At 44.2% G+C, this 72,089-nt stretch overlaps 1 protein-coding gene and 2 pseudogenes across 1 annotated transcript; 1 reads left to right on the top strand and 2 right to left on the bottom strand.

Moving 5' to 3' along the window:
- The first annotated feature begins 26,785 nt into the window (after positions 1-26,785).
- LOC110308298 (transcription factor BTF3 pseudogene) lies at positions 26,786-27,415 on the top strand (annotated as a pseudogene).
- Positions 27,416-35,778: 8,363 nt separating this feature from the next.
- Positions 35,779-50,699, bottom strand: LOC110308225 (uncharacterized). The gene is made up of 3 exons (XM_021180638.2): positions 50,483-50,699; positions 44,044-44,265; positions 35,779-36,480 (listed from the first exon to the last, which is right to left on the bottom strand). Exons 1-3 carry the CDS (start codon positions 50,564-50,566, stop codon positions 36,343-36,345), a joined length of 444 nt encoding a protein of 147 aa, XP_021036297.1. The 5' UTR covers positions 50,567-50,699; the 3' UTR covers positions 35,779-36,342.
- A 16,591-nt stretch (positions 50,700-67,290) lies between these two features.
- Positions 67,291-67,566, bottom strand: LOC147000869 (signal recognition particle RNA; annotated as a pseudogene).
- Positions 67,567-72,089: the final 4,523 nt, after the last annotated feature.

Below are 72,089 nucleotides of genomic sequence, written 5' to 3'. Positions count from 1 at the left end.
ATGGCTACGCCATCACCGTGATGTCACTACTTTTATTAATTGTAATATAAATAGCTGATATGCAGGGATTCTGATGTGTGACCCATAGGTCGAGAACCACTGAACCTAGCCCTTTCCTGGCAGTGCTTGTGAGTGTAGAGAGTTCTGCCTGTGGATAGAGGGGAAAGGGGGAATGGAAAGACGAGGACCTTTATAAAACTAAAGCCATGCCGGGCGTGGTGGCGCACGCCTTTAATCCCAGCACTCGGGAGGCAGAGGCAGGCGGATTTCCGAGTTCGAGGCCAGCCTGGTCTACAAAGTGAGTTCCAGGACAGCCAGGGCTACACAGAGAAACCCTGTCTCGAAAAAACCAAAAAAAAAAAAAAAAAAAAAAAAAAAAAAAAAAAAAAAAAAAAAAACTAAAGCCATGCTTCCCAGAGACTCTCAGCCCTTACCCTCCATTTTTCCCTCATGGTTTCAGTTACACATGGCCAAATTTCACCCAAAAATACTAAATGGAAGATTCCAGAGAAAGACAGTTTATAAGTCTGATGTCACATCAGAAGGCCAATAATATTCTAATCTTACCTCACAATACCTAAGTCATTTACCTCATCACACAAATACTGCATAGCACATCACCATGGGAGCACCAGGCGAGCAGAGTACAAAATATTGAGAGATCAGAGAGACAGAGAAGAAACAGAGAAACTGTGGGCCCCCCTTCTATTGTTATAACTGTTCTATTTAGCTGTTGTTGTCAATATCTTCCCGTGTTTGTTTTACAAATTGAGCTTCTGCATATGTATAAAAAAAACATATGTATAAGGAAACCATAATATATACTAAGTATGTGCTGTCTGTGGCTCCCGGTACCCACTGGGGGTTGTAGACTCTCTCTCTCTCTCCTGTCTACTGTCCTTCCTATGGAGGCTCAGAGCCATACGGGAATGTTCACATCCCTTCTACAGTTCGCATCCCTCCCCAGAACTGGCAGTGCAGTGGAGGGTACATGTGTCCCCAGGCAGAGAGATGCTAGGAAGAAACATGCAAGACTTGGAGCTTGCCGAGCAGCCAACCCAGCTCCCCTGTGCCCACTAACCCGCAGGAAGGAGATAAGGAAGGAAAATGCGCTTGCAAATGTGGCCTCTGCTGCCAAATCGCACTCTCAGCTGTCTGAACTGCTTTTATTTCTTCAGATAAATGCATTGACTCTCCTTCCGTGGCCCCACAGGGCTAATACCACGTTTGAGTGCTTGTTAAAGCTCATTTTCCCTTCCTGTGTTCTCCCATGGAGCAGAAGCCGAGGAAGGCAAGAACTTTGTATTTCTCCTTTTCTTCTTCAGCAGTGACTTAGACTGCTAGACCAATGTCACGTTCACCTCTAGCACAGTAGTGACTGTCACTCCTACCATTTTGTCCTTCTCACCTGGCCCCAGTCATGCCACTCTCTCAGCTGACACATGGCCAGCGATCCAGAATCCTGGTCATTAATTAGTAACAGCAGCAGGGCTGACCTCTGATTATAGCCCATGACCTGACATCTCAAGGACCCAATGATTTACACTCTCCCTGGCCTCTGCCCTCCAGCTCACCTGTTTCTGTGTTTAACGTCAGTGTTTCTCTAAATCTTCTAGAACAGCCCATGTGTTTTTGCTATGTGCATTTTAATAAAACACTGGGTTTTATTAAACACTGGGATTTAATCTCAGTTGGATTGTCAGAGAACCACTGAGCCCAGGGGAATGACCCATTTATGGTTTTAAACCTAAAGTTATTTTCAGTCAAGGTTGTGAGGCGTAAGAAGCCCAGACAAAACATTTCAACTGTTGCTAGAGTTGGAAGTGGCCCGTGGGAAGCCGCTAGCGGGAGAGCAGTAGTTCCCTTGGGAGGAGGATGCATAAGCATCCAGCAGACCAAGGACCAAACCATCTCCATTAGCCAGCCAGCTGGGATCTGAGAATAAGTTCTGATGAGATGAAATGATGTCTTCTTCTTCTTCCCGTTTGAATGAGTGACTATCACTATCTGGGAGTAGCTCCTCTCTATACTGGTTCTTTGTTCTGTTCTCTGATGGTCCCTCTAAGTGATTTCAGCTTCCTACCCTGACAACGACATATTTCCGACCTCAGCTCTGAGCATGATGTCCGTTGATTGACACTTGGTGGCTCGACCCTCCCCCTTCACATGCTTGACACAAATCTCAAACTATCTTTGTGTGGTTCCATCCTGGTTCTCATCCTCCTTTTGCTTATCAACTTTTTCCTTTGCTTTAATACTGATCAAGACCAATAAACTTGACTTACAAGTAGCTCACTGTTCCTCGTGGTTGAAAATCCCCAGTTAGGGGCACCCTGAGACTACCAGCTCCCTTCATCTTCTGTAATGTCGTCTTTGTCTTCCAGATCATATTCAATCTTCTAAAAAATTTTTAGATTTGTCAATCGTTTGAAAATAAATTCAGTTTGTCAGTTCTTTTTATATGCTTTCCAATTTTTTTTTCAAGATTCCTTAAAACATCTCAACTTTTGGGTTTTTTTTATCTTTGACATTTCTTTTCTCTGCCTCAAAGGGCTGAATATATACTACATGTCATTAAAATTTAATTTTTAATTAATTAATTAATTAATTAATTCTTAGAGTTTCTGGGTTTCCTTGTTTGTTATTATTTACTTAGATATTTGCTTTTGAGATAGGGTCTCATTATGGAGTGCTGGCTGGGCTGGAACTTGCTATGTCGATCAGGGTGGCCTCTAATCCACAGAGGTATACTTGCCTCTGCCTCCTGAGAGCTGGGGATTAAAAACATGTGGCACCATGGCTGGCTAAAGTTTATATGTTTTAATTTGTATAAAAATAACACAAGGTTTAAAAATGGACCTCGTTGCATTTAAGTGTTGAGTCTGGAGAGATGGCTCAGTGGTTAAGAATTCTTTCTACTCTTACAAAAATCCCAGTCCAGTTCCCAGAACCCACACAGCAGCTCAGAACAGTCTATAGCTTCCAACATCCTGTTCTTCCATCCATGGACACATGCTCTGCATACATACATGCAGGAAAACACTCCTACACATAAAATAAAAATAAATAAATCTCAAGAATTAGGAGGAGGAGAATTGAGCTTAGAATATGAAACATAAGCTGGGCGGTGGTGGCGCACGCCTTTAATCCCAGCACTTGGGAGACAGAGGCAGGTGGATTTCTGAGTTCGAGGCCAGCCTGGTCTACAGAGTGAGTTCCAGGACTGCCAGGGCTACACAGAGAAACTCTGTCTTGGAAAAAAAAAAAAGAAAGAAAGAAAGAGAGAAGAGAAGAGAAGAGAAGAGAAGAGAAGAGAAGAGAAGAGAAGAGAAGAGAAGAGAAGAGAAGAGAAGAGAAAAAAAGAATATGAACCATGAAACTCCAAGGCATGGTACTCTGGCACCCTGAGCCCTTTGGGCTGTAGGTGGTTGGGAGGGGCTCCCACTTGATGACTTGATGATGAAAATATGTTATTCTGGCATGTCAGCAACTTAAGTTTTGAAACACAGTAGATACAAGAAGATCATTTTTAACTTTGTTGCTTCTTCACTTCAATTCGAAAGTCACTCTCACTATTCTGGAAAGAAAAGTAACTTTAATCACCAAGGATGAGATTCTGAGACCGTGAGAACTGGGCACAGCCCTTGTTCAGACAACTGTTATACTCTTTTAGTCCTTCCCATGGTTCAGTGGCTTCTTCACAACCTACTGTTCTTTGTCTAGTTCAGTATAATGGCTTTAACTGTTTCCTAGGACCTTTGTCCCCTTATGAGGATGCCTACACCATGTGTCTCAGTTTCCTCTGCGTTGCTGTGCTCACACACCATGGCCAAAAAAGCAACTTATTGGGGTTTAGGTTCCAGAGGGCTACGAGTTCTTCATGGAGGGGAAGCCATGACAGCAGGCAGCAGGCTTGGCAGCTGGAGCAGCAAGATGAGGGCACTCGTTCTCTATCACAAACATGAAGCAGAGAGTGACCTGGAAGTGGCCAAAGGCCACCAGCAGCGACACACTTCTTCCAGCACCATCTGAACCTCCCCAAACAGCACCACCAGCCGGGAACAAGAGGTCTGATACGCCGGGTGTGGTGGCGCACGCCTTTAATCCCAGCACTTGGGAGGCAAAGGCAGGTGGATTTCTGAGTTTGAGGCCAGCCTGGTCTACAGAGTGAGTTCCAGGACAGCCAGGGCTACACAGAGAAACCCTGTCTCGAAAAACCGAAAGAAAGAAAGAAAGAAAGAAAGAAAGAAAGAAAGAAAGAAAGAAAGAAAGAAAGAAAGGAAGGAAGGAAGGAAGGAAGGAAGAAAGAAAGAAAGGAAGGAAGAAAGAAAAAGGAAGGAAGGAAGGAAGAAAGAAAGAAAGAAAGAAAGAAAGAAAGAAAGAAAGAAAGAAAGAAAGAAAGAAAGGAAGGAAGGAAGGAAGAAAAAGGAAGGAAGGAAGGAAGGAAGAAAGAAAGAAAGAAAGAAAGAAAGAAAGAAAGAAAGAAAGAAAGAAAGAAAGAAAGAAAGAAAGAAAGAAAGAAAGAAAGAGGTCGGATACATGAGCCCCTGGGGGACATTTTGTTCAAACCACACTCCGTGCCCTGAGCCCCAGGGGCTTGTGGCCATATCACAGTGCGAAATACATCTAGCCCAACATCAAAGTCTCCCATAATGTTAACACTATTTGAAAGTCTTAAGTTCAGAGGGCTTGAAAGATAGTGAAAATATCACTGACTGCTCTTCCAGGGGACCTGGGTTCAATTCTCAGCATCCTCATAGTAGCTCATAACTGTCCATAACTCCAATTCTAGGGAACCCAACACTGTCTTCTGGCCTCCATATGCATTGCACACATGTGATACACAGACAGTTGACAAGAGAGATATAGCATATTAAAACCAATATATTAAAAGAGTGCATTTTCCAGTGGAGTGCATACCATACCGTACATGGAAAAGTTTCTACAAAAATGGGCTACACATTGTATACGATCCCTGCTTTGCAAGCCTTGTGGAGCCTTCGGGAATATCCAGATCTATAGCCCTGGTTTCCCTGAGGCTCCAGGGGATGGAATGTAAAGAATGCATGGCCTCAGAAGGCATTTTCCCCCAATGCAGTGGCTGCACTCACAGCCCGAGACCCCAGAGTGAGTACAAGTGATAAGAACAACCAATGCCCACCGCTGGAGCCCGCGGTGGGGCAACGCCATGGACCTCGCCTGCGGCCCTAGATAACTATGAAAACCAAGCCATGGAGAGTGAGTGTGTGCATGCGAGTGAAGAGCCGGGCGTGGTGGCGCACACCTTTAATCCCAGCACTCGGGAGACAGAGGCAGGCGGATTTCTGAGTTCGAGGCCAGCCTGGTCTACAAAGCGAGTTCCAGGACAGCCAGGGCTATACAGAGAAACCCTGTCTCGAAAAACAAAAAAGAAGAAGCCCATGAAATAAAGTGTGGGACGCCCTAGTTGTGAATGGCCGAATTTAGCTTAAAAACTCTGGTCTGGCACGGCGAAATCGTTCAATTCCGGAGAAAGTCGAGAAACAATCCGGGGTCTCCATGCAGACGGCAAGCCTGCACGGGTGCGGCTCAGCTCCAGAGGATCCGAAAGCAAAAACATCGAGTCTCGGTTACCTGCTTGCTGCCAGAAGCCAGACCGGAAAGGTTAGTGAGAAGTGTGCGGGCCCATTTTGCCATTTATTTGCTTATTGCTGTTTATGAATAGATAAATAAAAAGTGTTAGAACCTTTTCCACCGAGTTCCAGGATTTGCTTTCCGACCCGTTTTACGGCTATTCACGGCTCCCAGTCTACAACCCACAGTGGACTTTTGGAGGGATGTTCAAGATCCAAAGTGTAGCATCCCTGAGAGTCATATTACAGCAAGTTGTCAAGTGCCAAATGTAATGAAAATTCTGTGTCTCGGAGACCATGATTATCATGTGGGTTTTCTGGAGTGATGCTTTTTAATTGTATATTTGCTGAGATTCGCTTGTTTGTTGCTATTGTTTTGAGAAACAGTCTTGCTACACAATCCTGGCTTCCTAAGAGACTGGAGGCAGTTGTCCATATAGGATAACAAGTCACAGGTTCCCACTTCCCCAACCAAGCTTGGTTGACCCAACTGCACTGAATATACTTGATCATATGTAGCTGGAAAGTATGTAGGCAGAAAATACATCAGGCTGTATGGTTGTCCCCATTGGATAAAGGCTCAGGACCATTTTCTGGGAACCCCAGAATGGACCCGGCCAGTATCTGTCATTTGGCCAGTATTTAATTAAAGCTTATTTCAAATTTGGCTCAAAACTGTGATAGTGGTCTTATTCTCACTTAGTGGGATTAATTTGGATTACAGATCCAGGCCATCATAGTTGGCTTCGCAACTATTTTTCAAGTAGATACAATGTATACCTGTATCATGTGTGTGTCAGGTATACATGGATGCATAGCAGTGTATCTTCTGCTTAACTGCTTGTTCTGTATTTCAGTTTTTAGATCACAACTGCTTATTATAGGTACATTTCTTTATTGAGGAAGTTAGAACCGCTCAGGGTTTCCATCAAAATAAAATCGTCATTTACAACCTATCTTCAGATCAACTGGCAACCTTCCAAGGTTGGTTGTGTAACTTCTGACCTTGAAGATCTCCTAAGGGAAGACGCATGTGGTTCTAGGGGGAAGGGAATCGTATCGTCCGCTGTCTTCTAAATCTTCTTTCACAATCTCCCTGTATCTTCTGCTGGCAATTCGTTGACTGACTGGATGGTAAATTCTGGTATCTTGGCCGACATTAGCAAAGTGCTGGGATAACTTTCCAGGCTTGGAGCAGCAAGGCTTCATTTACAATGTAGCACTGATGTGGCCATTGCACGAACGCTCTTTACAATGTAGCACTGATGTGGCCATTGCAGAATGGAATGCTTGGTGAAGAGCTGGAGCATTGAGCCCTTGAAGAAGCATCTTCTCTAAAGGGTGAGCAGAGGACACAGCCCAGCGCACAGAGGGAATCAAGCCCTGACCACATTGGGTTTATTGGGTTGGGCATCCTCCAGCTCCCAGAAGCTGACAACTGGAGCCCTCCGGTAGGGACATTTGGTTTAACCAGCTGGAACTGTTTTATTCTGTAAGATTTCCAGGGGATGGGAGGAGTGGGCAGAAATCAATTGAATTTGTTTTGTGGTAATCGTTTCTACCAGGAAATGACTGCTTTGGGGTCCCACCAGCCTCTGTGGGATGGGTAATTAATTCCTTATCCTTATGGCTGGAAGTTAGTTGGTGTCTTTAAACAACAAGGCAGTTGCTGAAATGTTTAGCTGAAAACAAAGTCACTGCTCTTCCGGCTCCATTCTCAGTGGGTGCTCAACCCAAGGTCCTGGTGGCAGCAGACAGCAGCAGATAGCCACTGCAGAGAAACTTGCATTAACTGCAGCTTCCTTCAGAATCATCACCTTTTATCAAACATTTCCTGTAACACTGAAATGGGTGGGTTGATAATAGCTGATCCAGGAAGCCTAGGGATAGCTCCAGTGGCTATAGCTACACCTAATTCTCCAGCAAGGAATAGAAATGGATGTCTATCCGCCCATTTGTGCTGATTTGTGTTTACGATGTCCCAAAGTAAGGAACAAGCCACCAGGGGACTCTAGCCTTGGCACCACTGAAATGACCTTGATCTGTCAAGGTTCCTTTTCTTACAGAAAAACAATATTACACCAGGGCAGGGTGGCCCCTCCCTCTAATCCTCACACTCAGGAGGCAGAGCAGGCACAACAAAATGAGTGGAGGCCAGCCTGATCTACATATAAAGGGCTGCAGAATGAGGCTATATCTCAAAAAGAAAAAAGGCAGAAGTGGGGGTTAAGAGCCCACACACTGGGCTGGAAAGATGGCTCAGTGGTTAAGGGCACTAACTGCTCCTTCAGAGGTCCTCCTGAGTTCAATTTCCAGCAACCACATGGTGGCTCACAATCATCTGTAACAGGACCTGATGCCCTCTTCTTGTGTGTCTGAAGACAGCTACAGTGTACTCATATAAATTATAAATAAATCTGTTTCTTCCAGAAGACATGGATTCAAAAGCGAATCCCCATGTCAAATAGCTCATAACTGTCTGTAACTCTAGCTCTAGGGCAGGATTGAACTCCTCTGACCTCAGCAGAGACCTGCATGCCTACATGGAAACACTATACACACACACACACACACACCACCCACACACACACACACACACACGTGCACCTGTGCTCTTACTTTAAAAAAATGCATTTTTAAAAAAAGGAAAAGGAACAATACTGTTGTGCTTTATAAAAAGGCAGGAATATGTGTATGGTGTGGGTAGAGGCCAGCCATGAGCATGTGGAGGGTGGGAGGTAATGGGGGAGATGGGGAAGAGGGTAAAGGAACAAGAGATGAAAAGAAGAGAAGAAGAGAAGAGAAGAGAAGAGAAGAGAAGAGAAGAGAAGAGAAGAGAAGAGAAGAGAAGAGAAGAGAAGAGAAGAGAAGAGAAGAGAAGAGAAGAGAAGAGAGTGGGTAAGCAGCCTCTTTTATAGTGAGTCAGGCACACCTGGCTATTGCCAGGTAACTGTGGGTTACAACCTAGATGAAACGCCAACAAATAATGCCAACATTCCAGTAATCGATAGTAGGAGTCTCGTGTGGCTCTCACCAGACTAAGTTCAAGACTGAGTTGCTTTCAGCGTCCCTGGGACAACATCTGTCTCCTTGTCCTTCCCAGCATCCTGAGGCTTTTCTCCCTCGTTAGCTCTTGGTCCCCTGTCTGCTATCCTGCCACTCGGACTACCCTTGTGGTAACACCAGATAATCTACTTTAATCTTGCCATCATAAATTCCTTAATTTAATATCTTTATATTAATATTTTTATAGGCAAAGTCTCCTTGGCCAGAAGGACAGACCTCACAAGTTCCAGGGAAAAACACACAGATATCTTTTGAGAATGGCCATACCCATTGGTGCTTCTTTCTCTCAGTGTTTTAGCTGTTTCAAATTCTTTTCCATCACGGCTTTTTTTGTTGTTTTTGTTTTTGTTTTTTGTTGTTTTGTTTTGTTTTTGAGACATGGTTTCTCTGTGTAGAACCTGGCTGTCCTGAACTCACTCTGTAGACCAGGCTGGCCTCAAACTCAGAAATCCACCTGCCTCTGCCTCTCAAGTGCTGGGATTAAAGGTGTGCACCCCCCCACTGCCCAGCGTGACAAGATTTAATAACCGTGTAGATGTGGAGCCTCAGCATCTCTACTGCCAAATGCAACGTCTACACTCAGGCAATGGCCACCAGAGGACGGTTGAACATACACCTCCATGTAAGGGACAGAAATGGTCTCAGAGTTGAAAGAAGTGGGGAGGATTGGTTGGGTTGATGGTCTCTGACTTAACTGTCCTCCTAACCAGGCCTGCTTTGCTAGGTCCTTTTGGAAACCCTGCTGCAGAGGAGCCAGACAGCCTCAAAGCACAATAGTTCTTCCTAATTGTCTGCCTGAAGTGAAAACGCGAGGGAGGGGCTTAGAGAGGAGCCTCGACCTTGGAACAGCAGCTTCAGGGCCAGACAGAGGAGGGTTCACATGGCCACTCTGTACGGCTTGGAGCACGTTGTGTTTCTTCATCTTTCTGAATCTTATTACCACATCTATAAATGAAGACATCACTTAAGCATCCCTTACTCGGAATGCATGAGATCATCACTATTTTGGATTTGGAATTTTTTTTTCAGATTTAGTTTATACAGACACATCTTAGAAGCCAAGTTAAAATACTAAATGCATTCTTGTTTCCACATGATACAATGGGAAAACATAATTTCAGAGGCCCTGGCAGAAGGAACTGCAGCCTCCCTTGGTATCCAGGAGAGTGTGGGAACCTCTCGGGATGCAGAGCCCAGCCCCAGCCAGACCCTCACATGAGTGAAGTGGTTGGTCAGACAGTCAGGTCATTGATGGACACACCTGCTCGACTGAAAATAAGACACAACTCCCAGATCCTCAGGATTGAAAACAAAGATACAATGTATATACTGGATTCGGGAAGAAAAAAAAAAGGGTTTTTAGCTAGTGGTGGTGCCTGTAATCCCGGGCTGGAAGACATTTTCAGGAGAATTCAAAGTTCAAGGACAGTTTAGACTACATAGTTCATAGTGAGAGCCTATCTAAAAGGCTTGTATAGTGTAAAGGCATAATAGTAAACAAACTAATAAGCAAATGTACTACTGCGCATCACCAACTACACACAGAAAACTATAACTCAGTTCTGCCACATCCTAAGGACTAGATAGATCTTTGTTTGCTTTCTCTTTCCCAGCTCACTGATGTATCTACATATAAGCCAATGGCATTTGGTTGGATTTTTATTTGTTTATTTATTGTTATGGGCCAATGATATGGTTTGTTCAACATTAAACCAAAATGGGCCAAGGGAACACTATTTTTGTTAAAACACCCCCTTCTCTATTAATGGCATGGTAATGCAACTTATATCTTTATAGTCTTTATATTTTTACTGGAGAAAGTGGAGAATTTAGGATAAAAAACAAATCCTTCGGGAGGCAGAGGCAGGCGGATTTCTGAGTTCGAGGCCAGCCTGGTCTACAAAGTGAGTGCCAGGACAGCCAGGGCTACACAGAGAAACCCTGTCTCGAAAAACAAACAAACAAACAAAAAAACAAATCCTACAGGAACATAGAGCCTGCAAGTCCAAAAATAAAAATGCAAAGAATAGAAACAGTAATAAAAAAATGTTGGTTCTTACAATAGAGCTTTTTAAAGGAAGGTTTTGTTTTGTTATTGTTTGTTTGTTTGTTTTGTTTTGTTTTGTTTTTGAGACAGGGTTTCTCTGTGTACTCACTGTCCTGCAATTCACTCTGTAGACCAGGCTGGCCTCAAATTCATAGAGATCCACCTGCCTCTGCCTCCGAGTGCTGGGATTAAAGGCGTGCGTCACCATGTCCCAGCCCAGGAAAATTTATTATTTTATTTTTAATTATGTATTTCTGTGTTTCTGTATGTAGATATATGCACATACTTGTGGCTGCCTGTAGAGGCCACAGAGGGCAGAGGATCCCCGAAGCTGTAGTTACAGGAGGTTACAATCTGCCTGCTGTGGATGCTGGGAACTGAACCCAGGTTCTTAGGAAGAGAAGTCTGCCTCTTAAAACACTAAACCAGGCCGGGCATGGTGGTGCACGCCTTTAATCCCAGCACTCGGGAGGCAGAGGCAGGCAGATTTCTGAGTTCAAGGCCAGCCTGGTCTACAAAGTGAGTTCCAGGACAGCCAGGGCTATACAGAGAAACCCTGTCTCGAAAAACAAAAACAAAAAAAAAAAAACACTGAGCCATCTCTCCAGCCCCACAATGTGGATTGTTAATGTATCCATTTCTTAGGCAATAAACTCAAATCCCAAGAAACCTGATAGTCAAAGACCACACAATACCAAATGTCTAGTCTCTAAAACAATAAGCCATCGACAAAAAACGTGACATCTAAAAGATGCCACAGCTCCAAATGCTACCAAACATTACAGCCCTCTGCAAACCACAAGAATGGCCAGCGGCAAAGCAGAGGTTAGAAGTAAAGGAAACACTCTGGAGACAGACAGGAAGGAAACGGCTCCTGACTGACTACCTTATCTCCAGCCCGTTGTGAAAACAATTTCACTGAACCAGCCACAAAGCACCACTGTTGTTTAGTAAGATGTCATCATTTGACTCCACAGGGATGGGGGGGTCGGGGGAACAAGGTGCTAAAACTTCATAGCGACAGACGGGGACAGAGGTGCTTACACCAAACCTGCAAACCAATACCAGACCGCTATCGAGCCAAAAAGAAAAATTGAAAAATGATTTAAGTAGAAAATCTCTGGTAAGATATTCCATCTTTTCTATATTGAGTTCTGAGGAAGGGGCATAATTGCTATGTTGCCAGTGAAATATCTGAATTTCTACCATTTCAGACTTCTTTGCATGAGAGTCATTTATTTATAGCCAGCAATCTTGAATTTCTTTTCTACTAAGGGTTGCCTGCCATTCTAAATAACAATGTTAAACTGGTGAGATGGCTCAGTGGGTAAGAGCACTGACTGCTCTTCGAAAGGTCCTGAGTTCAAATCCCAGCAACCACATAGTGGCTCACAACCACCTGTAACAAGATCTGATGCTCTCGTCTGGTGTGTCTGAAGACAGCTACAGTGTACTTATGTATAATAATAAATAGAGCTTTGGGCTGGAGCAAGCAGGGACTGAGCAAGCAGAGCCGACTAGAGCAAGCAGAGGTCCTAAGTACAATTCCCAACAACCACATGAAGGCTCACAACCATCTGTACAGCTACAGTGTACTCATATACATAAAAATAAATAAATAGGGTCTGGCAAGATGGCTCAGCAGGTAAAAGCACTGACTGCTCTTCCGAAGGTCCTGAGTTCAAATCCCAGCAACCACATAGTGGCTCACAATCACCCATAATGAGATCTGACCACCCTCTTCTGGTGCGTCTGAGAACAGCTGCAATGTACTTATGTATAATAATAAATAAATCTTTACACATAAATAAATAAATTAAATAAATAAATAACAATGTCGCTTTTTAAAATTATTAGTAAAATATAAATCAATTAAAAATGGAAGCTACAGTCAATATGATTGCATGTGTGGATACATATGTATCTCTGTGCATGTGTATATATATGTATACACACACACACACACACACACACACACACATATATATATATATATATATATATATATATATATATATGAATGACAACACTCTTGAGAAATATCACTATAAGATGCCCTTCAGCTTAAGCGCTGTGATTGCATGACTCTGTGTGCCAGCAGTAACTAAGCTACAGTTCAGGATGCTGAAGAGTCAGCCTACTTCACACTGACTCTACTTCTTGGCTAGTGTGCTATTTATATCTATCTTTAGTCATTTTCTTATTTTTGTGAAGAGACACCATAACCACAGTAATCATAAGAAGAAGAATTTAATTGGAAGCTTGTTTGTGTTTTAGAGGATTAATCCATTATCATCATGGTGAGAAGCAAACAGGCATGATGTTGGAGCACTAGCTAAGAGCTTTACATCCTGACTCACAGGCAACAGGCACAGACAGACAGACAGACAGACACACACACACACACACACACACACACACACACACTGGGCCTCAAAGCCCACTACCAGTGACACACCTCCTCCATCAAGACCATACCTCCTCCATCAAGGCCACTCCAAAAAGGCCATACCTCCAACAAGGCCACACCTCCTCCGTGAAGACCACACCCTGTCCATCAAGACTACACCTCCCAATCCTTCCCTGACAGCTCACCAACTGGGGACTAAACATACAAATATGTGTCTGTTGGTGGGGCAATCTCATCCAAACCACCACAACATAACTAAGGCAGTGAAGGAAGTGCCCCCATCCATCCACTAATTGGTTTATTGCTGCTTAACATTACTGTATAAAATGATGGGCTTCATTAGGACATTCATAGAGACATATATGCTTGCTTGAAATCACTGTACTCTGCTCAGATCCACCCTCCCACTGCCGTCCCCTGCCCCACTCCTCCCTCCTACTGGCTCCCTTCTACTTTCTAAATCCCCAAAACAAGAAACAAAATGTTATAAAGCATGTGATATCAATACTGGCTTGGCAAGTAGCCAGTTGTGGCTATTGTCACATAAAGCCCCTCTGTGGAAAGCCTTTTGAGTTGCCGCTTGGCAGGAGTCGGACTTTGGCCAAGGACAAGCAAATGGGCTTCAGGCAGGAATCTGACATTGGCCATGACTGGGATGTAAGCTCAGGTAGGAATCTGACATCAGGGCATGATGAGGAAGTAAGTTTCAGCAAGAATCTAACTTCAGGCTGTAATACGGAAGTAGGGTAAGGCAGAAATTTTAGTCTCAGGGTGCAACAAAAGAAGTAGGCTTCAGGCAAGATTTTGGGCTTAGACAAGGAAGTGGGCTCAAGTATTTGGTCATTATGACAAGCCCTTTTAAACAACTGTCATGGCAGTAATCATGGGACTTTGCTTATTGTCTTGTTAGTTCCTTATTGTACTGCCCGCCCTTAATACTTGGATGTAATTAAAATGGTATAAAAAGCAGATTGGGAAAATTAAATTTGCCTTCAGTCTCAGAATTGACTGGGGTCATGCTACAATGTTGTCTAACTGTCCTTTTTCTTTTTAATCCTCACTCCCGCACTGGAGAACCTGTTGAATGACTGAGTGGGCTTGGTCACCCCTTCCTCTTCTAAGAACTGTACCACTTCCTTTGGAGGGTCTGTTCTTCTTTACCATGCTACTGTTGGCTTCGGGCTATGCCACACTCTGAGTTTCCCCAAAAGAAGATCCTAAAACAAAACTGAGTACAGGCAGTGCACTAAGGAGGTAATCTCAGACAGGACACAGAAGTGGACTTTAGATCGTAAGTGTTCTACAATCTAAGTGTATGCTACAGCCTTGGTCAACAGCCTATGGGCACCAAAAGAAGGTACTAGATCTGTTAGAATGAGGGGCTTGATATAGGGCAGTTAGGTTATGGGGGTGTGTCCTTGAAGAAAACATCAGTACCCTCTGGTTTTGACTCTTTGTCTTTACTTATCCAGATACCATGAGGTAAACGGCTTCACTCTACCAGTGTTGTAGGGCACGTGGATCATGCCACCAGAGGAATTGACATGGAATGTGTGAGGGTGAGCCATATTCAAACCCCAGAAATCTCAAAACTTGAGATTAGAATCTCATCCTGAGACTGGCCGGAGTAGGGTTGACTCCCTCCCTGTTTCTATGCCTGCCTTGGAGAACTTAACCAGGGGACCTCTAACCAGATGGTGACAGGCAGTCACACACCTATCACCTGGAATGCCTTTCCATGCTAATGAGGCATCTCAGCAGCCTCGCCTTTAGCCACTGACCTTTCCCCTCCGTGGATATTCTCACTCTCTTCCCCAAAACTATATAACCATTGGTTCACCATGAATAAAGTGCACGTGTTCAAACCCACCCCCAATAAAGAAATATGAACAAGCTAAGATAGTCTCAACCAGCAGCTTCAGTAGAGATCACTGGAGAAGGACTTCTTCCCTGCCCCGACCCACAGCACTGGCTTCCATCCCTGCTCCTCCCAGGCTCCACATCACCACCTCTTGGTCTGGCAAGCAGTGGCATCTGACACCTCAGAGGAAAGAAATGGGACTGTGACCCCCACCCATTCCTGACTTCACGCTGTCCTCTCTGAGCTGTGGAACCAGTCTGTTCCACACCATAATGTACAACCTCACCACAGGCCCCAAGCAATTGGCCAATGAGGATTGAGATGGTGAGTCAAAATAAAAGTTTCCCATTTTAAGCTGACTCTGGCGGGTACTTTGTCAGGGTGATGGAAAGCCAACATACACAGTGAAGGAACAGGACGAGACATGGGAAAGGACAGTGGTTAATAAAGAGCACACTAGCCTTCCAGTTTCCATCTGTACCCAGAACTGACCCCGGGCCACAGCTCTCCATACCCAAATACCACCGGGAGAGAGCTGGTCTCCCAGTAGTGCCTACATGCCTGTGAGCACACGTAAGACCATCACTTCTGCTCAAATTCCTGGCCCAAGAGGGACCCACCCAGAGCCATCAGGACAAAGGAACCAAGGGACAGACTGGGACAGGGTCCTTCCAGTTTCTGTCTGCACCCTGGAGCTGACCCTGTACAACAGCTCTCCATACCCAAATCCCTTCCAAAGACCCTCCTGGTCTCCCAGGAATACTGACACACAGGCTTGCAGGAGGGACAAACCACAGTCAGAGACAGCAAGACCAGCTAACACCAGAAACAACCAGAGGACAAGAGGCCAAGTTCAAGGACATAAGCAACAGAAACCAAGGCTACTTGGCCTCATTAGAATCCAGTTCTCCTACCACAGTGATCCCTGGCTACCCCAACACAGCAGAAAAGCAAGACTCTGATTTAAAATCACATCTCATGATGGTGATAGAGGAGTTTAAGAAGGACATAAATAATTCCCTTAAAGAAATACAGGAGAACACAGGTAAACAGCTAGAAGCCCTTAAAAAGGAAACACAAAAAAAATCCCTTAAAGAATTAATTACAAGAAAACAAAACCAAACAGGTGAAGGAATTGAACAAAACCATCAAGGGTCTAAAAACAGAAATAGAAACAATTAAAAAATTACAAAGGGAAACAGCCTCGAGATAAAAACAAAAAACAAAAAAACTAGGAATGAGATTAAAAGTCATAGATGCAAGCATCACCAACAGAATACAAGAGCTAGAAGAGAGAATTTCAAGGGTAGAAGATACCATAGAAAACATTGACTTGGGGACTGGAGAGACCACTCAGCGGTTAAGAGCACTGATTGCTCTTCTGGAGGTCCTGAGTTCAAATCCCAGCAACCACATGGTGGCTCACAACCATCTGTAATGAGATCTGATGCCCTCTTCTGGTATGTCTGAAGAAAGCTACAGCTTACTTACATATAATAAATAAATCTTTGAGGAAAAAGAGAGAGAGAGAGAGAGAGAGAGAGAGAGAGAAGAAACATTGACACATCAAAGAAAATGCAAAAACCAAAAAGCTCCTAACCCAAAACATTCAGGAAATCCAGAACACAAAGAGAAGACCAAACCTAAGGATAATAGGTATAGAAGATAGTGAAGATTCCCAATATAAAGGGCCAGTAAATATTTTCAACAAAATTATAGAAGAAAACTTCCCTAACCTAAAGAAAGAGATGCCCATAAACATACAAGAAGCCTACAGAACTCCAAATAGATTGGACCAGAAAAGAAATTCCTCCCGTCACATAATAATCAAAACACCAAATGTGCAAAACAAAGAAAGAATATTAAAAGTAGTAAGGGAAAAAGGACAAGTAACATATAAAAACAGACCTATCAGAATTACACCAGACTTCTCACCAGAGACTATGAAAGCTAGAAGATCCTGGGCAGATGTCATACAGACCCTAAGAGAACACAAATGCCAGCCCAGGCTACTATACCCAGCAAAACTCTCAATTACTGTAGATGGAGAGACCCACATATTCCGAGACAAACCCAAATTTACACAATATCTTTCCACAAATCCAGCCCTACAAAGGATAATAGATGGAAAACTCAAATACAAGGAGGGAAACTACACCCTAGAAAAAGCAAGAAAGTAATCTTTTTTCAACAAACCCAAAAGAAGGATAGCCATACAAACATAATTCCACCTCTAATAACAAAAATAACAGGAAGCAGCAATCACTATTTCTTAATATCTCTTAACATCAATGGACTCAATTCTCCAATAAAAACACATAGAATAACAGACTGGATACTCCAGAGAACCAAATAACCCCATCAAAAAAATGGGGAAGAGAGCTAAAGAGAGAATTCTCAACTGAGGAAACTCGAATGGCCGAGAAGCACCTAAAGAAATGTTCAACATTCTTAGTCATCAGGGAAATGCAAATCAAAACGATCCTGAGATTCCACCTCACAACAGTCATAATGACTAAGATCAAAAACTCAGGTGACAGCAGATACTGGCGAGGATGTGGAGAAAGAAGAACACTCCTCCATTGCTGCTGGGATTGCAAACTGGTACAACCACCCTGGAAATCAGTCTGGTAGTTCCTCAGAAAATTGGACATAGTACTACCTGATGACCCAGCTATACCACTCCTGGGCATATACCCAGAAGATGCTCCAACATCCAATAAGGACACATGCTCCACTATGTTCATAGCAGCCATGTTTATAATAGCCAGAAGCTGGAAAGAACCTAGATGTCCCTCAACAGAGGAATGGATACAGAAAATGTGGTACGTTTACACAATGGAGTACTCTTCAACTATTAAAAACAACAACTTCATGCAATTTGCAGGCAAATGGATGGATCTAGAAAATATCATCCTGAGTGAGGTAACTCAGCCACAAAAGAACACACATGGTATGTACTCACTGATACGTGGCTATTAGGCAAAAAGCATGGCATACCCATGATACAATTCACAGACCACATGGAGCTCATGTGGAAGAGGAAGGAAGACCAAAGAGTGGATGCTTCAGACCTAGTTAGAAGGGGAAACAATTTAATCAAGGGGATTACGTAAAGGTTGGGAGGGACTTGGGAGGAAAAGAGGAGGGAAAGAGGGAAAAGAGAGGAAGAATCAGGTATGGGAGGAGATGGAGGAGATGTACAGAGGGTCAGGAAACTGAACAGAGATGTGTAGCAACGGGGGATGGGGAACTGGAGGTAGCAACCAGAAAGTCCCAGATGCCAGAAAGCAAGAGCCTCCCAGGACCCCATGGGGATGACATTAGCTGAAACACCTCACAAAGAGGAGGGAGAATCTGTAGAGACCATATCCAGAGGTTAGGCATGGCTCCCACTCCCCGGTTGAGGGATGGAGCAACCCACCCATCTCCAAAATTTTAACCCAGAATTGCTCCTGTCTAAAGAAAATATGGGGACAAAGAGTGGAGCAGAGACTGAAGGAAAGGCCATCCAGAGACTACCCAACCTGGGGATCCATCCCACATGCAGACATCAAACCCAGACACTATTGTGGATGCCAAGAAGTGCTTGCTGACAGGAGCTTGATATAGCTGTCTCCTGAGAGACTCTGCCAGATCCTGACCAATACAAATGGGGATGCTCACAGCCAACCATCTGACTGAGCACAGGGACCCCCAATGGAGGAGTTAGGGGGAAGAACTTCAGGAGCTGAAGTGCCTTACCTGGCATCGACGGGAGGGGAGGCCCTTGGTCCTGTGAAGGCTTGATGCCCCAGTGTAGAGAAATGCTAGGGCTATGAGGCTGGAGTGGGTGTGTGGGTGGGGGAGCACCCTCATAGAAGCACAGTAAGGGGGAATGGTATAGAGGGGTTTGCAGAGGGGAAACCGGGAAAGGGGTTAACATTTGAAATAAACAAATAATATATCCAATTTAAAAAAATAAAATAAAAGAATGTGCAGAGCGCAGATCAAGCCTTATATGATAGGCTTAACTCAATGTCTAGCCAGTATGGAGGCTTGGGAGTGGGAGTGGAGGTGGGGTGTCTGGTTGCGCTTTTAAATAGTGCTGCTGCTTTTTAATTGGGATCAACAAACTTTTTCTATAGAAGGTCAATGTTTTGGGGGAAGAGGGGATTTGCATCAAACTTGCCATTCTCCTGCCTCAGTTGTCATAGTGCTGAGACTGCAGCTTCCCACCCAGTTAAGGACCAATATCTTAATTCATTGGGGATGCTGTAACAAAGTAACACAAACCAGGTTTGCTTTTAAGTAGTAGAAGTGTGTTGTTTATCATTTTGGAGGGAGCTGGTATAGCCAGGCTATTGCAAGACCTCTCTTCCAGCTATCTTGTCAGTGGTGTCTCCACAGGCCAATAGAAGACTGAGGGAGCTCCTTCCTAGATGATTTTATGATGGTACCAACCATTCAGGAAAGCATTGCTCTATCACCCGTTTTCCTCCTAATGCTATCACCTTGGGTTTTGGAAATGTAGGGTGTGAACTTAAGGACTACACAAATACTCAGTGCACTACAGCCCAACAGTAGCACTGCAGGCTCTGCAGACCAAAGAATTCATCACAACCACTGTTTTTGCGTGAAAGTAGCCACAGACAATATATAGGCAAATGAGCAATGCTGTGTTCCAATAAAGCTTTACTTACAAACCGAGGAGCCGTCCCAGAGGTCACAGCTTCTGACTCTTGCAAAAGGACAATGATGACTCAATAAACACAGAGCACATGTGTTACCAGTCTCTAAAGGGAGATACAGGTACTCTCGTTTCACAAGAATGAGTTAACACTGTCAGTCGGCAACACACCCAAAGATGCCCCCGGGATATACACTCAGATCTCGGTGACAGGAAAACAATATATGCTCTACACTAACCAAATACTGCCAGAGTATTAGAGAATTTCTAAACTATAGCTGGGTATGGTAGCTTATACTTGTAATCCCAACACTCAGGAACCAAGACAGAAGATTCACTTCAAGTTCAAAATAAGCCTGAACAAGCTACATAGTGAGTTCAAAGCTAGCCTGAGCTACGTAGTGAGTCACTATCTCAAACAATCAAAAACTTTTCTAAAAGTACAGAAACCTTTTATTAAGTGAAAATCTGAGTTGTATTGCATTGATACTATGACCTTGGGTATATTTTGTAATGTCTAAAAAGTTTAGGGGTGAATATCAAGGTTTTTGATGATAATTTCTGAGATCTGAATTTTTTTTTTGGTTTTTTTTTTTCTTTTGGTTTTTTTCGAGACAGAGTTTCTCTCTGTAGCCCTGGCTGTCTTGGAGCTCACTCTGTAGACCAGGCTGGCCTCAAACTCAGAAATCCATCTGCCTCTGCCTCCTGAGTGCTGGGATTAAAGGAGTGCGCCACCACACCCGGCTCTGAATTTTTTTTATAAACATTTACTTTTCTCAATTTTGCATATATTTATAATAAACACATAACTTTAATTAAAATAAAATAAAAAGCATATTAGATGGGGGCTAGCTCTGGGTAAAAGACACTCTCCTCCTCAATTCCCTGATGCCCTCTGACTTCAGGTGATGACTAAACCCCCAGTGAATTCTCTCTTTGGTTTAAAAAAAAAAAATCAAGAATGAAAAGCCAGACAACCCAACAACTGTAGTATAGCAAAGCAAGGGACAGGGGAGACAGCACAGTTAAAGTGCTCACCATGCCAGTGTGAGGAGCTGAGTTCAACTCCAACACCCACATGAAAATGCCAGGCATGGTGGTTCACATTTGTAACCGCAATGCTGGGGACACAGAAACAATTGGGTACTTAAAGTTCACTGGTTTGCAGGCCTAGGCTGGAAAGTTCCGGGTCCCAGTGAGAGCTCCTGTCTCTGAAATTAAGGTACCTGGTGCCAGAGGATCAATACCAGAGGTTGACTTCTGGCCTTCACTGCACCACCCACTAAAAAAACGCATGGGGCTAATCTAGTTGGATAATTATGAGCTAGCAGATGTCTCTGCAATTATCAATAAGCCCTCTACCTCAGATTGAATTGTGCCTTGTAAAATCTCAGAGTTATAAAAAAATAAAAAGTATCCATTGATACTTTTGATTTCAAAAGCAAGCACTGAATATAAGTAACAAAACAGCTAAGCAACGTCAAACTTAGCTCTGTGAAGGGTAAAGACAGCTCTCTTGTGTTTATATAAAGACACACAGGAAGGATATATTTTTTAAAACTAATACAAATGTGACATAGGACAGGGAGCTTTATGGTCAGGCAAGGGAAGAAGTCACCTCAGGGCACATATATCTCTATACCTGCCTTGATTTTCAATGTGTGTCTCATCTACTTAAACCACAGTTTACGACTCAATAAAAGTTAACCCACTTTCCCCAAGAGCTCCAATGAACAGCAAAGAATTCAGAGGCAAGCCCCTGAGAAGCAATTGACATTGTCCCAGAAAAAACTAGAGTGTCTAGCAAAGGCTCAATATGGTTCACTCACATCAAAACCAAGGGGTTGAAATCAAAGGATTTGTGATGTGAGTGCGTGTGAGGTGTGGGGTATGTGTGTGTGTGTGATATGTGTGGTGTGTGTTTGTGTGAGAGATGTGTGGGGTATGTGTGTGTGTGTGTGTGTGAGAGAGAGAGAGAGAGAGAGAGAAAGGTGTGTGTGTGTGATGTATGTGGGATATTGTGTGTGTATGTGTGATGTGTGTGATGTTTGTGATATGTGGGGGTGTGTGATGTATGGGGGAGTGTGTGTGATATATGGGGGGAGTATGTGTAATATGTGTGTGTGTGGTGTGATGTGTGTGTGTGTGTGGTGTGAGCTATAAGTAAAAGAACAACGAATGGTGTCAGCACACTGGAATCCTAAATCAGAGGGTAGCTTGACACTCTGTAGGGAAGCTGCTGGGTGGGTGTGAGTGCAGGGCGATTGTTTATGTTCACCATCTGCATTTGAAAGGGGAAAATTACAAAAAAAAAAAAAAAAGAATCCTACAGGAGCAAGCAGGGTAAGTATGCAGAGTCTACACAGCGTGCAGGTGGGAAGTCTTCCTCATGAGGGCATTCATCTGACATCCTTTCTTCAGATAGGCTTGAACATCTCTTTATAAATGCAAAGCAAAATCTATGAAATGCAAACATTAAAATCTGAGCAGTTTAAAATTATTCGGATTTATCACTTCATAAAAATTCCAATTTTGTCGTGACCAGCCTGGTCTACAAAGTGAGTTCCAGGACAGCCAGGACTATACAGAGAAACCCTCTCTTGAAAAAAAAAAAAAATCCAATTTTGGGCTAGAGAGATGGCTCAGCTATTAAAGGCTAGACTCACAACTAAACTCCAATTTACCGGAAAGCCATAGACATTAAAGTGACAAAGGGCCGGGCGTGGTGGCGCACACCTTTAACCCCAGCACTCGGGAGGCAGAGGCAGGTGGATTTCTGAGTTCGAGGCCAGCCTGGTCTACAAAGTGAGTTCCAGGACAGCCAGGGCTATACAGAGAAACCCTGTCTCGAAAAACCAAAAAAAAGCCGGGCGTGGTGGCGCACGCCTTTAATCCCAGCACTCGGGAGGCAGAGGCAGGCGGATTTCTGAGTTCGAGGCCAGCCTGGTCTACAAAATGAGCTCCAGGACAGCCAGAGCTATAAAGAGAAACCCTGTCTCAAAAAACCAAAAAAAAAAAAAAAAAAAAAAAAAAAAAAAAAAAAAAAAGAAAAACCAAAAAAAAAATAAATAAAAAAAAAAAAAAAATAAAGTGACAGAGGGCTCCCAAAGCAAGCTGGTTAGCAAGGCTAGTAGCCATAATCAGTTAGCTCTGAGTTTGATTAAAGACCCTGTAGGCAGGTGGGACCTTGTGACCAGACAGGCATAAGAATGGTAAGGTTGCCGGGCGTGGTGGCGCACGCCGTTAATCCCAGCACTCGGGAGGCAGAGGCAGGCAGATTTCTGAGTTCGAGGCCAGCCTGGTCTACAAAGTGAGTGCCAGGACAGCCAGGGCTACACAGAGAAACCCTGTCTCGAAAAACCAAAAAAAAAAAAAAAAAAAAAAAGAATGGTAAGGTTGAACGAACTCAGACCCTTTGAGAACAGGAGTGAAGCCATCCCCTGCCTACCTCTGTATGCATTGGAACCATGATACCCACTGAGGACCATGGGCGCTGCTGGATCTTGTAACGTAAACACCTGGAGTTCTTCGTGCCAATGAGGTATCCCCCGCCAAGTATTCAGCCAGTGAGCTTCCCTTCCTGGGTATTCCTTCCCACAGAAGGTATTTTAACCCTGAATAAAGGGTGTGCATTCACATCCACAGTCAAATAAACCAGTATTAACAAGCAAGGATCATCTTCTCTTTAAGGATCGCCATGGGAAGCGGGGCGTGGTGGCGCATGCCTTTAATCCCAGCACTTGGGAGGCAGAGGCAGGCGGATTTCTGAGTTTGAGGCCAGCCTGGTCTACAGAGTGAGTTCCAGGACAGCCAGAGCTACACAGAGAAACCCTGTCTCGAAAAACAAAAACACAGACAAACAAACAAAAACAAAAAAAGATTAGAAGGTACCTGAGATATAGTAAATTATGTCATTCTTATGCACATGTGTTGGAAACTGATTCTAATGCTTTGTGTTACTTCAGCTCCCAAAAGCCGCACATCCAGACCTGAGGATCGCTGCCCCCAGCTGGCTTTGATTGATAATAAAGAATTGCCATACAGCCAATGGCTGGACAAGGAGATGGGGCAAGACTTTTAGATTGCACGGGCAAGGAATATAGAGGAGAAGACAATCGCCATGACTCAGAGGGAAAGGGATCAGATTTAAGAGCTCAGAAGGGGCTGGAGAAATGGCACTGACTGCTCTTCGAAGGTCCTAAGTTCAAATCTCAGCAACCACATGGTGGCTCACAACCATTTGTAATGAGATCTGATGCCCTCTTCTGGAGCTATCTGAACATAGCTACAGTGTACTTACATATAATAAATAAATAGATCTTTTAAAAAGAAAAAAGAAAAAGAGCTGTAGAAGAAAAATCATCCGGCAATGTGGGTGGAAAGGGGGTGGGTGGGGCGGGGGCGGGGACTTCTTCCCAGAAGGTAACAAGGCAACAAGGCAGCAAATCTAAAACATAGATTTAGAAGGTGTTAAACCAAGAATAATCCTTACGAGTTGCTTTTAGCTAGCTCCATCTAGAGGTGAGAAAAAATAATTGCCCGTGTATTGGAGAGACTAGGAATTAGATCCCTGACAGGCAAATAGAGGCAAGTGCCACAAATAGAAAAACAAAAACCAAAACCAGAACATTTCCAGCCTTTCCACCGCCCTCCGCACCAGAGGCATCGGCCTGGCAGGCTTTTTCTCTCCCCAGTAAGGTTTCACCTCACACTCCCGCTGGCCATTCCAGGCTGATCAGATAAACTGAAAACCTGTCTGGGCGTGCTTCACTAAAGCTGCGGGCCTTCCTCCGTCTAAACAGAGCAATTCTTAATTAGGGGGGAAGAACCATCCTTAGCCAACAAAACATCACTTAAACGCGGAGTTATCCCGGGAAAGGGAGCTGTGTCATCTCCCGGCACTCCCGAGGACTCCTTGGGTCCCTTGCTGTGTGTCTCTGCTTCTTTGTCTCCAACTGGGACAAACTGTTTACTGAGGTGTTTAACACATCACAGCAACATCCCTCAGTCCCTACGTGTTACAGGACCCTTCTGGCTGACAAACCCTACCCCCTACCGTAAACTTCTCCAGCCCAGAAGCTGGACTGCCCTTCCTTCCCCTCGGTGGGCTTTCCTATATCATGTAGCCATTTTGATTACCAGGGCTTTTGTCTACCCTTTACTCTCCTGGCTCTCTCCTCTCTCCTCTCCCCTCTTCCCTCACAAGTTCCCGCTCAGAAACTTGTCCGCTTTGAACCCTCCCAGATGTCCTTGTCTCTGTCTATGCTATCTACAATAAACTTTCTTCTCCACCATATTTAAAATCAGTGGCGTTCTTCCAACTTTTTTTTTTAAGATTTATTTATTTATTTTATGTATGTGAGTACACTGTAGCTGTCTTCAAAGAACACCAGAAGAGGGCATTGGATCCCATGAGCCACCACGTGGTTGCTAGGAATTGAACTCAGGACTTCTGGAAGATCAGTGAGTGCTCTTAACCACAAAGCCATCTCTCTAACCCCGTGTTCTTCCTTTTATTTATTTTTTATTTATTTTGCATTTTTTTCCTACATGTGGTGACAAAGCCCAGGATTGACATTTATCAGTTCCCCTCCAAACCAAGCTGCTGATCTGACTCCCTGACATATATACAGATCATCTCTGTCTTCTCGAGTCTGCCATCCATCAAATTTTACCCCAATTTCTTTTTTTTTTTTTTTTTTTTTTTTTTTTTTTTTTTGGTTTTTCGAGACAGGGTTTCTCTGTGTAGCCCTGGCTGTCCTGGCACTCACTTTGTAGACCAGGCTGGCCTCGAACTCAGAAATCCACCTGCCTCTGCCTCCCGAGTGCTGGGATTAAAGGCGTGCGCCACCACGCCCAGCTCCCAATTTCTAAAGTCTGTCTTCTCAGCTACTTCTCCCCTCCACGTGTTCTAACAATTCCTCTCCTCGTCTATGTCATGATTGTATCTCCAGCTCTAGAGCAGTGGGTTCCACCCTTCCTAATGCTGAAACCCTTTAATACATGTTGTTGTGACCCCCAACCATAACATTATTTTCACTGCCACTTCATAACTGTAATTTTGCTATTTGTAAATATCTGATATACAGGATGTGTTTTCATTGTTAAAGCTGAGCAAAATTAAAGCATAGTGATTAATTACAAAATATGTAATTATATATCATGAAATACTTCTAATTAAAAAAAATGAAATTTTATCTTACAGCATGGTGTAGCGTGCGTGGGGTAACAGTCTTAAACTAATAATAGCAAACTACCTTGCTACATTTTGCAACAGTATATATAAAAGACCAATGTCAGTGGGAAGGTTGACATTGCTTCTTTCCCACCAGAAACTCTGGGAGCCTTTGCAAGAGCACAATGAAGATCAACTTTTACAAGTATAGGTCTATATTTAGACATGCTAACCATTGAGCTATAAAAAGCTGTCTCACAAAGATATATTGTTGGAAATGGAGAAGGCGGGGCAAACACCTTCTCAGAGCAACCCTGTTTTGAAAAACAAAACAAAACAAAACAAACTAACAAAAAAAAAAAAAAAGAAAGAAAGAAAGCTGAGCAAGCCAGGGGAAGTAAGCCAGTAAAGAACATCCCTCCATGGCCTCTGCATCAGCTCCTGCTTCCTGACCTGCTTGAGTTCCAGTCCTGACTTCCTTTGGTGATGAACAGCAGTATGGAAGTGTAAGCTGAATAAACCCTTTCCTCCCCAATTTGCTTCTTGGTCATGATGTTTGTGCAGGGATAGAAACTCTGACTAAGACAGGTGAGGTAGAAATCCCCGATTGAGATTAATAAATAATACAACAGTTCAGATCCCTTCTTCATAGCTCCAATTCCTCCATCCTCCCGGCTGATCTCTCTCCTCTCTCCCTCCCTCCTTTGGATGATGTAAGTCCTGCCCACTTTCAATTCTGCCCGCCATTTGGGTGATCAGAACTGTTTACACAAACCTGAAACAGGAGTTTCTTGGTGTAAGCATGCTACACTTGATCTTAGCCAAAAGGCCGAGAAGCGATGGTGTAAGCATACTATGTCCCATTGATGTAAGATACGAGGGTAGAGAAATCAGTATTTGAATAACCCGAGAGGAAACAGGGTATAAGAATATTATGCTCCGGCGTGTGTGCGCCTTCTCTCAGCTGGTCTGCCCGAGACCCCCTGAGCGTGAACCTTAGTTCCCCGCGCGGCGCCATTTCCACTCCGACAAGATGAAAGAAACGATCATGAACCAGGAGAAACTCGCCAAACTGCAAGCACAAATGCGCATTGGTGGGAAAGAAACTGCTCGTAGAAAGAAGAAGGTGGTTCACAGAACAGCCACAGCAGACGATAAAAAACTGCAGTTCTCCTTAAAGAAGTTAGGGGTAAACAATATCTCTGGTATTGAAGAGGTGAACATGTTTACAAACCAAGGAACAGTGATCCATTTTAACAACCCTAAAGTTCAGGCATCTCTGGCAGCAAACACCTTCACCATTACAGGCCACGCTGAGACGAAGCAGCTGACAGAAATGCTTCCCAGCATCCTCAACCAGCTCAGTGCAGACAGTCTGACTAGTTTAAGGAGACTGGCTGAAGCTCTGCCCAAACAATCTGTGGATGGAAAAGCACCACTTGCTACTGGAGAGGATGATGATGATGAAGTTCCAGATCTGGTGGAGAATTTTGATGAGGCTTCTAAGAATGAGGCAAACTGAATTGAAGCAACTTCTGAAGACGGTGATCCTTGCAGAAATTACAGGAGCTGCTATTTTATTTTTTTTTTAATTTTTAATATTTTTATTACATATTTTCCTCAATTACATTTCCAATGTTATCCCAAAAGTCCCCCATAGCGCCCCCCACTTCCCTACCCACCCATTCCCATTCTTTTGGCCCTGGCATTCCCCTATATTGGGGCATATAAAGTTTGCAAGTCCAATGGGCCTCTCTTTCCATTGATGGCCGACTAGACCATCTTTCGATACATGAGCTGCTATTTTATATCATGACTGCTTTTTAAAATTTTTTTGTTTATTATGGATCTGATAAAATCTAGATCTCTAATATTTTTAAGCCCAAGCCCCCCAGACACTGCAGCTCTTTTCAGTTTTCGCTATACCTAATTCATTCTTTGCAGCAAATAAAGCTGAAGAAGCCTGGGAATAAAGTTTGGAAAGGGTTAATAAAATTCTTTGCCTATAAAAAAAAAAAAAAGAACATTATGCTTACAGAGGGTCTGAGACACCATGGGGGGAAAACATCTGAAACAGAGAGAGCTAGAATGTTAAACTGTAAGTATCATGGGGGTTTTGGCTGGGAGATAGCCAGATTAGATTAGAGGTTTAGAATAGATTAATAACTGCTCAGCTATGCATTGTAAGCATATAACATAAAAACTTAGTTTCTGTCTCAATTACTTGGATGCTAGCCAGGGTTAGAGAAAAACTGTCACCCTTCTAAAATTACATTAACAAACAAGGTCGGCAACATGTACATTTTATTTTCATCCAATTTTTTTCCCCCAAACCGACATTCCATTTGGGATGATCAGATCTTTTCAGATAAATTGAGGCTTGTTAGAGTTGATCCTTGCAGTGGTAAATTTATCTCATTCATGATGCAAAGATGTCATCCAACGAAGCTATTGTCTTCCATTTATTTTATCACTGAAAAGTGCTTCAAACTATGGTCTTGTTGATAGGTTATTTCTCTGCAACCGGTGAAATGAGCCATTTCAAGACAGATTAGGTTATATTAAAGGCAGGGTTATTGGGAAGCTGCTCTTGGGTGAGTTCACTGGCCCCAAGGACCAAGGCCAGGGAAGCCGTCAAGGGGAAGAGTGTGGTAGGGGAGGGTGAAAGAAAGTGAGAACGGGGCACGTGCTTGGAGAGAGAAGAGGGAGAGAGGGAGAAAGCAAAATGTCTGGATTATACAGGGAAGAGCCTCTGGGGGGGTGGGGGAGGCAGCCCAGCCCCTGGACTGGAAAGTTGAAGGTTGGGGGCAGGGTATGCCAGGTAAGGACTGAGGGATGTTGGGAGATGTTGTGTTTTATAAAAAAATAAGAAAGGGGGGGGGGGTGGCGCACGCCTTTAATCCCAGCACTCACTCGGGAGGCAGAGGCAGGCGGATTTCTGAGTTCGAGGCCAGCCTGGTCTACAAAGTGAGTTCCAGGACAGCCAAGGCTACACAGAGAAACCCTGTCTCGAAAAACCAAAAAAAAAAAAAAAAAAAAAAAAAAGATAGAGAAACCAGGGATATATTTGAGGGAGGCACGGTATGGTGTGGGGGGAGGGGGGTGCCTCTGCAGGTCCATGATGAGACATCCCTTCCCCCCTGGGGTACCAGCCACAGTTCAGGGCATGGGGAGGGGGAGTTGAGAGAAAGATGGGGGGTGGGGAGAGAGGGAGGGAGGGAGGGAGAGAGACAGAGAGAGAGAAACAGAGAGAGAGAGAGACAGAGGGAGAAGAAGAAGAAGAAGAAGAAGAAGAAGAAGAAGAAGAAGAAGAAGAAGAAGAAGAAGAAGAAGAAGAAGAAGAAGAAGAAGAAGAAGAGAAGAAGGAGGAGGAGGAGGAAGAGGAGGAGGAGGAGCCGGCTTTCATAGATGGAGATGGAGAAAAAGGGGAGAAGAGAATGAGAGAGAGAGGGTAAGTGGTAAGGAACAGGAGCAAGAGAACGAGAGTGATGGGGGGCAAGCAGCCCCTTTTATAGTGAGTCAGGCACCTGTTGCCAGGTAACTGTGGAGCGGAGCCTAGATGAAAACCCAACTGGATAACTTGGAGGCCAGGTCTACATTGATATGTAAAATATGCACCTCATTCCCTTGCCCTAACCAAACACTCTGATTTAAAACATTGTAAGTTTATCTCAGGGCTGGAGAGGTGGCTAAGTGGTTAAGAGCACTGACTGCTTTTCTGAAGGTCCTGAGTTCAAATCCCAGCAACCACATGGTGGCTCATGACCATCTGTAATGAGATCTGATTCCCTTTTCTGGTGTATCTGAAGACAGCTGCAGTGTACTTGGATACATTTTTTTTTTTAAGTTAATCACAAAGCTCAAAAATACATTTTAAAACTTTTCCTCTTGGGCTGGAAAGATGGCTCCATGGTTAAGGGATCCTGAGTTCAATTCCCAGCAACTACATGGTGGCTCACAACCATCTGTAATGGGATCTGATGCCCTCTTCTGTTGTGTTTGAGGACAGCTACAGTGTACTCATATACATAAAATAAATAAATAATTCTTCCCAGCACTCGGGAGGCAGGGGCAGGCGGATTTCTGAGTTCGAGGCCAGCCTGGGCTACAGAGTGAGTGCCAGGACAGCCAGGGCTATAAAGAGAAACCCTGTCTGGAAAAACCAAAAAAAAAATAATTCTTTAAAAAAAAAAAAAACAAGCTTTTCCTCTTAACAACCATTTCACATCAGTGTGAATTGCAGAGTTTTGTTCATCGAATCCAAATCATTGCATAGTTGCAAAAATAGTTGAAAAGGCCCACAGGGCATTTGGAAAATTCCACTAGACTCCAGAGCATAAAGACCCTCCCTTCCTGGAAGGGAGAAGAGGTCGAAGGTAGGCACCCCTCCCTTGCTGGATTACATTCCTCAGAAAAACCGCAGGGCAGACCAACTGTTGGCCATCTACAGACAAGGGAAGTCCTTGCCACCTCATCCCCTAAGGACCAATCAATTTAAAAGTCACACTGTTTTGCCAATCACATTGTGCCTAGTGGCTGTTGCGCTATTATACCCCTGAAAACTGTATAAAAACTGGCCCAAGGTCGCTGCCTCTCCTTCAAGTGTAGGATGACTCCAGAGCTCTGGAACAATAAATTCCTCTTGCAGACATGTCTAAGATCCTTGTCCCTCTTGAACCACACTTCCTTCAGGGTCTTCTCTGCCATCTGCCACACTTGCGTGATATTGTCTTCTGATACAGAACAAGTCACCCAAGGTTCACTGGGATTCCAGGATAAGTCAGATATCTTAGCAGGGTGACCACCATGAATAAGCAACAACTCTGGTGGGCCATCCTCTGCATCTTCTGGGGACTGCTCTTCTCCAGGTTTACTTAGATTACCAGACATTCAGCCTACGATCAGTACCACTGGAAGCTAAGATCGTCTCATTGTGGTCACATCTGGAAGACCAAATCATAAAGAAAAGGAGAGTTCTTCTATATTTTGTACTCCTTGTATGTTCTTCGACCACGTTGTCAAAGGCTACTTCCTTGTCAGCCATGGCGGCAGGCAACCCAGGAGAGATTGGGGGGATCCTAGGGTCATGTGTTGCAGGAGGGACGGGGAGGATACAAGCCAGGCCTGTACACTCTTAGCCCCAGATGGTCCCACAACCTGGACAGCAGTGAAACAACCAGATGTTCCCAGACTTGGTCAACATTTCAGCTTTTTGCCCTCCCCCCATAAGGATGACCCAACATCCGCAGGAAGAAGTCATAGACAATTTCATCATCCCTTATTCATTTATTATCAACAAAAGGCTGTGATGTTTGGTTTCAGACCCAAGAACAATAGACTATTTACATACCAAAGCAGACTTAGCCTCTAGGTTCTCCCATCATCCCTCAGTCCCTACCTGGTATACCCTGCCCCCAACCATGAACTTTTCAGCCCAGGGGCTGGCCTGGGCTTCCTCCAGAGGCTCTTCCCTATATAATCCAGACATTTTGTTCTCTCTCCCTTCCCCTCCTTTCTCTTTCTCTCTGCATACACTCTTTCTTTCTTTCTTTCTCTCTCTCTCTCTCTCTCTCTCTCTCTCCCTCCCTCCCTCCCTCCCTCTCTCCCTCCCTTTCTCTCTCTCTCTCTCTCTCTCTCTCCCTCTTCCTTCCTTCCTTCCTTCCTTTCTTTCTTTCTTTCTTTCTTTCTTTCTTTCTTTCTTTCTTTCTTTCTCTCTCTTCCCCCTCTCTTCTCTCTCCCTTCCCATGGAGACTTCCCTAGGGCAAGGGAACTCACCAGAGAGCAGCTGCCCAATAAACCTGCATTTAATATAATCTAATCTGGCTTGAGTTGGCTCATTTCACCAGCAGAGAAATAACTTATCAGCCAGCTAGTAGCAGGAACCCTTAGGTCTCCAAAGACAGATGGAGCTCAACAACTTCACCTGATTTGTGATAAAACTAACCACTGGGGAACATGGCCCCATTCCTCACCTGACGCCAAGGCTCTGCCCAAGCTGTGGACACTTTGGGATTGATTGCTCTACTCTGTCAAAATAAGAATAAAGGAATACCACACATTTCTTTTCCACAGGAAAAGCTCTCAGGCCTAGGTCTAGCAGGCAAAGACCTATGTTGCTCTGTGTGACAGCTGAAGACCTGCCACTGTCCTCTACAATGTCATCGAGACTACAGGAACCTAGGACAACCATCCAGGTTGTAGGTAAGTCTCTGTTATTTTAATTGATATGGATTATACCTATGGTACTATTTACCCTTCTCAGATCTCTGATGATATTGACTAACCATAGCTTTAACAAGAAGCATGCCAATTCCTCCCCCAAGGCTACAGCTGCCTTCTCTTCATAAGTAAAAGTCCTGCCTCAGACTCCGCTTTCCCAGAGTTACGAGGTCTCTAGCTGGGAAATACAGTTTACCTCCATACCAGACTCTGAAAGGAGAGAAGCTAAAAGATGCTTCGGGTTGCCAAGCTTTTACCATGAGATTCAAGAGTGTGGGAGTCTACTGCCCTTTCTACCACGTGGGTTTCAGTACAGATTATAAACAGCGGTAATGATAGCATATCTTTTTTTTTTAGGTTTATTTATTCATGTATTTTATGTATATGAGTGCTCTGTCTTAAGCACACCTGAAAAAGAGATTAGTCACCATGTGACTCAGGACCTCTGGAAGAGCAGTCAGGCTATCTCTCTAACTTCCATGCTACCATATCTTAAGCTTTTAACTGTTTTGTTGTTGTTGTTGTTGTTGTTATTTATAAACTTTTAAAAGGCCTTAGGAGCTTCAGGAAATCTACTTGAATCACCTCTCACAGGTCAAGCTGACTGCAGAGAAGTACTCTTTAAATTCCCCTGCCTGCCTATTCCAGAAGGTAGAATCTCTCTCTCTTCCCCCTGGGGACAACCCTCCCCTAACTACCAAGAGTGTGAACCTGGAAGTTTCAAATGTGCACCCAAGATAAAACTTTTCTCGTAAACTGCTTATCTTTACCACATGTACTTCGTCTACAGCTGTCCCAGCAGATTTCCAATCAACCAAAGACTTCTCCAAACTCATCCCCCTAGGTGCTTCTGATAGGATGTCCAGCCTGCCTGAGTGTTGACACCCTAGACGTCTCTAAAACTGTCGCCCCAGGTGATCCAACCTCACAGACTGTAAAGCAGCCTGCACTTGCCTGGCTCCAGATGGCCCCTCAGAGCCTGGACAGCAACCAAAACAGCCTGCACACCTCTTTCTTCCTGGCCTTGGCCAGCATTCTAGCTTTCGTGAGTCCCCAAAAATGATGTACCAATGTTAGTAGGAAGTGATCATGGAAAAAATTAGGTCACCCTTATCACTTATTATCAACAAAAAAGGCTGGGATATTAGGTCTCAAAACCTCGTACCGATGGCTATTTGTCCATAAAGGCCTATAGATCAAAGCAGATACAGTCTCTAGGTTCTCCCAGCATCCCTCAGTCCCTACATGTTACAGGATCCTTCTGGCTGACAAACCCTACCCCTTACCCTAAACTTCTCCAGCCCAGAAGCTGGGCTGCTCTTCCCCCAGCTGGGCTTCCTTACGTAATGCAGCCATTTTGGTTACTGGCTCTTTTTGTCTACCCTTGACACTTCTGGCTCTGCTCTCTCTCTTCTAAACTCTCCTCACATGGCCCCACTCAGTGTCGTGCTTAACTCTGGACTTCCCAGATGCCCTTCCCTCTGGCTACAGTCTCCCTTTTATCTACAATGAAACTCCTCTACCATACCTAGGAGCAGTCACATCCTTCCTTATTTATTTATTTTCATTCAGATGCCCCTTGCTGCTTCCTGCCTTGTCTGAGCTCCTTACAGGGCTTTAGATTTCTCTGCCTTTTAACCCTTTAATTAACAGAGAAACAGCCCAGACCCCTACACAGTAACTTACTCCACAAGCTTACTGGAAACTCTCTCCTTTTAGAGCAATGAGTTGCTGCCTCAGAGGTATTTGGTTCTTCTCAGGCTGTGGACAGTCATCACTGCTCTCTGTCTTGGTCATCTGTCTCCTTTGTTAAGAATCAGGGCAGGCAAGGTTATGCTCAGTGGCAACCAAGCAAACAAATAAACATCTAAAAATGAATTTCTGAATATTGTGGTCTACTCTAATCCTCAGACGACACAGTCCAAGACCCAGGGGATACATGTAGTGTTGAGTCCATGTCTTCTCTATGTATAATAAGTGTATAATTCCTAGCATGGACACAGCACTTGTCAGTGTTACATGCTCTGGGACCACGATTAAGACAAACTAGGAAGCCGGGCAGTGGTGGCACACACCTTTAATCCCAGCACTCGGGAGGCAGAAGCAGGCAGATTTCTGAGTTCGAGGCCAGCCTGGTCTACAGAGTGAATTCCAGGACAGCCAGGGCTACACAGAGAAACCCTGTCTCAAAAAAACAAACAAAACAAAACAAAAAAGACAAACAAGGAATGCCTGAGTTTAGGAGCTGCAATGCTACCACAGCTTTTCTGAGCACCTATCTTTAGCTGTAAGTGATTAGCCTGAGGGTAGAGCATACAGTTTGGACAGACACGGTTTTACCATCTTCTCAAATGGTCTATAACTTGAAACTTACGACTGATTTCTTTCTGACATTTTTGTTTGTTTAATGTTTGCAGGCTCTGTCTGTCTCTAAGGTGACAGAACTCTAAAAAAATAAGCCCTTAGGGTCTCCAGGGCTTCAAAGCTTTTAGCTCCACCAAGGACCAGGCTACCTCTTACAGTCCACTTCCCCACAGTATGTAAATGTGCATATGTACTCCTGTGTGTATACACATGTATTTTCCATCTTATTTTTTGAAACAGACTAGGCTATAACCTGGAAAACTTGAGAACTGTCTCTGCCAACCTGGCCTAATTTACTGCTCTGTGAACCGCCACGCGTGGCTTTGTCCATGGTGCTAGGGATTGGAACAAAGTCCTCATGCTTGAGCAGCACGCACATTAGCAACTGAACCACGCCCCTCCCAACCTGCTTTCCTTCAGACTCCTGTTGCATTGGAACAGCTGTTCCCTTCTCTACTCTTTACTCTTAGTCTAAGCCTGTCCCCTGACGACAGAAGATAGACAACCTTTCTTTTTTTTTTTTTTTCCTCCGAGGCAGGGTTTTTCTGTGTAGCCCTGGCTGTCCTGGAACTCTGTAGACCAGGCTGGCCTTGAACTCAGAAATCCACCTGCCTCTGCCTCCCAAGTGCTGGGATGAAAGGCGTGTGCTACCACGCCCGGTTTCGATGACCTTTCTAAAGTACTCAGCTAATGTGTGTCTCTTAGCTTAGTCCATTTATACTCAGTAATGACTGAAGTGTATGGCCGCAGATGGGCTGGTACAATGGAATATTACTTAATCATAATAAGGCCTCGGTTCTTGCCAGAGGCCAGCTCCAGAGCTCCGGTTCTCTCCTGAAGGTAGCCAAAGAAGAAAGAGCATCAATGGGGGCAAGACTTGGTCTTGGGAGTGATTAGGGTTTGGTTGTTTTTGTGTGTACCTGTCTTGATTCTAAGGTACTCTGAAGCCTGCAGGCCTCTGGTTTAATTAACACCTGTCACTTAATGGGGGTGGGGTAAGGGGTTAGATAAAGAGGTCCTTTGCTCTTTTCTCCACAGGTCCTCCAGCTGGGGACCCAAGGCTGAGAATTTATTTACCTCCTTGTCAGCTAGGGAAATTTGCTCACAGGAAGAGGAAAAAAAGGAGACACTTAAAAAAAAAAAAAAAGAATTAAAGAATTCTAATCTTTATTTTTAAAGGAAAGTAAAAAGGAGGAAAACGTATCAAACTCTATGCTTTCTAAATGTCTAAGTTACTCTACTCAGGTTTTCCTTCTCCTTCCTCCTCCTAATCTTGCTCTTTCCTCCTGCTCTGATGTTGTAAGGGTTCATGATTCAACAAAGAATGATACCCGGGACTCAGATAAACGCAAAGTATGTTTTATTCTGTAGAAGCCCAGCATGCTGGGGTCCCCCATTACCAAGATAGACAACCAAGTGAGCTTGCAGGTCAGATTTAGAGCACATGAAGGGAATTCCAGGGCGGGTGACCTTTATCTTCCCTATCTCTAGGGACATTCCAGAACCATTACTGGGGCGTGGGGCTGGAAACTTGTTGCTGACCCATTGTTGATGTGTTAGAACAGCGGCTTGTGTCTAAACATAGCACACCAGGCCAAAGCAGTTCCACCTGTCAGAGGTTTATTAGGAGACAGAGGGGCAACGTGGTGGCAGAAAGAGAAGGGGGGAAGAGAAAGAGAGAGATGGGGAGGATAATATATGGGTGATGACATATCACAGGTAAAGGTGGGAGGTAAGCCAAGTGGATTCTGGAATATGGTGGCTGTTACCTTGGCAACAGTACTGCAGGTCCCACCTATGTGATGTCACGGGTTTTGGAGGTCCTGATACCAACATACCTCCCTTCTTGTTATTATAAAGAGAAGGGGGGTAGGGAGGGGGAAGCCGATGGTGAAAAGAGAATGAGGGCATCCTGTCTCTTAAGCTGCTTCCTGCTGTCTTGGGGCGTCATCAGTTTTGGGGTGTAGCTGATTTTCACCATCAGGATCCACTTGGTAAACATTAGCATCAGGTTCCTCTGTGGACAGCTGCTCTTCTGTGGACAGTGGCTGGTAATCCTGCAACAGGAGCTGATTAATAGTTTTGTTAGAATTTTTTTTTATTTGTCGTTGAAGGAATGTAGAAACAAGATTAATGAGGCAGGGAGCAAATGATAACACCTGGAAGATGACTAGGAAAGGTGTGACAAAAGGGAGCATCCACTCCATATAGGATTTTCAAAAATCCCAGAACTGGAGGTCTCACGGTCTCTGAAGTTCTTGATGTCTGCTTTAGCTCCTGGATTTTATTTCTCACTACCCCGGATTGGTTGACATAGAAACAACATTCTTGTTGGAGGAACAGGCAAAGACCTCCTTCTTTAGCTGTCAGGACATCTAGCCCCTATCAGTTTTGAAGCACCACGGCTGCCAAAGAATTGATCTATTTCTGGATAGTAAGCACGGTTTCAGACATGTCTTGAAGCTTGCTTTTAAACTGGAAAGTAAATTATCATGGAAGTGGGTCATGGAAGTCGTTATCCCTGCAATTCCAGTACCAGCACCTATGGCTATTCCCATAGCGACCAAGAGAGAGGCACAACCTGAACTGCCCTCTTATGTTGGACAGTTATCATATCTACAACTGGGATTGGCAGGGGCTCATCCCTGGATTACTCCCAGTTCAGGGAAAAGGAGTACCAAGGTGCAGACTCCTGACCAGCTGGCGGGTAGGTGACGATATATGTGAGTGCCACAAAGAATTGGTGTTCTGGACTGCAGGGCATTGTGGCAGAGATGATATATCGAGGGTTATGGTTCTATTGCAGTCTGGGGAACTTAGTGTTCCTACAGAACGTATCCCAGAGGTCTTAAAACAGTTTGTCACGCCAAAGAGAGGGATAGAGGTAAGGTATGGAGTCATGGCACCATCAGAGTCAGGGCAGCTGACAAAGGGTGAGGTGAGGTTACTTGGCAGTAAGTATCACCAGAGACACTGTAAGTGACAATTGTGAGTTAGCCCCAGGGGTACACATAACCAGCAATCTTTAAAGCGTCCAGGCCTGGTGACATTAAGGAGTTGGTATGCTGAGGTCAAGGTCTGCAGCAAAAGGGGAAATGACAAGTTAGTGCCATTTATGAGGGGTGATGTCAAGGAGGTAAGGACCTCAGAGGAGGGTTCAATTACCACTCCTACTTTTCCGATATCTAGGGGTTAAGCAATTGAGACCTATTGTCTCTGGATGTGGATGGTACTTACTGAGGACCCCAGCTGATTTTTATGGTAGAGCTTACCAACAACTCCTGTCTCCTACCTGGAATCCCATGGGTCTAGTATGTAGAACAAGGATGTCTTGCCGTGTTGATAGAAGAAATGATTGGTCCGTGATCCTAGAATATGTATCTGACAAGACCAATGTGGGCAGCCCCCCTATTCATCTGGCCCTTTTCCACAATAATCTTTTGTTTGGTCAAAGAGAAAGGAACTATAGAGATTATAATATTTAGATGGGATAACAGATACAGGGATGATAGCGATTTGCATCAGGTCCTGGCATCTGGCTATGGAGCAGTTTCTGACCCTATTTAGAAAGACTATTTGTTATCTGTGGGGGTTTTTTGGACCTCGAAGTTCCAGATGTAAGTAAGGGCTGCCCTGGATGGAAATGAACAGCAGAGGGAAGACTAGAAACCCATGTCTAATCCAATGAGGTTGAGCACAGCTGCCAGAGTGGAGTCTCATTTTCTAGGATTGGGGACAAGGTGGGTGGTCTCAACGTCTTCTGGAGCTTAACAAAGCACGGTCCTGTTAGGGTCGATGTGTATGGAGAAGAGTCATTTTTAGGTGGAGGAATGAAAGGTCTGAGATGAGACAGATGGACCCAATGAGAGAGTCCCTCGAGTTTAGCAGCTGTAGGGGGCACGAGGATTACCTTAAAAGGGCCCTGCCATTTAGGAGAGAGGGGTGAAGGCCAACAATCTGGAGGGGATTAGGACTTGGTCTCCAATATTGACAGGCAGTGGACAGAAGACAGTATGTAGCTGCAGTAGAGGTGGTTAGCAAAGTTCCATAGGAGAGAATGGAGATGGCAAAGTAATAGGGTAAGTAGATGGTCTGGGAGGGGAGAGCACTTAGGTGAAAGACCAGGAGTTAGGACTGGACGTCCATACATGAGTCCAAAGGGTGAGGTGAAAAGAGGTCACTTGGGGAGAGCTTGTAGCCTGAAAAGAGCCAGGCGTAGGAGTTTTTCCCAATCAAGGTGAAGTTCCTGTGACAGCTTAGCAAGAGTGGTTTTTAAAGAGCGGTTAGTTCTTTCTACCTTACCTGAAGATTGAGGGTAGTAGGGAATGTTAAAATGCCAGGGGATGTCTAGGGCCTTAGATAGGATTTGAGAAACTTGGGAAGTAAATTTGGAACCATTGTCTGATTGGAGAGAGGCTGACACCAAACCAGTGATGATCTCCTCTGATGATCTCTCAGAGGAAGAGCTCAGAGACTGTCTGAGCCCTTTTGTTAGTTGTGGGAAATGCCTCTACCCACCCCGAGAAGGTGTCCACCAAGACAAGGAGGTACTTGGCAAGTCTGACAGTGGGCATGTAGGTAAATTCAAGTGGCCAGGGGCTGGTGAGATGAGATGGCTCAGTGGGTAAGAGCACCCGACTGCTCTTCTGAAGGTCCAGAGTTCAATTCCCAGCAACCACATGGTGGCTCACAACCATCTGTAACGAGATCTGGCGCCCTCTTCTGGAGTGTCTGAAGACAGCTACAGTGTACTTACATATAATAAATAAATAAATCTTTACAAAAAAAAAAAAAAAATCAAGTGGCCAGTCAGTTCCAGGAAGGGAACCTCTAGCCTGATGGGTAGTAAAAAGGGTGCTACGATACCTGAAGTTGGAGTCAGACATCTGACAGATTTTACAAGAAGCAGTGATAGATTTCAAGAAACATAAGTCCTCAGAAGTAGGCTGTTGGTAAGTCTTAACAAAATAAGACAATGCTGGGCTGTTAGGATGAAAGAGTTGGTGAAGATAGGAGAGAGTTTGGTGGGTGTCAGGGGATGAAGGTGGAGATGTAGGTTGTAGTGTGAGAATGTCCTGGGGAGGATGAGACAAGTCTAGGCCCCTAAGGGCCGCAGCTCTAGCTGCCTCATCGGCTTGGTTGTTTCCCTTGGAGACAATAGAGTCATCTGTCTGGTGGGATCTATAGTGGACAATCCCAATAGCTGTGGGGAGATGGGAGGCCTTTAGCATGGCCATAATTTGGTTTGTATTAGTGACTGATCCTCTTTTTGTGGTAAGTAACCCGCACTCCTTCCAGATAGCAGTGTGGGACAGGAGGGTATGGCAAGCATATTTGGAATCTCTGTAGATGTTGAGGGATTTTCCCTGTGCCAGTTGAAAGGCTATTAGTTCAGCCTATTGATGGGTGGTATGAGCAGGGAGGGCCTGAGCCTCCACCACCTTGGTGTCTGACACTATGGCATAGCCAGCTCTTCTGGCCCCTTCATGTAAAAAGGAGCTGCCATCTGTATACCAGCTATAGATGACCTGAGGCAATGAGCCCTCCTGTATGTGTGAGGGATGAGGTAATCGTTCCTCTAAAGTTTCAGTGCAGGAGTGAGATAGGGAGTGGTTAGTATTTGGTCGAGGAAGAAGATTGGAAATATTGAGAGGCAGGCATGATTGGAAAGTGAGTGTGGAGTCTTCTATTAGAGCTACCTGAAGAGAAAGAACCCTGGAGGGAGGTAGAGTCTGTAAGCCTTTATATGTTAGGAGCTGTGACAAGTTATGAGAAGACAGTTATAGGCAACCCAAAGGTTAGGTTTTTTTGGGGTTTTTTTTTTTTACTCTTGAATATGGAGTTCAGCGGCTGCTAAGGTACGGATATAAGGTGCCCATCCCTAGATGGTTAGATCTAGTTTTTTCAAAAAGTATGCTACGGGTGCAAAAGAGGGTCCCAGTTGATGACCTAAGGCTCCAAGAGTAAATCCCTCTTTTTCAGTTACATCGAGGGAAAAGGGATGAGTCAGGTCAGGAAGATATAAGGCTGGGGCCTTAAGGAAGAGCCTGCTGGAGCCTTTGAGAGGGCTTGGTAATAGGTTTGAGAAGAGGTTCCTGGGTGGGGCCTGATGCTGCTTCATATAAGGGACAAGAAAGGAAGGAAAAGGAAGGAACCCAGGAACATAAAAAACTAGCTATTCCTAGGAATGACAAAAATCTCTTCCTTTGTAGAAGGAACGGTTAGAGACCGAATCAGATTCTTTCTAAGGTAATAGCCTTGTGGGTTGGAGTAATTGTTAGCCCCAAATAGGTGACCTGAGGGGTGAACAGTTGGACTTTAGAAGGTGAGACCCTGTAGCCTCGACTGGAGGGGAAATTTAGAAGAGCAGAGGTATCAGCTTGACTAATTTCTAGAGAGGGGCTACAGAGAAGGACATCATCTACATAAAGTATAATCTTAGATTTAGGGGGAGATAGAGATAGGAAGTCAGAAGGCAGGGCCTGACCAAGTAGGTGTGGGCTGTCCTGGAATCCCTAAAGTAGAGCAACAGTCCGGGTAAGTTGGGTAGAAAAAAATGGATATCAGGATCTGTCCAGGTAAAGGCAAATATGTTCTGTGCCTGGGCATCTTGAGGGATAGAGAAAAATGCATCCTTGAGATCTAGGACTGAGAAATGGGAAGTCCCTGAGGGGATAGTGGGAAGAAGTGTGTAAGGGTTAGCCACAACAGGATGGAGAGGAACCACTGCAGAATTAATATGCCTGAGGTCTTTAACCAGGCGATAGGTACCATTAGGTTTCTTAACTGCTAGTATAGGGGTGTTAAAGGGGGAAGAGGTGGGAAGAAGGAGAAATGATCGGCTTAAGTCCCCTGAGGCTCTGGAGAGAGAGAGGGTATTGAGCTTGGGTTATGTGCCTGGTAGAGTCCAGTAATTGAATGGCAACAGGAGAATGGTGTTTAGCAACAGGGGGTTCTGGACGTCCTAGACTCAGGGATCTACCTGAGAAGCTGGTAAAGGAAATAACATGGTACTGTTAGTAGGTTGGCTGGCTAAAGAAGGAGCAGAGGAACTGCTGGCAAGCTTGGGTTTAGGTGAATGGGGGGAACAAAGTAAATAGAGGCTCTTGGCCTAGCCAGAAGATCCCTTCCCAATAAGGCAACAGGACATGTTGGCACTATCAAAGAGAAATGGGTGAAAGGTAGACCCCTAAAAATGCAACTAAGTGGTGGGGTCTAATGAGGGAAGTAAGGCTGTCCTCCTACCCTGACAATTAGGAAAGTGAGGAGAAGTGGGCTCCCAAAACTCTGTCAGGACCGAGTAAGTGGCTCCAGTGTCCAAGGGGAAAGAGATGGGTCGCCCACATACCACGATATCTACCCGGGGCTCCCTGTAGTGTTGGCAGTGGTTGGGTCAGGGGAGCTCAGAACTCCTCAGTCGATCATAGCCAAGCCTAGGAGATCAACTGAAGGGTTATGTAAGAGTGATGTCCCTCTGTTCTGCATAACATGAGGGCAATTGACAGCCCAATGTCCCTCTTGAGGAGGGACAAGGCATGGCCTCCTTGGCTTGTGGAAGTTAGGGTGGGCTTTTGCCCAGTGACCTTGTTGACCACATTCGTAGCAGGTACCTGGTGGTCTCTGAGTCTTAGAAGACAAGGAGTCCGGGGCAGTGGCTGGGGCTGGTTTTGCCAGCCTGTGGTATTTTTGTTTGTGGGCTTTCTTATCTCTCTCATGGTACACCTTGAAGGCCAGTGCTAAAACTTCTTTCTGTGGAGTTAGGGGTCCCCCCTCCAGCTTTTTAAGTTTAGCTCTTATGTCGGGGTAGCTCTGGGAAGAGAGGTAGGTCATCTGAAGTTGTTTACCTTTGGGTTTTTAGGGTCCAGAATTTTATTGCTGCAATAAAGCCTTTGTGAGGTGTCCTAAAAATGGAGATGGATTTTCCTGCTTGTCCTGGACAACCTCTTGGAGTTTTTCAAAATTTACTGGCTTTAAGGCTGCCTTTCTTTTTCTTTCTTTTTTTTTTTTTGGGGGGGGGGGTCGAGACAGGGATTCTCTGTGTAGCCCTGGCTGTCCTGAATTCACTCTGTAGACCAAGCTGGCCTCGAACTCAGAAATCCTCCGGCCTCTGCCTCCCAAGTGCTGGGATCAAAGGTGTGCGCCACCACTGCCCAGCTAAGGCTGCCTTTCTTAGGCCTGCCAAAAGGCATGATATAAACCTGTCTCGACTAAAACACCACCTGCGGAATTATCATTCCATCAAGGATCCTGGTCAGGCACTGTCTCTGATCTGATTGGCTATGCTCTATCTGTTTGATGAATTTCGTCTGCATGCATTTTCGCTTGCTCCCATACTCGCCCGCATTCCTCAGGAGGTAAGTTGTTAGTAAGTATCATATGTACAGCGTGGAAAGCCGAGCTGTAAGATTGAGTAATGTATGGAAACTCTTTCATAAAGGTGGTGTAGTTAGAGGTATAAGAACCCAGTCTGCTTTCTATGTGAGAAAGTTCACTCAATGAGAAAGGAACATGTACTCTGACAAGGCCATCTAACCCAGCAACTTCTCTCAGAGGAAGGACCGATGCTGGGTCGGGTGTCCCTGGGGGAGAAGGACTTGGGTTTGGCTATGTCCTTAGAGCGCGTGATAGGAGGGGTGAAGGTAGGTGCCAATGTAGGGTGTTTAGAACGACCTGCAGCTGGCACAGAAGAGAGGGAGGGGTCTGGAGAGGTAGAGCTAGCAGGCTCTGGGGTATCCTGGTGAGAAGGAGAAACTGAGGGAGGCATCAGTTTGGGTTTTAGGTGGTGTGGAAACAGGTCTGCGGCGGAAAGGGGGTGGTTTGTTAGCTGGATCTAGCATTGTAGCGCCGCCTGGCGGAGGTTGTGTGGGATTCATGGCTAAGAGAAATCAAGGAAAGCACATGGAGGGATTGGAGTGTAGACAGAGGAATGCTTGGACATGGGGAACCTCTTTTCCATTTACCAGTTCGCTGGCAACATGTATTAAGATCCCTAAAAATAATTGGATCTAGTGGTCATTTGGAACTATTGTCTAGCTGGTACTGAATCCAGACCTTATTGCAGAGGTATATTAATTTTGATGCCTTCAAGTCACGTGTTAACTTCAAAGATTTGAGATTTTCCGGGAGACATCACAGTGGAGTACCTGGAGGTATATTTGAAGACATCAAAGCACCCATTGGGGGTTTATTGGATTATTCATTCTCGAGAACAATTCAACAACCAAAAAGAAATCAGCCAGGCTACACAGTAAGTCCAGGACTTACTAGAAAGGGCTCTGCCCTGGGCCCAGAGGTTTCTTAGACAGCTGCAAGAGCCCAGACGGGGAGGGAAATGAGAGCCACTTTGGAGGGATATGGTCACCCAAAGGGCTGATGTCCTAACTCCTATGTCAGCTGGGAGACGTGGCTACAAAGTGCCAACCTCTTAGCCCCCAGAAAAAGCTGGCCAGGCCCTATCTTGGGAATTAGGGTCCCTCCTGCTGACCAACCTTAACAATCAATATGCCGGTGTCTGTGTGGGAATTCTAGCAAACTGGTAAATGGAAACGTGTAACTTGAGTGGTTGGTGTGGACCCGGCAGAAGCTAGTCCCACAGGGTGGGCCAGGGTGGCATAGCTCACATGGTAGAAGTCTGTGAGTCTCATAGCAGTCGTGGCCGCAGCACCCATGGCCTGCAGCAGCAGTGACAATCCACGTGGTGAATGATGGCAGGTGTCAGCGGATGGAGTCCACGGGGTATAGCAGTGGCTACAGGCAGTGTTGGCAGTCCATGTGACATTGGTTCTCCGGGTCAGTGGTGGCTTCACTGTTGCACTGGGTACCGCCTGGGCTCCACAGCTCTCCTGCATAAGCACCAAATGATGTGTTAGAATGGCAGCTCTCGGCTAATCATAGCACACCAGGTCAAAGCAGTTCCACCTGTAAGAGGTTTATTGGGAGAGAGAGGGGCAAGGTGGTGAAGAAAAGAGAAGGAAGGAGCGAGATAAGGGAGGCCTTTTTTATGTATGGGTGGTGAGACATAACACAGGTAAAGGTGGGAGGTGAGTCAAATGGATTCTGGGAATATGGTGGCTGTTGCCTTGACAACAGGTCTGCTGGTCCCATCTATGTGATGTCACAGGTTTCAGAGGTACTGATACCAACGTCTCTTCTGGTACCTGCAAGCTTCTTTCAGAATACCAAGGTCCTGTAGTATTCACAGGCAATAAAACAAAAGCTGGTTGATAGACCACCATAACAGACATGCCAGATTGTAACACATTAACACAATTGGAAAGAGTACAACCAATACAGCTTAATACAACATTAAATACTATGGAAGAAAAAGTAATTTTAACATGACCAATCAATAACAGATTTGGAGTCTTAACACATATACTAACAACGGGCGGTGGTGGCGCACGCCTTTAATCCCAGCACTTGGGAAGCAGAGTCTGGCGGATTTCTGAGTTTGAGGCCAGCCTGCTCTACAAAGTGAGTTCCAGGACAGCCAGGACTATACAGAGAAACCCTGTCTTGAAAAACCAAAAAAAAAAAAAACAAAACAAAACAAAAAAAACCACATATACTAACATTTGTTTGAAATCCAGATCCTGTCCCAATTTTATCTACTGCTAACATAGCATCATAGAGAACTACAGCTAACTTTCAAATGTCTCTAAAAATGTCCAGAAACAGCCTTCCAAATGAAGACTGTTATTTCCAATATTGGATTAATTTCTAGACCAGTCCATGATTGAGTCAGGATAACTGGTCACATTAAAGGAAAGAAAGGAGTCATTATAACTCTTATTGAGTTTTTGAAGGTGGTTTCCAGTCTCCATGTTCTCATTCTCTGTCCCACAAAGTCTAAAAGCTTGAGGCAAGGCAACTTGTACAATCTGGGATATAGGCAAACAAGAATGGGTCAGGAACATATGTCCAACACAGCTTCCCAGTCACCATTGTCAGGGTAGTCTGAAAGCCCATGGGTCAGCATCATTCTATGTTCCAGAATCAGCATGTCTCACCAATCACTCTTGAAGCTAGCATGCTCCTTCAGCATCCTGAAGAAAAAACAGAAGCATGTCCTCTTTCCTGTATTAAATATCTGATCAGGAACATGCCATGTGCCAGTATGTGGATCCTTCCATTTCACCTAGGCATGAGTATGCCTGGTTGTAGGTTGTAGGGTGTCATAGACACTGAGAGAATTAGCTTGGCATCCAAATTTAAAAAAAAAAAAATTTAAATAAAAAGAACATGATTTAAATAAATTTGTGGTGTAAGGGGATATAACTCCCCCTTTTTTATTTTATGAGGATATTGTTTTAAAGTTCTATAATACCTGTTTCTCAATACTTTGTCCTTGAGAATTATAAGGAATGACAATAATATGGGTAATGTTAAATTGTTGACAAAACATCTCAATGCTTGACTGTAATTGTGGGAAGCCATTCTGGACTCCCTGGCCAGCCCAGGCCGCACCCTAATATAGTGCCTGATGGAAATCTGTGCCAGGCAGTAAACAAGCCCATATTTGGTGGATTGCTCGCCCTTAATCCCTGATTGGCTGAGCAAGCCTGCCTGGTGAGGTGATGTGACCTGTGGTGATTGGTTGAGGCGTGGTTGTGACTTGAGTGCATAAAAACGCTTGTACCCCGAGGCTCAGGGGAGTTGAAGAGAGAAGCTGCCTGAATAAACTGCATTAAGAAGAACTGGTGGTTGCGTTTTCCTTGCTGGTCGAGGCGGACGCAACATGTAATAGTCAGTTCCACTATGTAGTTTAATCTGATTTGGAACATCACGAGTAGAAAAACAATGACTAATTACATTTTTAGTTGCTTTTCCTGTTAAAGCAGTTGCAACTAGAAAGCCTGAAAAGGTGTCAAGAATCACATGTATATATTTTGATTTTCCAAAATCAGAAATATGAGTAACATCCATTTACCATAACTGATTAGGTATAAGTCCTCGAGAATTAACACCATTAAGTGGTACAGGTAGAAATTGAGGACATTCAGGACAAGTCTTTACAATTTGACCTGCACATTGTCTAGAAATACCAAATTGTTGTCTCAAGGGATTACTATTTTGATGATGTAAAGAATGAGTTTGGGGGCTGGTGAAATGGCTCAGTGGGTAAGAGCACTGACTGCTCTTCTGGAGGTCCTGAGTTCAAATCCCAGTAACCACATGGTGGCTCACAACCACCCATAATGAGATCTAATGCCCTCTTCTGGTGTGTCTAAAGACAGCTACAGTGTACTTACTTATAATAATAGATAAATGTTTAAAAATAAAAAAAAAGAGCTGGGCGTGGTGGCGCACGCCTTTAATCCCAGCACTCACTCGGGAGGCAGAGGCAGGCGGATTTCTGAGTTCCAGGCCAGCCTGGTCTACAAAGTGAGTGCCAGGACAGCCAGGGCTACACAGAGAAACCCTGTCTCGAAAAACCAAAAAAAAAAAAAAAAAAAAAGAATGAGTTTGAAGCGTGGTGGTGCACACCTTTGATCCCAGAATTTGGGAGGCAGAGGCAGGTGGATTTCTGAGTTCAAGGCCAGTCCGGTCTACAAAGTGAATTCCAGGACAGCCAGGGCTACCCAGAGAAACCCTATATCAAACAAAACAAAACAAAACAAACAAACAACCCGCTGTGGCATTGCCCTCACTAAGGGGTCCTGGCAATCCAGTATGAGCTCTTAAATGACCTAGAAAATAAGGAACTGTACGCTCTCTTAAATTGAGTTGTATTTGCATAAATAATTGTAAAATTTGAGAATTAGCAGTATCTAATGAGGAACAATTTCAAGCAATTGCAAACCATTAACTATGTATTGGCTATCAGTATACAAATTAAAAGCTTGATTTTTCAGCATTTCAAAAACAGCAGCTACAGCATGTAGTTTAATTATTTGTGCTGAAGCAGGGGGAAAATCTAGAGAATGAACATGTGATCCAATCACACATGTTGCCTTCCAATTAGACGAGCCATATGTAAATACAGTAAGCACACTCTCTATGCATAACTTTACAGAGACTAAAAAAGCATGCATAAAGGCAAATTTAACAACTTGTCTTTTGGATAATGATTATCAATTTTTGTCTAAAATATTGCACATGTAATAGCCAAATATCAGTATTTTGCAATAACCAATTTAATTGTTGTTTGGAATAAGGAATACATATTTTATCAAGTTCTTTCCCAAAATATTTCTGGGATTCTATCTTACAATTTTGTATGAACACAGCAACAGCCTCATAAGGTGTTAACACTTTCTTTGGAGACAAAGAAAGATGAGTCCACATTAATGGTCCCTTTCGCCAAAGGACTGCTGTGGGCCCATGAGTTGTAGCAATGATGCGTGCAAACAGCCAACAGTTGATCAGTCTATATAACATATCTGTTGTTGACTAGTAGCTTTCTCTACTTTCTGCAAAGCCATTTGTCCCTAATCAGTTCATTGTGAGGGGAATTAGGACTTGCAGCCCCTTAAGAATATCAAACAGGGCTGGTGAGATGGCTCAGCAGGTAAGAGCACCCGACTGCTCTTCCAAAGGTCCTTAGTTCAAATCCCAGCAACCACATGGTAGCTCACAACCATCCTGAACAAGATCTGACTCCCTCTTCTGGTGTGTCTGAAGACAGCTACAGTGTACTTACTTGTAATAAATAAATAAATCTTTAAAAAAAAAAAAAAAGAATATCAAACAAAGGTTTAAATTCTCCTGTAGGAAGCTTAAAACAAGGTCTTAGCCAATTAGTTATCTCCTTACAGTTTTTGAAAATAATTTAAAGTAAATAAATCATCTTTTCTTTCTTGAGATTTCTGTGCCACAGTTTGTTTAGGATACAACTGAGGCCCCAAATAGTGAAAAAGATCTTGCCTTTGAATTTTATCTGGAGCAACAACTACTCCAAAAATTTTAAAGCTCATTGTATAAGAGCAAAGGCCTGCAATAAAAGTCCATGAATAACATGCACGGAAGAATTCAAAGTCCTAACTTAGTGTATCAAAGCAGAAACAAGATAACTTTTTTTTTCACAAAATGTAATGAAAGGAAATAAAACTTGAGACCTGTGATTCATGTAATGTATGTCAAATAGCCCAAAGAGTTGTTTGTGAGCTTTAAAACCTGGGGCTGAGAACATAGCAGGACATGCCCGGGCAGGCCTATCATTACATACATGTCCTGACTGGCCTAGTGCCTCCCTATCTCCCGCCCTGACAGTCTGTTGATGTTTAAATGGACCAATCATGTGAAACCGCGCCAATTCGTCCCCCAGCCCCACCCCTTTTCTATAAAAACCCCTAGCTTCCAAGCCTCGAGGTCGAAACCACTGTCTCCTGCATGAGATACGTTTCGACCCGGAGCTCCGCCATTATTGCTCCACCATGTGGTCGACACCTCTGTCTCCTGCGGGGAGATATGTGTCGGCCCGGAGCTCTGTCATTAAACTACCTCGTGTTCTTACATCAAGTTGGCCGTCTGCTCGTGATTCTTGAGTGCACGCAGAACAGGAATTGAGTGGGGGTTTCCCCACTAGGTTCTTTTAAGTAAGGCTATTAGCCTTTCCTAGAGGCAAAACTTTCCAACGATATCACTTCATTGGTTCTTTAAAATTAGTTAAAAATTAAATTTAAAATTAGTTTAAAGCAAAACTTTAAAATTAGCTCACTAGAAGCAAACCCTTTACAATTATCAGGATGCAAAGGACTAATAAAAAAAATCTTCCAAATCCATAATAATTCTATATGGAATTCTATATGGAATAGGCAGGCCAGACTTTAATGCCTCTAGAAGTTCCATGGCCTCATTAACCTTTCACAAATCTTTATTTTGAACTTTGAACTCTATTTTGAACAATACCTGGATAGATCTGTTAAAAATGCTCCTCCTGCCTGAAACTTTCTAGGTGGGGTTTGCAAGACAAAGGCAGTGCCTTCCAAAATGGAGGCTGCTCTGAGCTTTGCATTAACTCAAATGTAAATATTTCTTAATCTGAGTTCACTGCCTAAGGCCAGGTCCAAAGATTACCCCTCCTGCAGTGAGGACAGATTCCAGGGGAGTGATTCTACTGTCTGTCTATGTCTTTAATTTATTTGGACAATCTTTCATAAAATGATGTATACCCCATACTTAAAACATTCCGGGGGCTGGAGAGATGGCTCAGTGGTTAAGAGCACCGGCTGCTCTTCCAGAGGTCCTGAGTTCAAATCTCAGCAACCACATGGTGGCTCACAACCATCTGTAACAAAATATAACTCCCTCTTCCGGAGTGTCTGAAGACAGCTACAGTGTACTCACATATAATAAGTAAATAAATCTTAAAAAAAAAAAAAAATCCTGCCGGGCGTGGTAGCGCATGCCTTTGATCCCAGTACTTGGGAGGCAGAGGCAGGCGGATTTCTGCGTTCAAGGCCAGTCTGGTCTTCAAAAAAAGTGAGTTTCAGGACAGCCAGGGGTATACAGAGAAACCCTGTCTCAGAAAAACAAAACAAACAAAATAAAAACAAAAACAACAACAACAATTCCTTATCACCTCAACACTGTGAAAGCATTGCTTGTACTGTAGTTCCCTGCAGTCTGATTGTATGAGGGTCCAATTTCTGCACAAAGAGGAATGTAAGTCTGTCTTTGCTTTGCTGGATGGCCACATGGCAGACTCATTTAGCATTCTCATAAGACAATTGTGTAACAAAAGGAACCCCTGCTTGAGGATCTCTAAAAATTCTACTAGCTGCTTTTTTTTTTTAAAGCATGACCCTAGCCAATTCTGAGACTGAAGGCAAATTAATTTTCCCAATCTGTTGTTATACCATCTTAATTACATGCAAGTGTTAAGGGCAAGCAGTACAATAGGGACCTAACAAGGCAGTGGGCAAAGTCCCTTGATTACTCCTGTGACAGATGTTTCCAAGGGCTTGTCATAATGGCCAAAATACCTGAGCCCACTTCCTTGTCCAAGCCCAAAATCTTGCCTGAAGCCTAGTTCTTCTGTTCCACCCTAAGATTAAAATCCCTGCCTTACCCTACTTCCCTATTATAGCCGAAAGTTAGATTCTTGCTGAAACTTACCTCCTTATCATGCCCAGATGTCAGATTCCTGCCTGAGCTTACATCCTTATCATGGCCAATGTCAGATTCCTGCCTGAAGCTCATTTCCTTGTCCTTGACCAATGTCAGATTCCTGCCAAGTGGCACCCCAGAAGGCTCTACATAATGCCCTCCTTTTAAATCAGCAAACAAGGCTGAGCCTATGATTGAACTGCCAGCTGCAGCCAATGGAACACTGGCAGTTTAACTGTAATTTTTAAGTTTCTCTTGTAACACCGGAGTACAACCACAGTTTTGAGAAGCAAAACCCAATTTTAAAAGTGTAAACAATCTATTCTCTTTAAAATGAACACCAAAAGTATTACTTTCACATTACAAGGTTAGGTGTCTCCCTACTTTTGAACTGCAGTTAGCAAACCTGGGTCATTCTAAGACAGCAGCCCAGAGTGTGCCAGAACTTTGGAAATCAAAACTCAATCTCCCAATCAATCCAGTCTCTCCAAAAACACCAAGTGAATCACCTCCATGCTACAAAGTTTGACTGCCCATTCCTGCACACAAACACAAGAAGGTGCAGCCTCCAAAGCCTCAAGGAGACACTGCCCTAAATCCTATCCTTTTAAGTCTGGTTTCTAGGAAAAGAATTACATAGACTTAGACATATCTTTGTTTGCTTGTTTGTTTGTTTGTTTTTCAAGACAGGGTTTCTCTGTATAGCCCTGGCTGTCCTAGAACTCACTTTGTAGACCAGGCTGGCCTCGAACTCAGAAATCCGCCTATGCTGGGATTAAAGGCATGCGCCACCACGCCCGGTGAGTTACCAGTTTTAAGCCAACTTTCTGTTACCAATGTTACAAATTTTTAATCATACCCAATAACTTATGAGCCAATAATCTATAACCAAGACATGTAGAACATATCATACTTTTAAAAACAGTCAGAAACAAAAAGGAAATGGCTGCATACATTTACTTATTTAAACCAGACAAAATTCTTAATTTTTCTAGCTGTAATCTCAAGAGGGGAGCACCTTGTCACCTGCTGAATTCAATAATCACAGTCACAGAGATTTTTCTAGGAGAAACAGCCATAGAACTTGAGAAGCTGCTGGGCCCCTTTAAGAGTGGCTTTTACGGAGAAGCTCCTGGCAGGAGGAGACTTCTAGACTCCTAACTACAGGTGTAGGGCTCCAAAAGCCAATTGAGACTGTTTTTTATTTATTTTTTTTTCTTTTTTTGAAATGAGTTAAAACTAAATCAAGGGCTGAACCCGCAGATAAAGTTCTAACTGTTTTGGTTTTTGTTTTTCTTTTGAACATGAAACACAGAACAGCAATCAATCAATCAAACCACAAAAGGAAAACACAGACTTAACATTAAACAGTCAGTTTTGACGGACATGGACAGATTGGTGTGCCAAGGTCAGACAATAGACAGAGAGGGAAGAGAATTAGACATCCAGAAGGGACCCAGATATCCTTCCTAAGAGACCCAGATCCAAGCATTCTTCCAGGAGGAGCCAGAGAGGGGGCAGGACGTCTCCTGACTTTTTCCTGTCCCTAGGAGAGCTCTGAAACAGCTTGCATTCATTTTCTCTTTCTCCAAAGCACCCCCAGATAGTGGAAGAGGACTGCTTTTCTCAAACCCATTCTCTCATGTCTCTGGTGTAACCTACTTCTAGTCAGGGTCCAAAGACTAAAAGCACCTATGATAATTACCTTCCCTTCTCTAGATTTTCACATAGCTCTACACACAGACACAAAACACATTTTACCTTGTCCTTCTACAAGGTTTATTCACCACTGGCCCAACTCTCAGTAATAATCTTGGAAAGCGCTACCCACGGACTCCCATCTTTTAAGAGCAATGATACCTTCAAGAGGGAACCACGGACAAATCTCTTTTACAAAATCAAAAAATACAAGTCATGCATTTTTAACCTTTATCCCTTACACCTTTAAAGCCTTTTTCAAACCTTCCACAAAGAATTCGTGGTTACTAGGTGCCTGTCCCATGATCACCCAGGACTCACCAGGATCTCTAGTTGAAGTTGAAGCGGCAGGCTCCCACGCAGGGCATCTTCCACACAAAATCAGCTGAACAGAAACACCGCAGTGTTCTTCACTGTAGCCTTGGTACTCAAGCCGCACGTTGGGCACCAGTTGTCCAAACCTGCAGGACTAAACCGTGCGGGTTTCGAGGGAAGGAGTGAGAATAGAAGGGACAGGAGATACAAAGAAAGGAGACAAGACAAAAATCTGATCAAGTCTCATTTACACTTAGAAAATGGAGGGCTTATAAAGCAACAAACCACAAACAATGTTTGCCAAACCGGTTTTATCAACTGGTAACACACTGACGTCAATGGAATGTCCCCGTCGTAAAATGTCCCCAGAACCCCTATCTTAAAATGTCTCGAATCAATTATGGGAACAGAAGCAAGATAGTAGAAGAAACAAAGGAGTGTTAGTTATACAATGATGGCCCAGAGACAAGATGGAGGCTGAGATGCCAGAAGCTTTTGGGTCCCAACACAATAGGATGTGCTAATGCCCAAGGATTATGTAATATTAATTTTATAAGGACAGGAAAGGCATATCAGCTTCAAGAAGCAATCCTGAGGTGAGGTCTCTTTGGGACCTTTCCTCATAGACCTCCTATCACAGACCATGCAAAAAACGGTGGGCTACCTCCAAGAAGGCCACCTGCTAGCCTTGGTATGTCCTATATGGCTCCTGACAAATTCTGACATATTACACCTTGGATGAACATTGAAAACATTATGCTGAATAAAATAAGCCAGACAGAAAAGGGAAAATATTGTATTATCTGACTTCACGGAGAAATTTGAACAGTAAGATTTATTGAGAAAGTTGAATAGCAGTGAACAGAGGTGTAATGTGATGTGGGAGCTGGGGTGCTGGGGGTTAATATGCACAGAGTTTCTGTTTGCAGTTTAAAGTTTCAGAAACACGGTGATCATTATAGACTGTGAATGACTTAGAGCCACAAAATTGGGCAGATATTACACACACACACACACACACACACACATAGGAGAGATAGATGGCTGCCCCTATCCTCAGCACTTGTTCTAGAACTCTCTGGATTCCTGCTGCTCCGAAGGCTTAGTTGACTTATGCCCAGGAATTACAGACCAGCCTGTAAGACCATGACAGAAAAATAAAACAAAATGGTAAGTTTAATGTTATATATAATTTGTCATTTTTTAAAAAAAAATATGAGTCACGAAAGAGGATATAAAGCTAATTGGCTTTCTGGTTTTACTTTGATCATTAGATAAATAGGTAGGTAGATAGATAGATAGATAGATAGATAGATAGATAGATAGATAGATAGATAGATAATCGTTATCTATGGTAGATAAGTCCATAAAAATGTAGTTGATAGTGAACCCCAAGCAAACTTCTCTGCCTTTCCAAATGGCTGTTATGACTGAATTTCACTGAAGCAGGTAGAGTTTGGGATTGGGCAAGTGTTTTACTGGCTAACTCAATGTAAATGTTTTATCTGTGAGTTCACTACAATTAAACAATTTTAAAAACAAAAACAAAGCAGTCAGGAGCAGCACTGCATTTCCATAATCACAGCCCTCAGAGGTTGGAGTCAGAAAAATTCCATCAAGTTTAAGGCCAGCTTTTTTCTACATAGGAGTTCCAGGCCAATCAGGACTACCACCAGCAACATACACATACAAACCAAACACATTCACACACACACACACACACACACACACACACACACACACACACGCAGCCCAAATCCTTGGCACGCCCTCTAGAAGTCTCTGAATTCCTATGTTACTACATTTCATCTGTTCTTTCACATGGTTTTAAAAAGTCTCTTATATTTACCATTTAAATATTTATAGAAAGTGCAGGTATATGCAAAATATATATCCAGTCATCTATTTGCCATAGTAGTAAAAATGTAAAATTTCCCTTTTTAAAAAAAAAATTTTTTTTTTTGAGATTGTAATTTAATTACATTTCTCCCTTCCCTTCCCTCTCTCCAGACCCTCCCATATGTCCTTCCTGGCTCTTCTTCAAAATCAACATATCTGTTTTCATAATTGTTACTGAACACATATATGTATATTCATATATATTCTTAAGTATAACCTGTTGAGCCAGGCAGTGGTGGCAAACACCTTTAGTCCCAGCACTTAGGAGGCAGAGGCAAGCAGATTTCTGAGTTCGAGGCCAGGCTGGTCTACAGAGTGAGTTCCAGGACAACCAGAACTATACAGAAAAACCCTGTCTTGAAAAACAAAAAAAAACAAAAAACAAAAACAAACCCAACTTTCCAATTTTGTGCTTCCAGTTTTTGTCTGACCATGTGGACATGAGTTTCCATTTCTGCCACAATATATGAAGTTGGTTTCACTTTTTATGGTCATCCATGATCATAAAATATTAAATGGAAAATTCCAGAAATAAAGGGCATACTATTTTGTGTGGCAAACGAAACCCCTCACTGCCTTGATGGATCCTACTCAAGAACTGAATCATTCCATTGCCCGGGATATTAATGTAATATATGCCACACAGCTGACACTCCCCCAATAGTGACATACGTGGCATTGGGTTACTGTCAGATCAACCGTTGAGGTATTGTAACATCCTGTGGGGCAGCATGGATTGACTTAATAATGAAATCCTCCTGTCTCAGCATCCTCCCTCAGTGCTGGTATTACGGGCACGTGTTACCCTGCTCAGTCCTCTGAGGATTTAGTTATGTTCCCTGCTGTGCTGGGTTTGGGTTTTTGTTGCATAAAGCCAAACACAAGCCTGGTTTGACTGTTACTAGAGGCGTAATGAGAATCCAGTCTCATCCTCTGAACAGGAAAATGAAGTTGGGTGAGACCAGACAATGACCAAGCTCCTCGGGAAACAGGGTGGGTGGGATTGCAGGAAATCCGATGTGGCCTACTGGGAATGATCATCAAGAGGTGGTGTGGCTTTTCTCTTCCTCTCAGATCCAAAACCACACCCTATTACCCCTCCCTCCACTTACTTTTTTCCTACCCAATGTCTTTCTCCCAGCATTCCCCTTTTCTGTGGAAGCATGAAAGGCAGCCTGGTTCCTGGTTGCCACAAGCCTAGAAGTCCCAGAGACCCTGAAGGGATGGTAGGAGCTTTGCCTGTTTCTAGGTACCAGGCCCCTGCCACTAGCTACAGCCTCTCCTATAGATTCGTAGCCATCAGTCACGGAAGATGATGCCTCAAGCCCCATCCCATCCCACCCCCCACATAGGTAGGAAAGAATGTGATGTGTGGTCACTTAGGCTCAAGACAGATCTCCATTTTAATGAGGTACATAGAGGCCTAGAGGACATAGCCAATCAGCTTTCCTTCCTAGACATTCCTCTCTGCAAAAGGTATTTAACCTCAGTCCCACCCTGAGAAGTGGGCTATGGTTTTACTCAGCCACTTTCCGCCATGACAATAAATGCCTTAAAACTATGAACTGCCTCTTTTCATTGGGATCTGCCCTGGGGAGCCATGGAGAAGGCCTTCGCCTATAGAGCTGTTTCTTCACAGCAGCAAAACCCTAAGTCAAGAATGCTCTTTTCTCAGACATTCTCTTATCTGCCTCTCCATGACTGGTCAGACCTAGGGACCTACATGTTAACGCACACACATGTATGTATATATACACAGGCACACACACAGAGGCACACACACATATCTGTATATACACACATGCACACACACACATATATGTATATACACACACGCACACACACAGGCACACATACATATATGCATACACACATGCACACACACAGAGGCACACCCACATATATGTATATACACACATGCACACACACATATGTATGTATATACACACAGGCACACACACATATATATATATATACACACAGGCACACTCATATATGTATATACACACAGGCACACACATATATGTATATATACACAGGCACACACACAGAGGCACACACACATATCTGTATATACACGCATGCACATACACACAGGCACACATACATATATGCATACACACATGCACACACACAGAGGCACACCCACATATATGTATATACACACATGCACACACACATGTGTATGTATATACATACATGCACACACACAGACACACACAGATATATGTATATACACACAGGCACACACACAGAGGCACACACACACATATATGTATATACACACAGGCACACACACACACAGGCACACACACACATATATGTATACAGGCACACACATATATGTATATACACACATACATACACAGGCATACACACATATATATATACACACATGCACACACAGGTACACACACACATATATGTATATACACACAGGCACACACATATATGTATATACACACATGCACACACACATGTGTATGCATATACACACATGCACACACACAGGCACACACAGATATATGTATATATACACAGGCACACACACAGAGGCACACACACATATATGTATATACACACAGGCACGCACACATATATGTATACAGGCACACACATATATGTATATACACACATACATACACAGGCATACACACATATGTATATACACACATGCACACACAGGTACACACACACATATATGTATATACACACAGGCACACACACATATATGTATATACACATGCACACACATAAGCACACACATACATATATGTATATACACACATGCACACACACAGGCATACACACACATGTATGTATATACACACATGCACACAGACACAGACACACACACATGTATGTATATACACACATGCACACACACAGAGGCATCCACACACATATATGTATATACACACAGGCACACACACAGAGGCACACACACACATATATGTATATACACACAGGCACACACACATATATGTATATACACACAGGCACACACACATATATGTATATACACACAGGCACACACACATATATGTATATACACACAGGCACACACACATATATGTATATACACACAGGCACACACACATATATGTATATACACACAGGCACACACACAGAGGCACACACATATATGTATTACACACATGCACATACACACATGCACATACACACACATATATGTATATACACACGTGCACACACACACAGGCACACACACATATATGTATATACACACATGCACACACACACATATGTATATACACACATGCACACACACAGGCACACACGTGCTGGCTCACTTTTGTCCTCTGCATATTCTTCACAAATGCCATCCTTTCAGTAACACCCTCCTTTGGCCCTACCTTTTCCTAAACATAATCAAGGGCCCTTGTCCTTTTTGCTTTTTTTTAGTGACAGCTTTACTGAGATGTAATTTACATACAATAAAATCTGAACTTTTAAATGATATAATTCAGTGTTTTTAATATACTGACAAGACTGTATGTACATCATCACTATCAAATTCTAGAATATTTACCAGAGGCCAAAAAGAAACACTCAGCCGGGCATGGTGGTGCACGCCTTTAATCCCAGCACTTGGAAGGCAGAGGCAGGCGGATCTCTGAGTTTGAGTCCAGCCTGGTCTACAGAGTGAGTTCCAAGACAGCCAGAGCTACACAGAGAAACCCTGTCTCGAAAAAAACAAACAAACAAGAAACACTCTAGCTCCTGGCCTGGCAGCCCCCTCCCCCATGCTGTTACTTACCTTTCTGTACCTCCATATCCAGTAAGTCCTACTTAATAGTTTTCGTAACTGTTTCATATTTGTTCTTACTGTGCATCGTTGTTTATTATTGTATGAGAAAGAGCCTTTTTATGTAGATAAAAAGGGGGGAATGTTGGGGGTTGGTCTGTTGGTGCTATGCATTCAGACACTAAATACTGGCCCCCAAGATCTGGTTGTAGTCTAGATGAACACATTCTCACGAACACCAAATGATGATGCATAGACTTTGCTCGAGAATCTTCTCTGATTGGTTAAATAAGAGTGGCTGACAGAGCTGGGTGTGGTGGCGAATGCCTTTAATCCCAGCACTCGGGAGGCAGAGGCAGGCAGATTTCTGAGTTCGAGGCCAGCCTGGTCTACAAAGTGAGTTCCAGGACAGCCAGGGCTACATACAGAAACCCTGTCTTGAAAAAACAAAACAAGGGGCTGGTGAGATGGCTCAGTGGGTAAGAGCACCCGACTGTTCTTCCAAAGGTCTGGAGTTCAAATCCCAGCAACCACATGGTGGCTCACAACCATCCGTAACGAGATCTGACTCCCTCTTCTGGAGTGTCTGAAGACAGCTACAGTGTACTTACATATAATCAATAAATAAATCTTAAAAAAAAAAAAGAAAAAAAAAGAAAAAACAAAACAAAACAAAAAAAGAGTGGCTGACAGTCAATTACTGGGGAGAACAGAGGCAGGCAGGGCTTTGGTTACTGGACTGAAAATTGCAGGGAGGGGTCACGAGGACTAGGGAGAGGGAGAACAGGAGAGAGAGGAGAGAAGAGAAAGAAGACAGAGAGAGCTGGAGGTCTCCATTAGATGGGATGGACCAGGGGCACATGGCTGTGAGAAGGGCATCCTGTGGACAGATTGATGGAGCAGAAGTAACCCTGGGGAAATGCAAACAGCAAGGAACTTGGGGAACACAACTGAGAAACAGCCAGTTTAGCATAGAAAAATAGGTTAGGGTAATCGCCTAGTGATTGTACTGAAGCTGATTAGATAAATCAATAGGACTATGGCTCAGTTTTGGGGGAAGCTGTCCAAGTGATAGTAAGAACTAATAGAATTGCTAAATACCATACAGCAACATGAGCATACACTAGCGAAAGGCTTAACATGTGTTCCGCCTCTGTGGGCATCTAAGGACTCTAACAGGGTCCTCTGGGCATGGAATTTGCACACACACACACACACACACACACACACACACACACACACACAGATGCCAGAAGAGGCCAGAGGTGTTGAAATCCCCTGGAGCTGACATTACAGGTGGTTGTAAACCCCATAATTGTGGGTGTTGTAAATTGAACTCAGGTCCTCTGGAAGAGCAGTACATGCTCTTAACTGCTGAGCCATCTCCCTGGCCCCAAACTAATTAATAATAATCTTTTCAGAGCTCCTACAAATATCCGTTTTTCACACCTTCTCTGACATTTTTACCTCGTCTTAGAAACCATGTTGCATTTCTTAAAGGAAGAATATTTTTCCCTCAGATATCAAAAATGAATTATGTTGGTATGTATCATCCCAGCCATAGTGATAGAATATCCTAACCAGGGACTGGAAAGATGGCTCAGTGGCTAAGAATGCTTAGTGTTGAGGCAGAAGACTCCCAGCACACAAGCTGGATAGTTCACTGTAAGGAGCCGCCCTCACATTTGCCATTACAAGACGGCGCTGATGGCACTGACACCCGTGTTCTAAGTAGTAAACAAGCAAGCTGCGCATGTGCCGGGGTAGCTTTCCACGCCATGTGCTCTGCCTTTCCCGTGACGACAACTCCGGCCGATGGGCTGCAGCCAATCAGGGAGCGACACGTCCGAGGCGGAGGACAGTCCTCCATAAAAGGGACGGTTTCCGCCATTCTCTCTCTCTCTCTCTCTGGCCATCTCGCTCTCTCTGGCTCTCTCTCTGGCTCTCTTCTCCACTGGCTCCTGATGGGGTAAGCAATAAAGCTTGTGCTGCAGAAGATTCCGGTTGCCCTGAGCGTGTTCTTACCAGGGGGAACAAAAGCGCGGGCAATAAATGGTGCCGAAACCCGGGAGCTACTGCATCATGGGGAAGGAGCGGTTAATGAAGTGTTCCCGGAAAACAGACTGTTGAGAAGGATCCAGTGTGGATTCAGAATATGCAGCTCCAGTTCCAGGAGATCCAGTGCCCTCTTCCAGCTCCTAAGTGTCCTGCACTCATGTGCACAAGCCACACATAAACACACCCATAACTTTAAAAAAAAAAAAAAAAGAGAGAGAGAGAGAGAGAGAGAGAAAAGAACACTCTAACCATTCTATTGTGTAATATTACCCAGAATTCCTACAGGCCTTATCTTTGTCCCTTCTCTGGTTCTATCCAAATCTCAAGTCTGCAGAGGAAAGTCATCCTGTCCTTCTTCAGTGCTTGGCCACCAACCCCAGTACCTGTGTGTCTGCTGTTTTGGAGAGCCCACCACTTTCTAGACTACCTGTCCTTGGAAAGATGGCCCTTGTTAGGGCCAAGCCGTGAATGCTAACATGAAGAAATCATGCAATGTGTGCTCTTCCTGAACATGGCTTCTCTCACTAGGGTCATTTTTAGTTTTAACTAGGTTTTCGCATTTATCCGTAGCTTGATCCTTTATCTTCCTAGGTAAGCATTCTCTTGTATAAATATAACAGACTTTACTGACTTATCAGTTGGTAAATATTTAGGTTGCTTCTACTTTGGAGCTACTGTGATCAGCCTGCTAACATGAACACTTAGAAATATATCTTTGTATGGCAATGTTTTTACTTTGTTGTACAAATCCCAGAATTGCTAGTTCATATGGCAAACATATTGCTTTAAAAATATTAGTTTTATCTGTATGGAAAGGCCAACAGATGAGAAGAGCATTGTCTTTAAAAAGTTTGTTACAGCGGGCGGTGGTGGCGCACGCCTTTAATCCCAGCACTCGGGAGGCAGAGGCAGGTGGATTTCTGAGTTCGAAGCCAGCCTGGTCTACAAAGTGAGTTCCAGGACAGCCAGGGCTACACAGAGAAACCCTGTCTCGAAAAAAAAAAAAAAAAAAAAAAAAAAAAAGTTTGGAGCTGGAGAGATGGCTTAGCGGTTAAGAGCAGTGACTGCTCTTCCAGAGGTCCTGAGTTCAATTCCCAACAACCACATGGTGGCTCAACAGCCATCTGTAATAGGGATCCAGTGCTCTCTTCTGGTGTGTCTGAAGACAGCTACAGTGTACTCACATACTTAAAATAAACAAACCTTAAAAACAAAACAAACTGTAAACAAACAAACAAAAAAGTTTGTTACAGTAAGTAAGAAAGAGGGGTGGGTTCGCTAGACTACATGGACCTTGAGAAGGATCAGGGTTGGTCAGGAGGAGACTGTGTTAGCATTCCGTCTAAGCTCCAACCCACAGTTACCTGGCAACAGCCAGGTATGCCTGACTCACTAAAAAAGGGGCTGCTTGTCCCCTCCCCTCCTCTCTCTCTTACTCTTGCCCTTGCTTTCCTGTCCCTACTCCTTTCTCTCTGTCTCTCTCTCTTCTCTCTCTCTCCTCTCTCTCTCCTCTCTCTCCTCTCTCTCCTCTCTCTCTCCTCTCTCTCCCCCTCCCCATGCCCTGAATAAACTCTATTCTATACTATACCAAAGTGTGACTGGTCCCTCACGGGGAAGGGATGCCTCAGCATGAGCCCACTGAGGCACTCCCCTCCCCCTCCCCCAGACCTCACCACACATCCACCAAATATCCCCCTTCTCTTTATCTTTTTTGTTTGTTTATTTGTTTTTGCTTTTGTTTTTCAAGACAGGGTTTCTCTGTATAGCCCTGGCTATCCTGGAACTCACTCTGTAGACCAGGCTGGCCTCGAACTCAGAACTCTGCCTCCCGAATGCTGGGATTAAAGGTGTGCGCCACCATGCCTGACTATGCGGCTATTTTAAAAAACAAATTTAAATGAGGTCCAAATAGTTGCTTTGGCAGAACGGGGGACATATTTTCATTAAGATCTTTCAGTCAGCCGGGCGTGGTGGCGCACGCCTTTAATCCCAGCACTCGGGAGGCAGAGGCAGGCGGATTTCTGAGTTCGAGGCCAGCCTGGTCTACAAAGTGAGTTCCAGGACAGCCAGGGCTATACAGAAAAACCCTGTCTCGAAAAACCAAAAAAAAAAAAAAAAAAGATCTTTCAGTCATATTTTGAGCACCGACTATCTGCTAAGTATACATCCCCAGAGCACAAGCTCCCCTCTATCAGGGCCAGCTCTCTCCCAAAGCATGCATGCAGGTGTGTGAGACCCCTCTTGCTTTCCACAGGACTCTGCTCTGCCCTGCTCTGCCCATCACTGCTTCTTAACTTCCACTGTCAGCCAATCTCTCCCTCTCTGCAGGCGTCTTCCCTTTGCCTGATCACCACGTGCAAGGACTCCCAGCTTGGCACACTGACCGGCCAACTTTGGCTCCTTTCCCTGGATTTTGAGCTCATCCCTTGGCGCAGAGCATCACTGGGGTGCTATCCGCTACTAATGAGCCCTCTTTAGGCTTGGTTCCAGGACCTCTGCATGTGCACTTGTTCACTTCCTTTGTATTGTTTGGCTTGGGCACACAGTGCCAGCCCTGGTGCAAAATAGATGGTTAGGGATCTGAAGTACAAATAACCTGAATACAGAGGAGATAGTCAAAAAGGAGATGCCAAAGGGTGGCAGGACCATTATTGATACAGGGAAGGAAATGGTGATGTATTTGGCGTCACACGCGTGAAGTTTATAGAAATAGCAGTAAAGTATTGTGGGAAGATTAATCACAATGCATAAACATTTCAATATAAGGAGAAAGGGTTAGCGGGGCGGTGGTGGCACACTCCTTTAATCCCAACACTTGGGAGGCAGAGGCAGGAGGATTTCAGAGTTTGAGGCCAGCCTGGTCTACAAAGTGAGTTCCAGGACAGCCAGGGCTACACAGAGAAACCCTGTCTCGAAAAAGAAGAAGAAGAAGAAGAAGAAGAAGAAGAAGAAGAAGAAGAAGAAGAAGAAGAAGAAGAAGAAGAAGAAGAAGAAGAAAAAGGAGAAAGGCTTTGGAGTTAATATGTATTAGGCTGGCATTCTGGCTCTTTGTCATTAGTTGAAAGGCTTGAGCAAGTGATCTCAGGTTTCTGAGCCTCAGTTTTGCCATCTGAAAAATGGGGTTATAGGACTTGAGAGATGGCTCAGCAGTTAAGAGCACTTGCTGCTTTTCTAAAAGGCCTGGGTTTAATTCTCAACCCCCTCATGGTAGCTCACAACCACCTGTCATTCCAGTTCTAGGCGATCCAATGACATCTTTTGACCTCCGTAAGCACTAGGTATGCGTGTGTTATACAGACATACATGCGGACAAAACGCCTATACATGTAAAATAAATGTGCGAGTGTATCTGTCTGTCTGTATATGTGTGTCTGTCTATGTATGTTTGTGTATGTATATATGAATTCTATGTATAGATGAATTCTTTGTATGTATATATGAATTCTAGTTTCTTGTTCATGACTCAGGCTGCTCTGGGGTCTGCTGCCAGGCAAAATTCCTCTGTGGAACTAAGCCTGAGTCATTTCAATTCATGTGGGGTTTTTTTTGTTTTTTTGTTTTTTGTTTTTGGAGACATGGTTTCTCTGTGTATCCCTGGCTGTCCTGGAACTCACTTTATAGACCAGGCTGGCCTCGAACTCAGAAATCCACCTGATCTGCCTCCCAAGTGCTGGGATTAAAGGCATGCGCCATTCATGTGGTTTTTGAGTTGCTTTGCTTCTCTCTGTCCTCCCGAATCATTTTCCACAGCCTCTTTCCTCAGAGACTGCTTCCAGGAGTCCCCGGCAAGGCGTTGGTTCTGCACACGTAATCCTGTAGTTGGGGTGGGTGCAGGTGATAGCAGAGGTGTTCTCAGGCTTGAGCAAAGCTGGGTTGAGTGGGCCAGCGGGCATCAAAGCTCCATGATGAAATTCTTCCGAACGCTCATCGCCCTCCTGTGGCAACTGATCATATTGCAGATGGTTGGGGAATCCATCATTCTGAATCCTAAAAGAATTTCTTTGGTGGCCAGCACTAACCTCAGGGAGTGAGCAACAGCGTGTAGTGTGCTAAGCCCCTTCTAGCTTACCAAAGGTTGTTACTGTCGCATAACTGACACATCCTGTCAGGCACAGATGCTGAGAGAGATACCTAAGATTTCTGATATGGACTATGGGATGGAATGGGGTTGAGAAAAGCAAACAGAGGAGAGAGTTGTTGAGTTTTATTTTTTAGATCACGAATGAAATGTAGTCTTCGGGGGCTGGAGAGATGGCTCAGCGGTTAAGAGCACTGACTGCTCTTCTGGAGGTCCTGAGTTCAAATCCCAGAAACTACATGGTGGCTCACAACCATCTGTGATGAGATCTGATGCCTTCTTCTGGTGTGTCTGAAAACAGCTACCATGTACTTACATATAATAAATAAATAAGTAAGTAAATAAATAAATAAATCTTTAAAAAAATAATAGACTTCGACAGTTTATATTTGAGATGCTTGTGGAAAAGCAAACTGAAATCTTTGAAAGACAGTTGGTAGTTGGTTCTGAATCTCCCAAGGAGTGACCAGAGCAGGAAATAACATTTGACTATAGTTGATCCAAAGAATAAAGACAGGAGGGGCTGGTGAGATGGCTCAGTGGGTAAGAGCACCCGACTGCTCTTCCAAAGGTCCAGAGTTCAAATCCCAGCAACCACATGGTGGCTCACAACCATCCGTAACGAGATCTGGCGCCCTCTTCTGGAGTGTCTGAAGACAGCTACAGTGTACTTACATATAATAAATAAATCTTTAAAAAAGAATAATAATAAAGACAGAAAATCAGGACCACGGGGAAGAGGAATGGTACATGCTAATGAAAAATGTTAACAGACGCTACGATTGAAATGTAAACAGAGAGCTGGCTTCCTGGTCAGGGGAAGAAGGTTGTGTGCATTTCAAGTTGATTCTTACTCGCAGGAAGAAGTACGTTTATTCTTTCAAGAAAGAAGCGCTCGCAGTGTCCTTACACAGTAACTTCAGAGTAAAGATTTCATGGCACTAAGTTTTGGGGAAGTGCAAAGAGTCTTCCTGGAGCATCGTCTGTCTGGAGTAGATTTCAGATATAAACTGGATGGCGGAAAAGGCTACTTTCATTCTCAAGAAATGTTTACAGAGTGAACACTTCTTTGCAAACCCCAAGAATGTGGTAAAGCAGAAACCAGGTCTAAAGACTATATACTTAGTCAGCTCAGCACTACTGGCCAGACAGAAACCCGCCTGACCCCATGGGAAGGGAGTCCCAGCAATCTGGGCCAGGCTGGGCTTTCCCACCGGAAGCGGCTTTGGAACTCTCCCAGCATGCGCTTGGGCTGTCCAACCTGTCCAGTGAAGCGCCATGGCTTCTTGCCCATCTTGATCTCCACGGGTTTGGACAGGGCCGCTCTGTGCTTGGCTGAGGACTTGCTTCGTGGGGATGGCTGTTCCTTTTGTTCTCCTGGCAGCATTACAGTGTCCTCAACAGAGCAGAAGGGACTGACCACAGAGGAGCCTGGAAGTTAATTTTTCATCAGTAAGACTGACACCGTGGCCTCGCAAGAGACGACAATGCTTAGGTAATGTGGTCTGAATGGTTGTGTTTCATAGAACAGGGAATCAATTCAGTTCATCAAACAGACAGGGCATCCTGTGAAAATGTCCATTCATTTATTGGGGCCTACTAAGTTTTATGAGAGAGAAAGAGAAAGAGAGAAATTCTGCCAAGTATGTGAAATACAGCATTTGAAAAAAGCAGGTGGCCATGGGGGGCAGGGTAGATAATGAAAAAGTAAAATGCTATTTAACTTCACAGTGCTCCCTATCTGCTAAGCATTGAGGGTGTTTTGGTTAGTTGGTTAGTTGGTTGGTTGGTTGGTTGGTTTTGGGTTTGGTGGGGTTAGTTAGCTCTCTCCCCCCAACCCCTTCTATGCGCGTGCATATGTGTTATGGTTACGATGCTGGGGCTCAAATTTAAGCCCTGCTTTTGTTGGCAAGCATACCACAACTGAGCTATGCCCCCATCCCTCCACACTAGTTTAAATATATTAAAATATATCACATCAATACATATATTAATGTTTGATTATCTTAATTTTATAGAGAAAAGAAAACCCAAGAAGCAGAAATTAGAAGGGGGCCGGGCGTGGTGGCACACGCCTTTGATCCCAGCACTCAAGAGGCAGAGGCAGGCGGATATCTGAGTTCGAGGCCAACCTGGTCTACAAAGTGAGTTTCAGGACAGCCAGGGCTATACAGAGAAACCCTGTCTCAAAAAACCAAACAAACAAAAAACAAAACAAAACAAAACAAAAACAAAAAACAAACAAACAAACAAAAAAACAAAAAAAGAAAGAAAGAAAGCAGAAGGGATTATAAAAGAAAGAAGCCAGGGAGTGATGGCGCATGCCTTTAATCCCAGAACTCAGGAGGCAGAGGCTGGAGGATACCTTGAGTTCAAGGCCAGTTTAGCCTACAGAGTGAGTGTGTGTGTGTGTGTGTGTGTGTGTGTGTGTGTATCTTGGATACTGGAAGAATCCAACTGAGACATTGGCGGGGCTGTGGAAATGGCTCCCTGTGTGGGGTTTGGTGGTACCTCTGGGTGGGCAGAGGCAGGGGGACCTTTGGGATTCATTGACCAACCAGCTTGCTTGGCAAGTTCCAGTTCAATGAGAGACACTGCTTGGAGAAAAAAGTGGTGGGGGCTGAAGTTGGGGAGGGTCTCAGTGGCTAAGAACACTGACTGCTCTTTGAGAGGACCTGGGCTCAATTCCCAGCAACCACAGAGTGTCAGGAATGTCTGTACTATCAGTTCCAGGGGCTCTGATTTCTTCTGTCTTTCAAGGATACCAAGTACACACTGGTCCACAGACAGACAGACAGACAGACAGACTCATACACACACATACACACTCAGAGAGAGAGAGAGAGAGAGAGAGAGAGAAACAGAGAGACAGATAGACAGACAGACAGCAGGGGGTTATGATTTAAGTTAATGCAGTCACTTTGAAGAACAGGTTGACTGTACCTAATAGTCAGCCATTACCATAAGAATGTGACACTAATAATCCTAGCACTTGGGAGGCAGAGGCAGGCAGATTTCTGAGTTCCAGGCCATCCTGGTCTACAGAGTGAGTTCCAGGACAGCCAGGGCTATACAGAGAAACCTTTTCTTTCTTTTTTTTTTTTTTTTCTTTTTCTTTTTTTTTTTTTTTTTTTTGGTTTTTCGAGACAGGGTTTCTCTGATAGCCCTGGCTGTCCTGGAACTCACTTTGTAGACCAGGCTGGCCTGGAACTCTGAAATCCACCTGCCTCTGCCTCCCGAGTGCTGGGATTAAAGGCGTGTGCCACCACGCCCGGCGAGAAACCTTTTCTTGAAAGAAGAAGAAGAAGAAGAAGAAGAAGAAGAAGAAGAAGAAGAAGAAGAAGAAGAAGAAGGTGACATTAAAAACATCCCAAGTATTCTGAGAGCTTAGTCTTGTGGTGAAGGCCTCTAATGTCCAAGCTAAGGAGGCTGAGAAAGGCGGATCACAAGTTTGAAGCCGTCTGCCTGGAACTAGAGAGCAAGACCCCCTCTCCAAAATAACAAAGGCAAACAAAATCCCAGCAACAAAACACTTCGTGATGTATCAAACATCCTTTTGATGCAACGCAAGAGGAAAAGAGATTAATGAACTGAGAAAACGTTGATAAGTCTAATATTGTGAGTGCTCACTAATGCCATTTAAAGAGTGCCAAGAGCCGGGCGTGGTGGCGCACGCCTTTAATCCCAGCACTCGGGAGGCAGAGGCAGGCGAATTTCTGAGTTCGAGGCCAGCCTGGTCTACAAAGTGAGTTCCAGGATAGCCAGGGCTACACAGAGAAACCCTGTCTCGAAAAACCAAAAAAAAAAAAAAAAAAAAAAAAAGAGTGCCAAGAGAGGCTGAGAAGACAGTTCGAGGCTAAGACCATTTGCCTCACAGACACGAGGCTCTGGCTTTTATTCCAGCGCAGTGACTATCAATGAAAGGGGGAAATGCATCATGATGCTTTTTCTACAAAGAGCTGGAGATGTAACTCAGTTGGCAGAGTTCACTCCCAGGGTGTGAAGCCCTGGACTTGAGTCCACCCCTGCATACACTGGGCAGAGTAGTCTATGCCTACAGTTCCAACATGGGACATAGAGACAGAAGACTCCGAACTTCATACACCTCTATAGCCACATAGTGAGTTCCAGGCCAGTATGAGATATCCAAGACCTTGGAGAGGAAAGGAGGTAGAAGGAAGAAGAGGATGGGAAGGGAGGACACAGAAATTAAATATGTGTTTCTCATGGTCTTGGGTGCTGGAAGTCTGCGGTCAGGCTGCCAGTGTGGGATTTCCCGGGTCTTCTTCCAGGTCTATATCATCTACCTCAGACACCCTCACATGGCAGAGAGCAGAGAGGGAAATCAATTCCTCATGAGACTCTTATGTGAGCACCAATTCCATTAATGAGAGGTGCACCCCACGACCTCGTTTGGTTGGCTTTATTTTTACCTCCTAATACCATCTAAGAGGGCTGTTGCCTGAGGTGTCTTCACATGTTTCAGGAACATGTGACATTCAGTAGCCATCGTAGCTATCCAGGTCCCCGCAGAGGAAAGTTTCAAGGACCTCTTCATATCAGCGACCTCACACATTTCTTTATCATTGCTTGACTTATGTTAGGATCGAAGGGAAAAATCAGCAGTTATGGTGTCTCCACCCTTCCACAGACTCATAAGCGAGGTTCTGTTTTCCCACCCAGGGTATAGTTCTGATAGCTGGATCTCAGGCATGGGTCTATAAACCTAGCTACTCAGGAATCTAAGGAGGGGAATCTAAACTGAAGGCCTGCCTAGACTACAGAGTGAGTTCAAGGCCAGCTTTGGCAACTTGATGAGACCCTGCCTCAAAATAAGAAAAATCAGAAAGAGGAATGGAGGTATATTGCCGTGGTTGCACACTTGTTTAGCATGGTCCAGGCCCTGGGGTCAAATCCCCAGTGAGCAGGGCTGGGTTTGATCAGGAAAGCAGCTGTATGGTACTTGTGGGACATAGGTACAGAGGCAAGGGAAACGAGCCGCCGCCACTGTGGGACCTCACTTCTCCACAGGGAAGCACGCTGATCTCAAGGAAGTAGAGTTAACACTGTAGCTGAGGGCTGGTGAGATGGCTCAGTGGGTAAGAGCACCCGACTGCTCTTCCAAAGATCCAGAGTTCAAATCCCAGCAACCACATGGTGGCTCACAACCATCCGTGATGAGATCTGGCGCCCTCTTCTGGAGTGTCTGAAGACAGCTACAGTGTACTTACATATAATAAATAAATAAATCTTTAAAAGAAAAAAACAACAACAACAAAAAAAAAAACACTGTAGCTGAGGCTGAGGAGAGGTAGGGGAGATGGGCCCTGGGTGGTTTATGACAGATAGGAGTTCTGATATGCTAGTGCAGTGAGTGAATACAGGTGATAGTTATGTGTTGTATATTTTGAAGTAGCTAGAACAAAAAAATTCCAAAGGGTGGTGAGATAACTCAGCAGGTGAGGGCGCTTTCGGCCAAGCATGGTGACCCAAGATCAACTTGCAGGACCCAGCCAGTGGAGTGAGCAAATTGTCCTCTGATCCCCGCATCCCCACACGTGCAAGGCGGCGTGCACATGCCCACCTGCATACAAACACACAAAAGAAATAGACATATACATTTAAATGTGATAAATTGTTTTTGAGACAGATCACTATGTAGCCCTGGCTGTCCTGGAACTCACTATGTAGACCAGGCTGGCCTTGAACTCACAGAGGTTGGCCCATCTTGGTCTGCCAAATGCCGGAATTAAGGATGTATGCTTCCATTGGCTATAAAGATATAATTTAAAAACTTAAAAAAAGATATCATATATTCTCACCATAAAGAAATAAAGGCTTCAGTAAATACATGTGTTAATTACTTTGATATGATCACTATAGAACATATATATATATATATCAGACACATACATCACATAAATGTGTATAATTAAACTATGTTATAATTATGTAGCAATTAGAAATAAAATGGAATTGGGGCAGTGAGATGTCTCAGTGGATAAAAGCACTTGCCATACAAGTCTAGCCTGTGTTCAAGCCTAGGAATCCACAGAGGAAGGAAGGAAGGAAGGAAGGAAGGAAGGAAGGAAGGAAGGAAAGAAGGAAGGAGGGAGGGAGGGAGGGAGGGAAGGAAGGAAGGAAGGAAGGAAGGAAGGAAGGAAGGAAGGAAGGAAGGGAACACACACACCATGGAAGGTATGCCCCCCTCACAGTATAATCATAATATGTTTAAAACTTAAAAAACTTTTTAACAGCACAGATCCTTCCATCACGTTCTAGACCTGAGTTCCTGGAAGAAAGGAGGCCCAACTCTGCATTCTTCATGCAGATGCTTCAGATCCGCTACCCACAAGCAAGCCTGGGCAGCTGGCTCCCACACTGAAGGCCCTTTCCATCCCTCCATCCACCCCAGCTTTAATCCGTTCCACTGGAGGACTTTGTCAAGCCAAGGCCAGGCTGAAAAACTCAGAGGCAAAGTGTTTTATTGTTTCAGCCTTCGTGTGGGGGAAGAAGACCAGGGCCTGCCCTGAGCCTTGCTTGGCAGGATGTGTTCAGTGTGCCTTGAAAGTTCATCTCTGTCCCTGCCCCCCACTGCTTGTTTATGCCCCACCCCTATCCCCACCACTGCTTGTCCCTTCCCCCCTGCTTGTCCCTGCTCCTTCCCCACCTTTGCTCCTTTCCAACATTTGATGCTTGATATTTTTTTCCCACTCCGGTCATTTAGTTTTGCTTGCTTGCCTGCTTTTGTTTTTGAAGTTGAAGCAAAGGAGGAGTCCTGGCTTCCGTTTCATGATCACCTCGACTGCTTCTGTAGGTGTTGCTTTTCTGAGATAGCACAGTTATACCCAGTGCCACTGTACTGGCTGGCTCTGTGTGTCAGCACAACACAGGCTGAAGTTATCACAGAGAAAGGAGCCTCCCTTGAGGAAATGTCTCCACGAGATCCAGCTGTGAGGCATTTTCTCAATTAGTGATCAAGGGGGAAAGGCCCATTGTGGGTGGTACCATCCCTGGGCTGGTAGCCTTGGGTTCTATAAGAGAGCAGGTTGAGCAAGCCAGGGGAAGCAAGCCAGTAAGGAACATCCCTCCATGGCCTCTGCATCAGCTCCTGCTTCCTGACCTGCTTGAGTTCCAGTCCTGCATCCTTTGGTGATCAACAACAATGTGGAAACCAAATAAACCCTTACCTCCCCAACTTGCTTCTTTTTTTTTTTTTATAGATTCTTTTTTTTTTTAAGATTTATTTATTTATTATATGTAAGTACACTGTAGCTGTCTTCAGACACTCCAGAAGAGGGTGCCAGATCTCGTTGCGGATGGTTGTGAGCCACCATGTGGTTGCTGGGATTTAAACTCTGGACCTTCGGAAGAGCAGTCGGGTGCTCTTACCCATTGAGCCATCTCACCAGCCCCCCAACTTGCTTCTTGGACATGATGTTTGTGCAGGAATAGAAACCCTGACCAAGGCACCCAACATCGCCTACAAGACAAAGCTAACCGTTAAATCCTCTTCTCCAGTAACTACATGGAGAGAGCCAATCAATACCGGTGCCACCTTCTGTGTGGCCGTAGTTTAAGTTAGCAAAGGAACTTGATGGGAGGTGTGTGAGAAGAAAGATGGGGATGGTGCTTCCAATGGCAGAAGACAATTCTAAGTAATACTCAAACTATACAAGCCTTGGTCATTACAGAGTTTTCACAGCATATTCAAAGTGTGGAATATACCACCCAAGCCCAAAACAATGTGCTAAATCAATTTCCAACAATAATGAGCTACGTGAGGTTATAGTACCCCC

Source organism: Mus caroli, unplaced genomic scaffold, assembly GCF_978045245.1.
Source record: "Mus caroli unplaced genomic scaffold, Mus_caroli_1 scaffold_15, whole genome shotgun sequence".
NCBI lineage: Eukaryota > Metazoa > Chordata > Mammalia > Rodentia > Muridae > Mus > Mus caroli.
The sequence above is the reverse complement of the archived record's forward strand: the minus strand, read 5'-3'. Positions and strand labels throughout refer to the sequence as shown.

What these genes read in the sequence shown, in the direction of transcription:
- LOC110308225 (XM_021180638.2), bottom strand. Translation starts at nt 50,566, where the DNA reads ATGAGCTTCAGGCAGGAATCTGACATTGGCCATGATAAGGATGTAAGC. An exon ending in CATCTGGGCATGATAAGGAG is followed by an intron (nt 44,266 to 50,482) that starts GTAAGTTTCAGC and finishes GTGCTTATGCAG; the next exon opens with GAGAGCTGTGGAGCCCAGGC. An exon ending in GACTCACAGACTTCTACCAT is followed by an intron (nt 36,481 to 44,043) that starts GTGAGCTATGCC and finishes CTCCTGTTGCAG; the next exon opens with GATTACCAGCCACTGTCCAC.